This window comes from Solanum lycopersicum, chromosome 4 (genome assembly GCF_036512215.1).
Source record: "Solanum lycopersicum chromosome 4, SLM_r2.1".
Lineage (NCBI taxonomy): Eukaryota > Viridiplantae > Streptophyta > Magnoliopsida > Solanales > Solanaceae > Solanum > Solanum lycopersicum.
The window spans coordinates 40,650,076-40,722,164 of record NC_090803.1 but is presented as its reverse complement, the minus strand read 5'-3'; the positions used below and the strand labels follow the sequence as shown (position 1 = coordinate 40,722,164).

Sequence of the window (72,089 nt, the reverse complement as noted above, 5' to 3'; positions counted from 1 at the left end):
TGTCATAGATAGTGAAATCGTTGCTTGTGAAAATAAATCTCCATGTGTTGATCTGAAATATGATACCACATACAAAAGTAATTTTATGCATCAAACCAATAAATTATAATCAAATTTTCTTTCAATCGATTTATGGTCAAGGACCAAATATTTTTCATCTGATTATTTTGGTATGTAGTATATAATCAATGAATATACAATAATGCACAATGATAGATTCTCCAAATGATTGAGATACATGTTAGTTTGTCTAACATAAGGGGGAGACTAGAAGCAACAAAAGAGTTGTAAATACTCCTATTGGATGTTCCTTAAAGATAAAAGTCTATAACATGCATGAAGCATGATAGACTAATTAATTTTAAATAAAATAATCCTTGAAACAGGGGGAGGATCAAAGAATCAAAATGATCATAATAAGGATACAATGTGCTCTTGGAGATCTTACGACATAACACTTTATAAAACCCCATGAGAGGGGCAGCTACCTAAAAATAATGAAGTGATGAGATCTCAATAAATTATGTCGTATTATGATTTAATGCAAAATGATATATCGTTGACGGTATCTTTGATACAATATCACGCAATATTGTAAAAGATTATTATGATACAAATTCTACGCCTATTAAAGCATGCTGGTATAGAAATAATTATCAAGTGAAAAGTGGAATGGTGCATCTTGGTAAGCGTAAAGCTTATTTGACTTGAAATCTAGGCACTAGAAGATGTCATACATCTAACATTAAATGTTGTCATTTAACAAAATTGAGATGAAAGTATCCGATTGTGAACACCTAATTTTTTACCAAAACATAATATATTTTACTCCAATTTAAAAAAGGGTTATATTTAAAATAAAATAAAATAATAATAATAAATTATAAATTAATAAAAATTATAAGATCAATTATAGTTTAATAATAAAAAAATGATAAATAGAAGTTGGAAATTTAAGTTATTTGTTAATTATCTAGTCTAAAAATAATAATAATATAGAAAATATTATGAAAGAATATAGAAAAAGAAAAGAAAAGAGGAGTCCTAAAGATTTCAAATTTGTTTTACCTTATTCTAATTGTTCCCAACTTCCTAACTTATTTTACTAAAAAATCTCATCCCATTTATTTATTTATTATTTATTATCTCTCTCTCTTTTGGACGTTACCTTTTAAAGAAACCTTTACACATTTTTTTTATTTTATTTTGTTATTATTATTATTGTTTATTTTATATCCTTATCTCAACCCCAATTTTCTCAACTAATTTTTAAATTAAATCCTAATCTCACTCTATTACGTTCCTTTTAATTAGCACCAGATTCTCACCCAAAAAATATTAAATAATCACGTTCAGTTGAAAAAAATATAGAGAGAGAAATATAGTAAACACACAGAAACTGAGATTGATACACATAGAAAAGAAAAAAACAAGAAGACACAAAGAGAAGAAAAGTGAGTTTTTCTTTTGAGAATTAGGTTAAAGTTAGAAGATTTGATCGTGATTCCGAATTCGTGGATAACAGCTCGCTTTTGTGGTATCAATTTTCGCAGCAAGGTAACTATAAATTCTCGCGTGATTTAAATAATATTAATTCTATGAAAAGTTGATTCCAATAGCATGAAATACTTCAAATCACATGCATTATATTGATTATTGTTACGTTATTATTATTATTATGTTTTTTAGATAGATTTTGCAATTTAAGTCGCTTCATGATATTGAATTTAAATAGATTAATATATCTTTCTGTTTATTTTTACTTTAGAAGATTTTTGTTGAATTTATCGTAGACTTGTTAGATTAGGATATAAAAATAATAATTAATAATAATTTTTCAAAAAGAAAAACTATCAAAGTAGAATTGTAATTAAAAGGAAAATAAATTTCATTTAGAGATTAATATTATAAACTAATAATAATAATAATAATAATAATAATAGAAGTAAAAATTGAGAAATTATATAAAGAGAAGAAGAGAAATTAAAAATAAAAAGAAGAAAGCATGAAAATATAATAATAAGAAAAAAACATAACAGAATTTTTTCTTAACAGAAAAAAAAGAGCGTAAAAAAATAATATAAAAACGTAAAAAAAAAAGAAAAAAAAGGAGAAGTAAAATAAAAAAATACAAATTTAAAATTAATAAAATAGAACGTTAAAAATAAAAGAGTAACAAAATAAGTACAAATTAATTTTTTTTTAAAAAAGAAGAAGACAAAAACTATAAAATAATAATATAATAAAAATGATAAAATAAAATAATTAAAAAGAAGAAGAAGAGAGAAACGGATTTTCAGAGAACAAAAAAGAATATAAAATTTAAAATAAACAAAAACATGCAGAAAAAAAAGAAAGAAAGAAAAAGATTAAAAAAAGGGAAAACTTTGTTTCATTAAAAAAAATTAACATTTCTAATCTATTTAGAATTTCTTGATAAAAACTATCTTCAAATCTTATAAAATTTATTTATTTTTTTACTTTTTTCCGAATAAATAAATAAGTAAATATTCCTAATATTATCTTGAACTCAAAAATCTCTTTTCCACACGAACTCTAATTTGTAAAAAATTCTATAATAACATTAAAAAAATAAAATCATACAAATATAAGCAAAAAAAATGTATATATATATACGGATGTTTCATGTTTAAAATTAATGGACGCATAAAAAAAATTAAAACCATTTAAAATAAATAAGCCAATTTCAAATAAGTATAAAATAAATTTAAGGGTAAATAACAATTTTATTATTAATTAAATAATATAATGTCCAAAAAATTAAGTTAAGTCATACTAAAGTTAATAAAGCGACCGTGCTAGAACCACGGGACTCGAGGGTGCCTAACACCTTACCCTCGGTCAACAGAATTCCTTACCCGAAATTCTTGTTCGCAGACCAATAAAAATAGAGTCAAATTTTCTTTTGATTAGAATTTAAATAAGGTGACTTGGAACACCAAAACTCAATTCCAAGTGGCGACTCTAAATAATAATTATCCTTTTTCAAAACAACACTTTAATTGTAAAAACTCTTTTTCTTTCAAACAATAAAAATAATTTTAAAAAAATTAATGAGAGAAAAAAAGGGGAGTGACAGATGGCGACTTCGCTGGGGACAATCAGAATTCAAGCTTATAATATTGATTATGTATAATTATTACTTATTTATTTACGTTTTTTGATATTGTATTTATTGTCTTCATGTTCTAATTGTATATTTATTTTTATTTTAATATTATTTGAATGGTATATAAATTATTTTCTTGCACACAACTATAAGTATTCGTTAATATAATTATGGGAATTACGACTGTGCACCCCAATTTTGTAAAGATAGCCAGTGGTCTTCGGTCCATGGTGAAGGATATTTAGTCACACCATTTTAGGATGGGGAGCACACATGCACAAAGTTGGAAACCGCTGCTACCGGTACGTTGCTACTCCCTGACTCTAGTTTTTCGCTCGTTTTACAGCCAGTCTAGATATCTTTTCTCCACAAGTTAAACCTTAGTAGAATTGAAACTCTCAGACATGATATCCTTACTAGGTTTCGAATTATTTGAATCATGTGCATGTAACTTAGCGAGATATGGCATAGAGGTCCAATCTGACTAGGACAAGTACGTTTTCGTGAGACCATCATGTGCATTTTTGTGCTACTTGTTGCATCATGTGAAGACTGTAACAAAATGTTGACCGGCTTTAGGATAATCGACTAAAGAAATAAATATCTATTTTCTACTCATTTTCAACCAATGATTCAAAATAAACAAATTAATACACATATATATACATAAACACCTAATTCTCAATTTTATTTTCGCTTTTATTAAAATAATACATAAATAATAAATATAATAATATTAATAATATATGTATATATGTCTTTTGAATTGTACATATACACATTTTTTTTGAGATCAAAATTGTCTGTTTATCTGGTCATTCTTTTAAAAAACAACCTGAATCAACGATCACTTTAGACATTCCGAATCATTTTTATTTTTATGTTTTTTAACTACTCCAATAAATAATTTCGAATTATCAAAATTTCACAATTAAATTTGATTTTAAAAATCTCGATTTTTTTTCCCAACAATGTAATCATGAGATCTATGAGGTGTGATAAAAGACCAAGGGATGAACTAGTCGAAATGGTCAATGATCCCCCAAAGTTCATGATCACACATAAAACCCCACAATTACTAATGGATTGGTGGAACGATATGCATGAATTTAGGTGGACTGAGATATTCAAATATCTTGGTTTCCTTACAGATATCATGAGATTTAGTCCCGACAGAGGTTTGATCGAGGCTTTGATTCCATTTTGGAATTCCACAAATAATGTGTTTCGATTTAGTGATTTAAAGTTGACGCCTACATTAGAAGAATTGAGTGGTTTCACAGGCTTAGGCCAGGATCTTCGAACTAAAACACAGATAGTCCCTAAGAGTGTCAGCAGAGGTAAATTTCTTGAACAGATGCACATCATCCATCCTCATAAGGAGTGTTTTGATAATGAGTTGGTTTCTTTGGAATTCTTATACTCAAGATATGGAAAGAAGGAAGTATTTTCAAGCTATGATAAACAACTTTAAAATGGACAACACCTCCCTACTTGGGAAAAACATAGACAAGAAGCATTCATGGTAGCATTCTTGGGAGCTATGGTTTTTCCAAGGAAGGATTAAAAAATTGATATTCGTCTGTCAGGAATAGTCACTGTTATGATAAAGAAAACAAAATTCACTATATTGCCAATGATGTTGGCTGATATTTATCGTGCTTTGACTAAATGTAGAGAGGGGGGAGATTTTTTTGAAGGTTGTAGCATTTTAAATGTGATTTTTAGAGCACCTATATCGCCATCATTTTGCGACAGATTTCAAATCCGATTAGACGAATTATATTTTGAGCCACCCGGAAAGGATGAAAGAATTAGAAGACAAATTTCCAAAACGTGTCAAAGCATGGAGACATTATCTTCTTAAATTGACGACATCTAAAATTACATTGAACTATCATTGGTTTCCTGCTAGCGAGGTAATTGTTACGTCTTCCTATCGTCTATTCTTCGTTCTGACAGACCTTCGCGTGTTCCAACCATACATACCCCTCCGATTTCTACGCCAACTAGGACAAAAACAAATTTTACCTAAAGTCGAGGATACACAAAATTTTGTGTAGGAAGTAGCATTGAAGATCGAGATCGAGAATCAGAAGCTCAAAAGTTTTGGGGTGGTAGTCGAACTTTAAGTTCGAAAGCGATGATTGATGATCGTGTTGAAGGAGAAGTTGACCCCTTATACCTCCATTGGTTCTTTGATCAATCCCCTCTCAAAATAATGCCCGAAGGATCAACGCGAGAAATCATAGATCGAGAAGAGGAAATTGGAGTAAGAATCAAGCATGCCCGACTCGAGGTGAAAGAAATTATAGGTCTACTTTAGATATCCTAAGAAATGACCTAAGAAATGTTAAAGAAAAGTTGGCTCGACGTGATGCAATATTTGAGGAAAGAGTTACATTGATTGAAAAAGGGTTGAAAAGAAGCATCTATCTACTATTCGAACCCTACATGAAGATTTGGGAATTGTCACATGTGCTATGGAGCAACAGGAGGAAGAATATAAGAAAGAAAAGAGCCCATTAATACATGTGCAAGCTAGGTTACAAAATCAATTAAAAACTTCTATAGGACGAGAAAGGGGCATCGCAAACCGTTGCATATTGTACCAAGCAGAAATGACTACCGAAAGAAATCAATGGATAGAAGAGCGTGAAGAATTTCATAACCGAATTGAAGATCTTCAAGCACATGAAGAGCATCTGAGTGATGCAGTTGTCACTACTGAAGAATGGTAGCAGAATTGTCACGAGAGTATGGAGGAGGCGAAAGGACAAGTGCTTAAGTTGACAGAGAGCTTGATTGATGTTTATGGTGGTCATCTCCATCGAAGTGATGAGAGCCTGGGTCGAGAGGCGCGTGCATTAGCCTCACATCTGCCGAAAGCTTTGTTCAAGGTCTACTCTAGCCTAGGGGGCAACTGAAGATCAAGAAATGTCGGAGATGGATTTTTTTTCTTTTTAGTTCGTAAAATTTTGTTTTAATATTAAGAACTTTGATGTTTTTATTTTGATCATTTTGATTGGAATGGTATTTTCATTTTAAAGTTAAACAAATGTAGTATTTTTCTTTTGAAAGAAATTTATCCACATGAGCTACGTAATGATCTGATTCATGTTCAAACAAGATACGTAGGCAACCTTTAATAGGTTCGATCAAAATGCATTCAAATTATTCAAGTAAGTAAAGTAGGGGACCAAATGACATAAGCAAGTCGTCCAAAGTCGGGATGAAACATAAAAATCTTCCAAAACACATTATAGACATATGAAAATCTAGGTGCATAACATACAACGTGAATTTAATATCTCTATATATATATATGAGAATTTAGAGAGTTCAAAAGGTGGTTGGTTTGTGAGGAGAGCTGCATTTCATCAATATAACATAAGATCAAAAGGGAAAGAATAAATTACACGTAAAGACGAAACAGAGTCGAAAAATGACGACACACAAACCCAAATGGTTGTGCAAGAATCGGTACCTATAGAAGAGGTGAAAATGTTAAGACAACAGATAACCGAAATGTACGAAGCTTGGATGAATGAGCAAGGTCCCCCACCTTCAATTCAAGAATATTTGAATGTGAATACGCCATTCCCCATCCAAGTCTCAACAAGTGACCCGGTTTATCCACCTGGGTTTGGACCCTACATTAACACATCCAATACTGCCGAAACTTCCTCAGTAAACCCGTTAAAACCATCAATGGTGAATAATCCACTTTTCATGCCTACTGTCCAAACTAATACAATTCCTCAACCGACACTGGTACAAAAATCCAATGATGACCCTATACTCAAAGATCAATATGGCCAAGGTCATGCCCCTAAATTCACTTTTAATGTTCATAACTCTTACCACCACCAATACAGTTTTCCCTTTGAAGTTGAGAAAAACATTAAGAATGAGGAACATGAAGAAATTGCAAGGAAAATGAGGAGTTCTGAACAAAACATAAGGAATACGCAAGGTCTGGGAGGACACAAAAGTGTCTCATTTAAGGACTTATGCATGTTTCCAGATGTTCACTTGCCTCTAGGGTTCAAAAGTTAAATGTTTGATAAATATAATGGTCATGGCGATCCAGTGGCTCATTTGAGAAGATTCTGTAATCAGTTGAGAGGAGCCAGAGAAAAAGAAGAACTTCTCATGGCTTACTTTGGAGAGAGTTTAACGGGCGTAGCATCAGAATGGTTTATCGATCAGGACATTTCTCATTGGCACGTTTGGGATGATATGACACAAGATTTTTTTCAACAATTTCAATACAATATCGATATTATTCCAGATCGCAATTCCCTAGCTAATGAAAAAAAAACCATCAGAAAGTTTTAGGAAATATGCCATAAGATGGAGGAAGCAGGCGGCTAGAGTCAAACCACCGATGAAGACTACGAGTTAATTGATGTTTTTCTCCAGGCTCAAGAACCTGACTACTTTCATTATCTTCTCGCCGCAATGGGCAAGCCTTTCGCCGAAGCGATTCAGATCGGAGAAATGGTAGAGAATGGCATAAAGTCGGGTAAGATTGTGAGTCAAGCAGCCATTAGAGCTACCACACAAGCAATACAAAGTGGATCCGGCAAATTTACCAATCGAAAAAAGGAGGAAGGGTCCATGACGGCATCTGGATCAAGAGGTGTTCAAATGGGCATGAACAATCCTTATGGTCAAGTCCAACAAGAACAATATAATTCTCCTCAGCATTATTACCCGTCCCAATATGCAGTTCTCAATACTCATGCATATGTTCGGCCTTCTTCGCACCAACAATGGCGGTGGCCTGCCCCACAAGTTTCTCGCCCCCAACAACAAAATTTCCAGGCGCGACTTTGACTCAGGAAACTTTAAGCGTCTTTGGTGAAATCTTAATTGAGTTTGAAGGAAAGAAGTTTCTAGACTAAAATAATTACAAGATCAAGTTTTCGTTGTTGTCGATCCAAGTATCTCCCGGTTCCAACCAAAATTCTTTCTTCTCCGATGCATATTTGAAGAGTGATCTTAAAAGACTTTGATTGTTTGTTTTTTGCATAGCTTTTTGTTATTTCTTAGTTTTATTTGGGTTGGGACCTTTTTTTTTTGACGTTTTCTTTTCTCATTTTGGGCCTCTGCCCTATTTTTTTAAGAAAAATTACCTAAATAGATATATTATTTACCTATTAAAATTTCATACCTTTTAAAAAGATTCAAAAATTCTCTCTCATATATATCATTATATTCTCGTTGCTACATTTTTTATCCCCTCTCAAATGCATCCCTCCCATCTTTGATACATCCCTCACCTATGTATTTGATGTATTTGTGCTATTATTATATTTTAGGTGTTTTGATGATCCTCACAAATGAAGGGAAATGGTCCCTAGCTAAGTTCTCTTGTGCATATTTATAATGGGGTACAACTTTAAAGTTGTCATGTCATAGGTTGGTGAGGCGTCAGCGCACTACCCCAATCAGAATAGACGAGGGTGTTTGTCCAACAGTCAATAACTTTTTATGGTTGACTTAGTCAACATGACAAATAAGAAATTAATTAATTCATTCAAATGCATAGAGATCCAAGACGTCTTCTCCCTGCAAGACTGTGTATGTGAAAGGACGACAAGACAATTGTCTAAAAGGGTGTCACCTCTGATGTGATAGGTGCACATCCTTCTAGAGAGGCAGGCTCAGCCAATGGGCGATCCGGAAGAGTTTGTGTTCATTTTGAGATAATCTCTTAGGACATAACACTAACTCAAGATTTGACAAACAAAATTCTTATGCTTATTGTTTATGACCATATGAATGAATGATTGTACACTCACGTGAGGAGTTATGCAGGTTATTTGTCATCATAAAAAAGGTGAAAATTGATAAGTGTTTATGCTCTTAGATGTTTTGATGATCGCCTCCCAAGTTCAGGGACCTGGTCCTCTGCAAAGTACGAATACTCATCCGATTTTCAAAGTGTTTTACAGTTGTAAAAGTTGTCCGCGTCAAAAAGTTGGTGAAATGTAGAGTACTTCACCAATCAGAAGCGACGAGGTTGTTTGTTTGATGGGTAATAACTCTTCATGGTATATATCAAGCAAACAACAACAATATTTACTCATTCATCCAAAGAGAGAATTTCAAACTTTAAGAACAGCAAGGGACCTGATAGAAGTGTTTCTGTTGCTTATTGTACCAGTTGCATCTGTTTGCTTGTAATTGTTCTTATATTGTATGATTCGTTTCATCTGTGAGAAGAAACATTTCAAACCTGGGTGAATCATTGTAAAGGCTAGGTTAAGGGTACTTAGGTTCTTACTCTAAATCTATATTAATTAGGTAGGATTAGTATAAAGCGCAATGTTGTATCTGCTCAAGCTCAGCTAAGTGATAGGGAGTATTACTTAGTGGGGAGATTAGCAGGCTAATCTTGTGTTGTAGCCGGCTTTTACTTTTGTTTGTTGAATATTAGTGAAAGCGGTTTGAAATGTTCTGTTGAAAAAAATTCGTGGTTTTCCTCCCTTGAGCAAGGAGGTTCCCACGTAACGTTGCTTGTCAATCTTTATGTTTTTGCATTTGTTCTTTACTGTCTGACATTACTGCATTGAGAACATGGTTCCATCAATATGTGGACGCATACATTCGAACAGGTATCCTATCCCCTCTCAGATACATCCCTCACCTATGTATCCAGATGTTTGTTTATGTATCTGGTTGTCTGTTAATGTATCTTAAAGTCTAGTGACATATCCGAAATCTATAAATTTTAAGGGACTTTTGTAACTTAAAAAATAATAGGAAAATAATATAATTAGATCTTAACACTATGAGATATATGTAAATTATATTTTTGTTTACGGATGCTCTTTTGATTAATAAAAATTTGGTCTTCGGGCTTTTTAGCAGCAAAAAAATGTGGTAGGAGAGATCAATAGCATTGATGATGACTACAATTACATATGACTATCTTAAATATAATTTTAAAGTAAATCTTTCATCAGAAAAAGCTTAGAAAAAACTACAAAAAAGAAAATTAATAAATATTTTATTTTAAAATGTTGCACCGGCAAGTATTATCTATTAGTTTTTCAATAGCTAATTAGAAATACCTCATAATAGCTCTTTGCTTGCTTTTTATTCATTTTATTATTTTTATATGAATAAATTAGAGGATTGATAAATCCAATAATAATGGGCATACTCACTATAATCCAATATACATAAAAATATCCCCTTCGAGGTGAAATTCTAACAATTAATAAATACAAAAATAACGTGTAATTTTAATATTTAAATTTATATTTTAAAACATTTTACAAATTATATCCTATTTTTGTATTTTTCTTAAATAAATTATTTTTTTTAAAAAATAATTATTTTAGTAGCCACGAATAATGAAATGATCCTAACTAGTAATACTATTTGGACATTTGGCAAAACTCAATTGTGTCACTGACCATTATTCAAAATAGAATTAATTACTTAAGAGGATCCCTTTTAAAAAGAAAATTAGTTGTTTTAGATATACTCTTTAAACAATATTGTCATTTATAATAATATAAAATAAAACTATATATTTATTAAATTTTTCTTCTCTCGCCTCTTTCTCTTTTTCTTTTCTCTCAGCTAGAGCCGTCAATATGGGCTAGGTCTGTTGGGCTGGCCTGGCCTAATTCGGAATTTAATAAGGCTGGACTAAGATTTTTGGAGTCCATTTAAGAAAAAGGCTTTTTAGCCAACCTGAATAAGTCTGCTCATATGGGGGGCTTGAGAAATATCGATAGAGTCGGCCCGTGGGCCAATAAAAATTAATTAAAAAATGTAATATAATATTAAAATTTAAAAATAATGAGAGTCCAAAATCAAAACAATTAGGTTAATATTTCTATTTAGATATTTATATTTTTAGTTAAAAAAAAACTTAATAAAATATTAAGGAAAATGCACAAGTACCCCTTAGACTATGACCAAAATCCAAAAGACAACTTAACTAAACTAAGATACTATTACTAGCTGAACTATTTTTTTTTTTTTTGTAATTTATACACATTTTGTCTTATGTGACAGTCTATGTGACTCCATGCAATTGAGATGCGTCGGAGATATTTGGATGCCACGTAAGCCAAGAGGTACACAAAATTACAAAAAAATAATTTCAGGGGGGGGGGGTAATACGACCTTAGTAAGGTGTGTCTTTGGAATTTCGGTCATAGTCTAGGGGGTACTTGTGCATTTTCCCTAAATATTATAAAGATAATTTTATTTGTGAATTTGATTAATAAGTAGTGAAATTAAGGTCTCATTTATTTCCATTAAGATTAAGACGTCTGAATTTGAATATATATTTAAATATTAAGATGTGCATTAAGATCTAGATGTGTAAATCTGAATAAACATCTGAATATTAAAATATTGTCTCTCAATTTGAACATTAAATTATTGGGACAGTTTGTTTTTAATATCTGAATGTACATATGAAATAAAACATTGTATCAATAAAATATTATAAAAATCTTGTTAGCAGAATATTTTTTTCATATAAATTACTATTTTGAACATTTTTACTGTAACAAGGTAATATGATTTATCTTTTAAGAACTCAACATCAAGTTACATCATTAATATGAGTATTTTTTGCACTCACATACTTTGAGAATCTAATATAATGCAATTTAAATTAGTTTATATAGAGTAGTAAATATATATAGAAAGATATTTTATTTTATTTTATTGTAGAAATTTATTATTGTTATCGATCAAATAACTAATACTTTCTTATTTTTTGAAATCGTGCTACATATTATATCATGGGAATGCTTATCAATTCAAATATATTGCTTAATTTATGAAAGTAAAAGATGTATATTAAGTTAATATGAATAAAGAAAATTATAATGGAAAGCATGTATTAATATTAATTAAATAAGCAAACAACTTTTATGAGTTGTTGTGATTTAGTTAAATTAAAATAAGAGTCTTATTTTATAGTCTGAATAGTGTTAAGGGTGTGTTACAGATCTGATTCATTCAGATATATCCATACCTATTAAGAGGATTATAAGAAATTAAAATAAACGAATTTAATAAACTGAATCTGAATAATTAAGATTCATTTATTTAAAATAAACACACTTAATGAAGCAAATCTGAATGATTAAGATTCAAACCCATTAAGTGCAAACAAATGAGGCCTAACATAATGTAATATTATTTTGTCGATATTTATGATAATATTTTCAAATTATAATTTATAATTTAATTTAATAATTATATAAAAAATATATTTTTTTAAAAAGTGGGCTAACCCGGTAAGCCTGTAGCCCACGTACTTATGGGCTGGGCCCACCATTTTCTGGCCCACACTAAAAATGGGTTAGTCCGGCCTGGCCCGTAAAATGTTAAAGCCTGTATGGGTTAGACCGGATGGGGTGGGCTAGCCCATATTGACTGCTCTACTCTCAGCTTTTTAATTCTTCTCTCTTTCTCTTGTTCCTTTCTTTTTGTATAACTTTCTCTCTTACTTTATTTTTTTATTTTTTGCTTTCTCTTTGCAGCTGCGCTATCTCTCACTCTTTCTTGTTTTTTCTTTTGTTTCTCGTAGAATGAATAAAATTTGTATCAATAGTTAATTAATTAAACAAATAATTTAATACCAACAAATAAAGAGACATAACAAATTGCAAAATGAATTAAACTTGAACTAAAAATGTATTACACACATATCAAAGTTGAATTAAAAATATATTACACACAATGATCTATAGAGTAAATTAAACTTGTATTAATAATGAATTAAACAAGTAATCCAATAATAACAAATAAATCAAAAAATTGCAAAATAAATTCTATTGCCTTAAAATTGTATTACACAATATTAAAATTGAATTAGAAGAGATTAAGAATGAATGAAAAACGAAACTTACAAAAGACAAGTCAACGATCTATAAACTGAATTAAACTAATATTATTCATGAATAAAACTTATACCATATATATCTTATAAATTATTTTTGCTTTTATCACTAAAAAATAAGTGATGGTTGCAATATGTATTAAAAATCTATTGTGCATGTCTTATAAATGTATTATTAGTGTGTTACATAAATTATTCTTGTTGGTATCCGTAAATAAAAAGTGAAGTGTGCAATACATATTATAAATGTATTATTCTTGAATAAAATATGTATTATATGTGTCTTATAAATTACTTTTTATATGTATCACTAAGAATGTGAGTGATTTTTGCAATATGTATTAAAATGAATTGTCATATATTATATGTGTGTTGCCTAAATCATTTTAGTTGATATCATTAAAAAGGGAGTGAAGTTTGCAATATGTATTATAAATGTAGGATGTATTGTTCATGATTTTAATACAATTGTAATCAATTATGAAACATATCTAATACAACTTTAATACAAATGTGATATAATTCCGTAAACTTCATCCTTTTCTGGCTTCAATCTAATAATTTTCCTAAAATCAATTCTAAAGTTAACCAAACTCTCTTAAAATTGAGATATAAACTCCAAACGATATTTTAAACTATTTGTAGGAACTGCTACCCAAACTAATCGCAAACCAAAGAGCAGTCAATGATTCGTAAACTAAATGAACTTGTATCAATAACTAATTAGATAAGTAATCTAATTGTAACAAATAAAGAAATGTGATAAACTGTCAAATGAATTAAACTTGAATAAAGAATGAATTACACACATTTTAAAGTTGAATTAGAAGAGAAAATTAACAATAATGAAAAACTTAACTAACGAAAGACAAAACAATAATCTATAGATAGAATTAAACTTGTATTATTCATAAATAAAACATGTATCATATGTGTCTTATAAATTCTTTTAGTTTGTATCACCAAGAACATGAGTGACGTTTGCAATATGTATTACAAATGTATTGTGCAGATGTTATAAATATATTAAAAATGTGTTACTTAAATTATTTTGGTTGATATCACGAAAAAAGAGTGAAGTTTTTATAATGTATTATAAATTTATTATTCGTGAATTTAATACAATTTTAGTGCAATTATGAAACATATGTAATAAAACTTTAATACAATCGCGATACCGTTCCATAAACTTCACCTTTTTTGAGTTTCAATCTAATATTTCTCCTAAAATCAATTCTAAACTAAATCAAACCCTCTTAAAATTGTGCTATAAACTCTAAACGACAATTACTTATAGAAATAATCTATCCAAACTAATCACAAATTCGTAAAATTCCAACAATTAATTCAAAATTTGAATCTCTATAATAACCATCAATATTGAATTCTTGTTTCTATAATTTTAATTATTTGAAATTTCTATTTGAAAACCTGATATTGTATATTTTTTTGGTTTTTCTATTTCTTGTCGTTGCGTTTTTAGATATAACTAGTGAAATATAAACAAAGACTGATTTAAAATAATTATTCAAAATAAAAAATTCAAAAAAAAAGAAGAAGAATAAAAAAAAGGATGATACAGGAAGGAAGAGACAATGAAGAAGGAAAAAAAAGGAGGAAGAGAAAAAAAAAAAGGCGAAGGTAGATATGCAGTTTTTTTAATTCTAAAGATTGTTTATTTAGTTTAAAAAATTATATTGACATACATGAAAAATATTTTTTTAATATTACATATTTATGTAATTTTCCAAATACAAGTAAAAGATAGCCCGTGCTGTCCACGGGCTCAATAATATATGTGAAATATTTAAAATATATTTTATATTATGAAAATCTTTATGATTTAGTTAGTCAAACTTTTTTCTAAAAATTCAAAAAGAAAATTTTTACTATTTTCAAATCGTGTTAATGAGCATGAGTTAAAATTTCCCTTAAATTTATATGTGTTGACAGTGAAATTAATTTAATTTAATTAAGTATTAAAGTAATTTGAATAAGTTGTTCCTCGTATTTTTTCTCAGTACTATTTTGTTTATCAATATTATTAGGATTTTTAAATTAAATTATCACTTAATTCATTTTATTTATTATTTTGGTAAGTAATTAGTAAGTTTTATTATAAAGTATTAAAGTAAGTAAAATAATTAATTGCACAGGGATGGCTAAACATAATTAAATAAGTAAAAATTTAATAAGTTTATTAGAAAATATCAAAGTAAGTAAAATGAAATATTTTCATTTGATAATAATAATAATAATAATAATTAATTTTATATTTTAGTAAGTTTTATTAGAAATATTGAAGTAAGTAAAATGAAATATTATCATTTCATAATAATGATAACTTTCTGTAAATATTTGCAACGAAAATGATAGAAATTGACATTGCTATAAGTTAAAATTATAGAGATAGTCTCCCGTCAAGAAACAAGTACGTTGATAGAGAAACAAATATTATATCAATTTAAAAGTTTTAGCTAAAAAAGATTTTATATTTCCAAAAAATTATACAATAATACATAAATAATTAAATTTTAATTATTAATATTAATATTTACATAAAATTAAAGGTGGAAGAAATTCAAAAGTGAAATTAAAGAAAAGGTTGTCACCTAAGTTTGAGCCTGGGACCTTGAAGAAGAAAAGTTAACCTTTGGCCAATAAGCCAAGATGCACTTATAAGGAAAGCACATAGCTGAAGCAGCCATGTTGACGGCCAGCTGTGTGCTATTCCATTTCTTATATACTAATATATATAGAGATAGAAAAAACAGAATAATGCTATTAAGAAAAAATAAAAGAAAGAAAGGAATTAATAGAGCAAAGAAGTTGAAAAAATTATTGTCATAAAATAATATATTGTGGATGTCCACTATATTAAGAAGTTACTCCATTACTTTCCTTCATTATAAAGATAAGCATAACCTACATAATCTCCACCTTTATAATCATTATTCTTGTAACATTTCACTTCCATAACCTCCTCCATTATATTCATGTTAATGTCATGTTTATGACTAACATTTTGTACGCTTATATGCTACACTATAAATAGAGGCATACGAGTTCATATTGAACTTGAAGATTTGATGAACACTTAAAAGAAACAAAGTTATCACATATTGTTCCTCTAGTGTCATATTCTTCTTGTATTCATCTTTATATTATTCTTTTGTTCTTAAGTTTTACAACATGTATCAGCACGAGTTATTCATTCTTTGTCAAGAATCAATGGTAGGTACTACTTGATTTTTAGGAATTATCTTCATGTAAGGTATACTTCATATCATATATATTATTTTTACTAATAAAACTTGTTTTGTTGTTATTTTAAAATGGTTAGTAAATTATGATAATCTTCATAGCAATATTGAGATAGACTATTAAAATGTTTTAATTTATTTAAACTTGTGATTTCTATATGGCAACATGTTGTTCTAATTAATTAGTTTCATTTTTATTCAATTTTAAGTGAAATTCAAATTATATTTCATGGTATTCAATATTTATATTTTGGTAATATATTTGGTTTATTAAGACATTGATTAAGGGTAAGACAATGAATTTAAGTTTAACCGCACCAAGTGGGTAGAGCATCGAGTAAAGTCTTGGTACACCATGATAATAAGAAGTTGGGTTCATGTCTCATTGATTTATGATCAAAAGCATCTTTTTTATGGGTAAGGAATTGAGTTTAAGTCCTAATGCACTATAGTGATGATATGATGATGACTAACATAAAGTTATATACTTGTTACTAAAAATCATGAAATTTGCCAATTAATTTGCTCTATTCTCTTATGTGAACGTGGTAGCAGTGCATATTATGTCTAAAAATGACAAGTGGTTGAATGTATGAATATGGGTATGGTAAAATGTAATGGTCATAATTGTGTTAACTAAAAGAAAGAACATTATGTGTTCTTAAGATGGTCCTTCAAATGTGAAGGTAATATTTGGCCATTAAAGTTATATGGAAGGTTACTGGGCACATTTAGTTCGTGCAACCTAATTTGAAAGTTTTGTAAATCCTCTGTCAAAATAAAGTAATACAAAATGATAGTACATTTAGTACTTTTATAATGATGTTCAGGTGGGTCAAATAAATTTGATAATGTCAAAGTATGACTAATAAAAACTTATGAAGCATGTATGTACAAATGGTGATGGTCATTTATTGAAGAGAATGTGACTTGAGTTCGTTTGAATAAGGACATGTTCATGTATGGTTGGATAAATATCACATCTCACATCTACAGGAGGTTTGAGATATTTTGACATTAGTGGTCATTTTGGTCATATTCTTTGAGTACTACACAAATATTGTGGTATATTTACTATGAACTATTGGAGGACAAAAGAAATAAATAAATCTTTTCTACAAAGGTTGAGGTCATGTTCAAAATAAATGTTGTTATGTGGCAACACAAAATTTAGGTTGAATTTCAAGAGACAATCATTTGCAAAATGTTACAAATAATTTGTCAGATGTATTTGTTGACCAAATATTTTAATTAGGCTGCAAGTGCTTTAATAAATAGTTCTTAAAGGACAGAGTTTATCGTGCGCCAAAAGCGTGACTAACTAAACGATTCCAAATGTGAAATTCCTTGAGGAATGAGACGAGCAAATTATCAAAATTCTCATGGTAATGAGGTAAGTGTTTTGAAAGAACAATATGACATAACAATTCATAAAACCTTGACAAAGGTTCAGGTACCTGAAAATGATGAAAAATAAAGAGATCTCGATAAGTTATGTCGTATTGGAATCAATACCAAAATGACCGTCGATAGTATCTTTGATAGGAAGTAGGTCTCAATGCTATAACTAGTTACGAGAATCTTAAACTTGAATTTGTCATATAGTTTGTACATATAAATAATTGGCACTATTCAAGCATATTTTATTTCACTTAGAAAAGTGATGTTTTTTATTTTATAATTCATAGATCAAAATATAATGTCAATGTGGTACAAATGAATCATTGTACGAAAGTATAACTATAAGATATAAAGTGTGGTTTGTGCTTGGAACATAAAGGGTTTTCGAAAGAATTTTGACATTGTTAACTAGAGATATATTCTCCAATGGTAGCAATAAGACTTATTACGTTCTGAAAATAGATGAAATACTTGAATATGCATAATGAATCATTATTATATCTACTTGACAATGAAGGTTATATGAAAACCCCTGAGGACTTTAAAAGGTCTTAAAGCAATTCCATTGAAAATCCAATGATTTTGAGGTTGCTTAACATGGAAAAAGTATCTTTTTTATCTCATCAAAATGATTTGAAATATCATGTGCTAGTACAATTGGTGCACTTACAGATTGTTGGTTATGCAAATGTTAGAAGATTATTTGATATACATAACGAAAGTTATGTAAAAAATATTTCCATAGTATCATTCAAGTTATGACAAGATTCTAACAAAGTAAGTGACTCAACACATAAAAGATGCGTGATTTTGTTTCAGAAGAACAGACGAGCTTCAATAAAATTGAAGTAGTCACGATCGAAATCTAGACCCCAGACGAGACTGGCGTCGTTGACCTCTCAGAGGTCACAGACAAGCCTACATACGTCGTCGTAACTTCATCTAAGTTAATTTTAGCAGAAAATTTGAACTTTTGTTTACTTAAAATATTGGAAAACATTGATCTCGCATAATACTATTTACATAAACTCATAAGCGTTCACAACAACCATCTAAATCAAGATAATCAAATGAAAGATATAGTCATAAATATAGAGTTGCCAAAATGGCACCAATAGAATGTCTGAAAGTAAATATGAAAGAAATGCTAGTGGAACACACTCCACTAGCTCATGCCTACGTCTACGCTAGAACAAATAAGTAAGCATCCTCGAAAGCATGAGGGCCTACCAAATCCGGATGAAATCTCCACGTCCGGATAACTTCTGCGTCGACTCGTAAGCTCTAAAATCCATCTTCACTGTACCTAAAGTAGATAAATATATAGAATTAGTACACACTTGTACTAAGTATGGGTATATGCAAGCACACACCACGGACATGCATGATTTAGAATAGCTCTCTCCTAACGATATGAGTTATGGAAATTCAAGTCAGTGGACTTGCCAAAATCGAATTAGAAAAGTCATGCCATGAGAGTAACATGCATCATCATACGTATCATATTGCACACAACACATAACATATTGCATATAGCACATAACATATTCTAGATAGCACATATCATATTTCATTTCATTCGTTCATATGCCATGAGACCCTGGAACCATGGACTTAACATTAGGACTTTCCAAAATGAGGGCTCAACGTATGGGACCTCAACTAGGGAGCCTTCTTTATTAAACAAAGAGTCTACTTCATTCATTCGTACGTACTTTATTTCATTTCATTCATAGGCTAGTGTAAATACCAGTTATACCTAGGATGTAGTTTAAGACTCTCATTGGGTTGACTGTGCAATGACTAAGAATGACCTAGTGTCATTACATAAGTCTAGTTCAACTCTTAATTATCCTACCCAAACACCTTTGGTATCGTTCATTTCATTGTATGCATTACATGAGGCTAGCATTATTCTTTCTTTGGGAACTATAACTATAACCGACATCGATCATGTGAGCATCACGAAATCCAGTGTCTACCCTACACATAAAAGAGGTGGAATCACTGGCCAAAGTGAAACCAAAACATGCTAGCGTATATAGGGAGTTGAACCCTGCTTGATCCCTATGTTGGCTGCATAGGTTCAAAGACTAGGATATATAAGGAAACCTATACCCGTCTGGACGGAAAGTCTCATCTCATGAGAATTACACGAACCTTTGCTTTACCGAAAGAAGGAATCACCACTCATAGCTAGCCTCAGTGCTCAGTATAAAGTTCCATTACATTCATCTCATACATCATACAAGCTGGCTTCTAGCATGAGGACATCATAGCTCATTAGATGATTTCTCATTTCATCATTAGTATTAAGTATATATTAACCTCAATACTTTCATTAGAGTGTTCATAGAGACTAGTCTCTTCATTAACTTTACACTCTCATAGGTGAGTACGTTTTGGTAACATTTACCTAGGCTCATTTGAGATTGCTCTCATATTTCACATTATCCTCTTATCATATTGTCACAACATTCATTAGCCTTAGCACATTTGCCCTTCATAATTACTCACCCCTTTTACGTGAATGTACATTTCATCATATGCCAATGCACTTGACCTTTTAGTGTGTTTCACACTCTTACTTAACCCTTCTGGGGTCACATCATTCATCACATAACATCTTGGGTTCACTTACTTTATAAATGTATGCTGGACTTATGAGTCCACACACACAAGCCATGAGGCTTCATTCGTAATTTGTCTAAGTGACTCATACTTATCCATGGTTATGTGGTACAAGACTTATTCATCTTTAAGTATGCCAAGATCTCAGTTTCGATCCTTAAAGGCAGCATTCATTTAATCATTTATTCACGTACGACTTATGTGTCAATACAGAATTGGGCAAGGGAACCCTATTTCAAATCCCTTGTATAACACTTAGTTTTCTTTATAAGTTTTGTTGACATAAAATTCTTGGCTAGGGAACCCAAGATCCATTCCCCACACCTACACTTCCTTTCTTTCTTTTTCTTGATTTTTTTGTCTTAAATATTTCGTCCTGGGAGACCCAAGATCGAATCCCCACGCCCACATTCTTTTCTTTTTCTTTTTCTACTTGATTTATTCGTTTAGATTAAGAGGGTGTGGGATCAAAACCCCACAACCTCACCCTATTTTTATTTATATTTGCTCCTTATTTTTTTCATTCGACCAAGAGGTTGTGGGTTCGATCCCCACATATCTCATTTTATTATTTAATTTTTTATAACTTGTATATGGTGAGGTCTCGGGTTCAATCCCCACGGACCTCATGCATTTTTGTAAAAAAATTAAATATAATTTTTTTTATAGTAAGCTGGCTGAAACCAAATTTCCAAAAAGCTGGAAATTTGATTTCCTTTTTGCATTCCATTTGCTCACCCTCTTTTATGCTAAACATTAAGAAATTTCAAGTAGTTTTTAGGGAGATCCTTAGGTGCATTTTTAGTCAAGAATTATCATTCAATTCAGCAACTTTGAACTCATATGAACATCACGTTTTTAGCATATTCGTACACACATAATTTATAACATTTTAACATGTCAATATCAAGCTTCAAACCGTGTCTAATTAACCACGCACATGCACAAACAAGTTAACGAACTTCACATTTTCGGAACACCTCTTTCATTTCTATATAATTTCGAATACACATTCAAACACGTAATTACAACCAGCCGTAAAATCATCTACCAGAAATCATACCAACGGATACTTGAATCTTTCAAAGAATCTAATGACAGAGGCATGCAACAGAGACAACCTTAGTTTTCGATTGTGAATTGTAACGACCTGTTTAGTCGTTTTGAGCAGCAGATTTTATTTCTGGAAAAACAGACTGAGACGACGGAACCCACGACGGACCGTCATGGGCACGACGGACCGTCGCAGGGTCTCGTTTCAAAACACTTAGAAAATCTGAAATTGGGTACTGAAAATCGACTCTCTGAACTTCGTAACGAAATGGCAGGACGGACCGTCACATGTGTGACGGACCGTCACAGAGTCTTCAGTGGAAATCCAGTCTCTGAACCTTGCGACGACCTGCAGGATGGACCGTCGCAGTCACGATGGGCCGTCGCAGGTTGCGTAATCCCAGTCTGGGTCGGATTTCTTTATACGTTTTAAGGGACGTTTTTGACTATTCCTGCTTTAATTATAAAGTTAGTGGGTTAATGTTAATAAGTTTAATCACTTGGGGGTTAAAAGAGGTAACCTTAAGTTAATTAGTGGGTTATATTTGCCATCTTTTATTCTTAATTATATGCTAATTAGGGTAAAAGAAAGAGGGTTTGAATAAAGAAAATAGAAAGAACAAGAAGAGAGAGAGAGAGAGGGTCGATCGAGAAGGGGAAAGCACAAAGCTTTGGAGAAAATTTGCTTGCTTGATCACTAATCTTCGGTGGAGGTAGGTTATGGTTTCTCTTACGATATTTGTAGTAAACTCTTAATAGCGAATGATATGTATTGATAATATTGTAAACCCTGCTATGTGCTTAATTGTATGCTTGCATGAATGTAATTATATAATTGTGATTATATAAGCATGATGAAGTTATTGAATCCCAAATCTTGCAAAACCCTAATCTCTTTGTTAATGATGAGGCCTTGGTATAAAAGAAGACGTGATGAACTAAAATAATGAGATTGATGATGCCTTGGTAAGAAAGAAGGCTTGATGAATTGATAGAAGGAGATTAGGGGATCGGGTGTCATGAACCGACACGTAGATTTAGGGGATCGGGTGTCACGAACCGACACGTAGATTTAGGGGATCGGGTGTCACGAACCGATACGTAGATTTAGGGGATCGGGTGTCACGAACCGACACGTAGATTTAGGGGATCGGGTGGTACGAACCACGTAGATTTAGGGGATCGGGTGTCACGAACCGACACGTAGATTTAGGGGATGGGAGTGTCACGTTCCGACACATAGTAGTAGGGGATCGGAGTGTCACGTACCGACACAAGAGGATTAATGAATATGAGGGAGCGGAGTGTCACGTACCGACACAAGAGAAATAAAGATAATGAACCTTGAAAGATGTTAATATACTCAATCTAATGAACATAATTCCCAAATGAGTATGGTATTGAGGCTTGAGTCCTCATGTGTGAACTTGACAGTAATTGTTAATGATATAGTACTTGCTGTTGCTACATGTTGAGTATCATAGTTGATTTTATGATGTTACCTGATATATACTGTTTTCTATTTTGAGTTGGCCGATGATACCTACTCAGTACTTGTGTTTGTACTGACCCCCTACTTTTATGTTTTCTTCTTGTTTATTTGTGGAGTGTAGCAAACGTACCGTCATCTTCAACTCAACCGCAATTCTAGCCAGTCTTCGTCACATCGGATCTTCAGGGTGAGCTAATGCTTCTAGCTTGGACTGGATCTTCTTCCTCATGTCTTGATGCCTTGAAGTTCCGGCATGGACTAGCTTTTACTTGTTTTAGCTTTTAGAATACTCTTAGTTTAGTAATTTGATCATAGATGTTCTTGTGATGATGACTTCCAGATTTTGGGGATAATGATAAGTTTTGAGTTATAGAAGTTGATTATTGATTTTGTTAATGAGTTTTAAGTCTTCCGCATTGTTTTCTATTTATTATGTTCGAAATGTTAAGGTTTAGATTGGTTGGTTCGCTCACATAGGAGGGTAAGTGTGGGTGCCAGTCGCGATCCGGTTTTGGGTCGTGACATGAATAGACTGAACTTTAAGGGTCTCTTGGGAAAGGAACTAAGAGGGAAGAAAATTCATACCTGAAGTCATTCAAAGATGTTCTTACGTGTTGCCAAACCCCCCCCCCCCCCACTAAGCCGACATCTCACCACTGAAATCACAAGCACAATCCATTGAGAATTTGAATTTTTTCTTTTCGTTTTGAAGCTTAATTTGCTTTTGAGTTTTAGCGTTGAAGTTCTTGATGAACTTTATTTTTCTGTTATGTTCTTTTCTTTTATTGAAGAATAATCGTGCAAGTGAGGTAGAAGTAGAGAGAGACGTGAGAATGAGTGGTAGCTTAGGATTAGGAGATTTAGTTTTGGAATTAGTCAAACTAGGACTCCTCATAAATTAATAAAATCTGATTTTTAAAGGCTTAGGTGAATTTACTAATTATGCCCTTACTTAAATCGTCTAATTAATATAAATTAATAAATTTAACATTGCTTCCACCAAGGATCGAACCCGGGTGAAGCTTAACTTGCGAAAAAGGGTCAAATTCGGCCAACCCTACCCGAATTTCCCTCCTCTTTAAATTAATTAATTAATTAATTAAATACTTAGGATAATTAAAATACTACCCCTAGCCTGGAAAAGATCATTTTACCCCTAGGCCCTCCAAACCTAAGATTCCTTTTAAGTCTGGTAAAAATTCATCTTGGTGAATCTTTTCAATTCGGTGCCCTACATGATTGGTTCTCACCTTGCCTAGCTCAACAAACTCACCAAGTTGGTTGGATTGGCTAGTGCATAGGTTCTGAGGTCTGGTTCTACGCGCAACAAGTCGTGTGAACCCGATCTAATCCAGGCATTATAGGTACGTTGAAGCATTACTTAGCATAGTCATTTTCAGGTTGTTACAAAAATGATCAATTGTCGAATCTGAAATGATTTGATTATGTACATGAAAAATATTTATTTGATCAGTATAAAGTTCGATCGCAAATGGACTAATATTTACGTATGGAGACACAACAATGACTTAAGATTCAAAAAATCACATTAGTAACCACTTCTTTAAATTATGCAAAAATAATATTGATCTATGAATTAAGTCGAGAGTGTGTTTGATTGGAATCATGATCTATCATATTCAGGAAATATGTGATTTTCTTTTGAAAAGAATATTTCAGCCACCATATACAAAAATGATATAAAGTTCAATTGAATGGAGGATACAATCAAAAGAGATAGGACAAAGTATATTTCACCAAAAGTCTTTTTCACATATGATCTTCAACAAAATGGTGAGATATAAATTTAAAGATGCATTCAAGTGATAATATTGTAAATTTATTCACTAAAGATCGTCATCATCAATATTTGAAAAATTGTGATACAAGATTGGAATGCATTGTTTATGAGATATCAAGTAAATTTTTTATCGGGGAGAAAAATACGTGTTGTACTCTTTTCTTTAACCATGTTTTTATCCCAATTAGATTTTTCTGATAAGGTTATTAACAAGGAAAAATTCAAGTGTATTAAAGATATATGTAATATTTTTCCTTCACTGGAATTTTTTCCACATGGTTTTTTTCTAATAAGATTTTAACGAGGCATATTATCTATGGACATCCAAGAGGGAGTGTTGTAAAATAATATATTGTGGATGTCCACTACATCAAGAATTTATTCCATTACTTTCCTCCATTATGAAGATAATCATAACTTCTGTAACCTCCACCTTTATAATTATTATTTTTATAACTTTTCACTTTCATAAGCTCCTGCATTATATTCATGTTAATGTCATGTTTATGGCTAACCTTTTGAATGCCTTTATGCTACACTATAAATAGAGGCATAAGGGTTCATGTTGTATACACTTGAAGATTTGGTGAACACTTGAAAGAAAGAAAGTTATCTCATATTGATCCTCTTGTGTCATATTATTCTTGTCTTCATCTTTATAATATTCTTTTGTTCTTAAATTTTACAACATGTCAGTATTAATATTGAGTTTTCCTTACCCTCCCTCTAAATTGATATGAATTTCATAAATAAATTATGTTTTTCTCCAAATAATTCTTTGTTAATCTCCTCCTAAATTTGATATGAATTCCATAAACTGATTAATTTTTTGTCCATATAACCCTTCTTGCCCTTGAGCACTCATCACTTTTGTTATAAACTTTTCAAATGAATTTTTTTCTCAGCATATACCTTGTATGTAGAATTATGGTGCAACATTCTTTCCAAAAGTCTTTTATTTTGAGAAAACATTTTTTTCAAATATATTTTTCTTTTATTTGTACTACAAAAATATTAATGATTGTATTCCAATATAATCTAACTTAAATATGAATATAATTTGTGAAAGAATACAAGATTTAGGGGGGAAATAGCATAAAAGTAATACAATATATTGAGGAAGGATGCAATATTCTTAGAAAAAAAAACAATTTATTGTGAAAGAAATAGAAATACAAGATTATGGGGGAAAAAGCATACCTAATGAAAATAATACAATTTGTTTAGGAAGGATACAATATTTTTAAACAAATACAAATTGATTGTGAAAAAAAAGATACATCTAAACTTAGAAAATAAAAATCTGCTTGGCATACCTATTGAAACGACTACAAACTAAAAAAAATGTAATGTTCTTAATAAAGATACAAATATTAAGTAAAAGAAAATAATTAACAAATAAAAACTAATATGAATACAATTTTTGCAACTTTCTTCTCTTCGTCTGAAATGTTCCTTTCTCGATATTTTATTCACCAAATCCAAATATGTATTCACTTGTGCATTATTAACATTATATGCGAAATCTTGAAATTATTAAATATGAATGTATAAAATAACAAATAATATAGGAAACTTTCACATATAGCCACTTAAAAATAATTAATTACTCTCTATACCTATAGTTTGATAATTACAATTTGTAGCTTCATGTTATTTGGAGGAGAGAGGCGAGCGAGACTGGAGAGAGAGGACAAAGGCGAGAGAGGGGGGGGGGGGGGGGGAAACAGTGGGAAAAGGTGAATTTTATATGTATATTAGTTAGATAATTGTATATTATACATATGTAATTGTATATATGGCAAGAGAGACTAGGAGAGGGAGGAGAGAGACGAGCGATACTGGGAGAGAGAGGAGAGAGTCGAGCGAAAGAGGGCAGAGAGTGGGAGAGAGGTGACTTGTATATGTATATAACTGTATATTATACATATATATTTGTGTAAATGGCAAGCGAGATTGGGAGTGAGGAGAGAGGCGAGTGTGATTGAGAGAGGGAGGAGTAAGGCGAGTGAGAGAGGGCAGAGAGTGGGAGAGAGGTATATTGTATGTGTATATAGGCTAAAAAATTGTATATTATACATATTTATCTGTATATCCTGGCGAATTAACATATACAAACATGACTAATTATACAAACTCGAAGTCAGCCCACGTAATTAATGTATAATATTAGTCGCGAGTGGTAATTATTGCAAACTATAGCTATGATGAGTAATTAAATAGTATAAGTTTGCTTATCCGCGTAATTTTCCCAATAATATATGATGTATGAATGCCAATTACATTACTACAATCTACAAAATCTCAAATATGAAAATAAATCACGAATTCTAGAAAAAAAATCAGAAGCTACGAAAGAGAGAGGCGGAAGATAAAAACATGAAGAGCAACTAGAAGAGGAAATTAGATGATAGAGAATTTTATTTTACTTTTTTTGAAAGAAATATGAAAGAGAATTGTTGACAAACGTATGTTTTGTTAATATGGGGGAAAATTCGTGTGTGTGAGAGAGAGGATAGAATGTGCAGAAAAAAAATAGAGAGAGAAAAGTGGGTAAAAGAGTCTTTTTGGGGTAAAAAAGTGAGCTCAATTTGAAGAAAAAGGGAGGTAAATAAATTATAAGAAAAATTGTATATAAAAGCAAATTAATAAATCAAATTAAATGTTATTACTACACTTTGATTTAAGGGAAAAGGGTCAAAATTACCCCTCAACTTTGTTTTATTTGTTGATTTTACCCCTGCCTTTAAAAATAGGTTATTTTTACTTGTGTCGTTAATAAACTCAACAAATATACCCCTTCTTGAATGAAAACCCCCCAAATCAGTTGAAATTACCCGATTTTTATTGAAATTATCCAAAAAAAATTAACCCAAACCAAAGCCGACCCACTAAACTAAACAAAACTCATAAAAAAAATTAACCCATTTCCAATCTTCTTCATCTCAGTGTTCTTCCCCTTCTTCTCAATGTTCCTGGTTAAGTACCCAAAGAACACACAATATTTATTATAGCTAACACATAAATCGTACACTGTCTATTAAAATCAATCGAAAAGACTTCAAATTGTTTGTTGAAAGTTGACAAGGCTTCAACAGCTGCCTTGTGAACACACCAGTAGCATGACTCGTCAAAATTAGTAGTTTTTTTTGGACATTCTGATTCAACACCATTGATGGGTACGACTACTTTATTCTTGCCAACATCCCATCTTCTCTCAACCCATTGAGAACTTCACAATTAACACCGACAAAGGCAAACACAAATGAAATTTTTTCCCAATGAACTGAAGAATAACTCTTCTAATGCTTGAAATACCATAATTTTTATGACTATTCAAACTAAATACAGGACAGTGATGGCTTCTTCTCATGGATCGAAAACAAAAAGAGCCCAAATTGAATGCAGATCTACATAGTTGCTCTTATTGAGTTTGTTTGAGTTATCAAATGCAAAAACCCCAACTTCGATACAAATTTAAAGGAGTTGACAGATTCTTGAGTCACATAAAAAGACGGAATCAGTCTTAAAATTTTGGAGATGATATTGTGTGGCAAATAGTGTGCAATCTAAAAATGTGACACAAATTGGGAATTGTTTCTCTCTTTTTGGGAATTATAATCTTGGTTGATTAAGTATATTTATTTGGGTTATTTAGTTAGATGGGTCGGATATGGTTATATCTGGTTATTTTTTAATAAAAATCGGATAATTTTCAAATTGATTTGGAGATTTCCGTCCAAGGAGGATATATTTGTTGAATTTATTAACGGCAGGGGTAAAAATAACTTACTTTTAACGGTAAGGGTAAAATCAACCAATAAAACAAAGTTGAGGGGTTTGACCCTTTTCCCTTGATTTAATTGTGCCCTGTAGCAAACTGTTTGTCAGTCACCTCTCTCCCTCAAACTCTCACTCGTCACTCTCCCTTTCTTTCCTCTCTTTCCCTGCTCCCAGATTTCGATGTCACCCTCGCCTCTATCGCTTACACAAACAGAAACGAAATGTATAAATTGTATTTCTGTTTGTATAAATCGAGAGAAAATTATATATACACCTGCAAATACATATATGTTCGTCCTATACACTTGTAATTATACAATACAAATATTCCCGTACCAATTTTCTTTCTCGTTTTATACATATACAAATTATACAATTGGTTCCTTTATATATGTATAACGAATATACATATTTTTGTTTGCTATGAAGCGCAACTATGTAAACTTTGTTATTAGCATACAAATATGAATTTTGTATTTACTATATGTGAAAGTTGCTCTTATTATTATACTAGGATACATTATATTTGCTCAAATATTGACATTTTTAATAGTTATTTTAAAATATAGATATTTTTAATAATTATGTTAGAAATATTGACTAGTTTTCTAATTTTCCATAAAAAATGACAACTCAACCCCATTAAGGGTCACGTCGGCCTAACGGACTTACTGTCTTGAGCATCTAGGATTGACAGATCATGTTGGACAATTGAATTAAACAAGGCTACGTTGGTAGATGTCTCATTTCAAATTAGACGAGAGATGGATTCTGCAATCCTTCAAACTCAAGCTACAAGCTATATACCAACCTCCTTATTAAATCTTTTTTCTTTTTTATTGGTCAAAAAAACAAGAGGTATCTCTACAGCATATGCTGGGGGTGGGGGGCAGATATTTATGGTTGGTCTGTGAGAACTACTATCACCATCACATCATCACGATGGGACCTGGTCTTATTATTTTTAATTTTTCTTTAGATAACAATTTGCATGTCATTGGATTTACAACAACCACCACTTGACAATAATAATAACAACACAAGAGGGCAAGGAGAAAAAATTGGAACATAAAACATGCGAAATGTGCTCCACCTACCAAACTCTTGATAATTTATTGCTGTATTCCCCATCAAATACAACAAAATACAAACCTACTTGCAAATATTACAGACCCTAGAATTCTGCAACCAAAAAGACGGCAACTACTGTAACCGTCTACTGCCCTATGGTTTCCTGGATTAAACTTACAAAAACTATTGTACATTTGTGGCAAAAAGACACTTGCCACAGGGAGACCAACCACCAGAGTCTGGCCTCAACTACCTGCTCACATCCCCTTTACTTCTCCAAGAATCATCCTCTCTCATAATGCTTCCCGCCTGCCCACTAAATTGTTCAGCTTTCGCATAATGCATTTTTATGGCAGCCACCGGATCTGACACCACACCACTGCACTGCAGAATCCCTCCTCTTCCGACAACCACCCCCCTTGCTTGTTGCGGAATACCAACAACATCAAACCCATTTCTTCTTTGCATCTCAGAGAATACTGCGTCTTGCCTCTGTTTCATCTCTATTGTAAAAGGCTGCACATCTCGATTTCTGTACACTTGATAATCTGATCCTGCTACTGCACTGTTGCTACTTGAATCTCTTGCTGCAAACACAGGGGGACTGTTCAAATTCCGCTCAGTCGTCTTCACAACCCCATGCAAACTAGGCTGCTCCATTTTGGTGGAAGATAACCCATAGCTACCAAATGCCGCAGGATATTTAGCCAGCAGGATAGCAGAATCGGGCAACGAAGAAAACCCTGTCTGAATTCTACTCCCATCCCAAAAACCAAAACTCCTCAATGGATGATTCTCAGAACCCAGGAAGTTATTTCGCTCGAATTTTGCAGTGGCTGAATTGCCTTCTAAACTATGACTTGCACTAAAGGAATTGCTACCAACTTTCAACATCTGATTGCTACCATCAATCGGCTCTGCATTAGAACTGGGATTTGCCTTGGGGCATGGTTTACTGAGAATCTGTCCAAACAATTTCACATCGCCATTCCTACAAGGTTTCTCCACAACTGATGAACTACTTCCTGTCTGTTCTCGGTTAGGAACCAGATCAGAAACAGAACAACCACCGCGATTCGTACCATTGCACTTCTGGAGAAAGCAAGTTGTAGAAAATGTATCTAATTGTAGATTCCTACCCACCTGGACTTCTTGCAATGCAGCTGAAGCTCTGCAGCCTGGATCTCCATTCTCCGTGAGAGTAGACTCTCCCAATAAATAGCTGCCAAGAATCTGGCAGGATTCAACCTGGGCTGACCGTGAAGTGCTTGACAAGGGCTGCTCAGCTGACTGAGTAGCATTCTCACACTGCTTATCACCAACATTCTCAAGTTCCAGCTCTGATAATTTATCAGCATTAGAAGCTTCAGATATCTGTTTCCTCTGAAACGAAATATTGCTTTCTAAGTAATTCACATCTAGCTTACACTCAGAATCAGATTCTAACTGAGTCATATTCCGGGATCCATTAAGAGGACATAATCCCCCTCCCCTAGCAGCAGCAAGACGAGAATTATTCCCAAACAACACCATATTGGGCTTTCTGTCTTCCAAAGAGCAGTTCGACCTACTTACTTCAGTTTTTTCTGCTTTTCTATTTTTCAAATCATGTACAGGCGAAGAAACAACTCCCCTGATTTCTTCCCCTAAAGGCTTGGTAGAAACTTCACACGGTATGTAAGGCAGGCCAATCTCTGAGGCATCTCCATCAATTTCAACACCTTCCCGAGAAACTGTAATCAGATCCTCATCCCCTTGACCACTTCCAATACAAACACCAATCTGAATCTCACAGTCCCTGTTAAAATCCACCTCTTGCTTATCTACATGACAGTTTACCTGAACTGAATTCTTAGACACAAGTTCAGTATCTACAGAATCCAGTTCTCCAGCCTCGTCTCTGTCATCAGAACTGGTCAAATCAGGCTTCAAAATCCCTGCATCCATACATAAATCAGATACGTTTTCCAACATCAAACTTGATTTTTTGGTCTCCATGACACAAGCATCAGGATCACTTCCACCGTTCATATCAAGCCTATCCAAATTACCAGATCCAGGAAGAATCTTATCTAATCCAAGACACTTCCTAGCCTTGCTAAAGAAGATCTTGCATTGATCACGGGATCTCGTTCCAACACATCCTGAGACCATAACAAAATCCTTTCCATAAGCTGACACAGCTTGGACGAAGGTTGATTTCTCTTCATCTGTCCAATCAGTAGGTTCCATCTCCCCACAGCTATCATCTGAACAGGTTTCATCATCAACTCTCTGGGTAACCTCAGGAGTCCGGGGCAATCTGGTCGACAAACCCACTTTCAGGTGCTTCCACTCCTGGTTCCCTTCACCAGGATCAACTGAACTCGTAATGCAAGAACTCATAGCTTCTGATGATAAGGATCCACAAATACCAGCCAAAACATCAGCAGCCACTGTTTCTCTTTCACTATGACATACATCAAGACTGTTCGACCTCTCCAACTCATTGAGTCTGGACGCCTTGTACTCATTGACCATTCGAACACTATACTTTGACATACCCTTTGGCTGAATTTCAATACTATCCTCCACATTAGCTGCAAGTGCTGATGCAGCACCTAAGATATCGAGAGAAACAGAATTAGCTTCACGGTTCCATCTTTTCCCAGAAGAAGCAACAAGGTATGTATTTGCAGAACAAACTTTTGCTTGTTTAGAGTACTCTGATTTCTTCCTTGTTCTCTCAAAACAATCTGATTTGTGATTCTTATAATAGAACTCAATGCAGTCAGCAGTTGTTTTGTGATCAAGAAAAGAAGCTATCTTCCTGAAGTCTTTCCCAAAGGCAGCAAGCTTGTCAATAAAGTTTTCTCTCTCCTCAGGGGTCCACGGATTGATCAGACCCCTTTCTTCCTCGACAGCGCAGGGATCTGCCACCAGACTGTTCTTTGAAATGAACCTTGACATTTTCCTCTCCTTCTTATCTAAAATTAAAGCAGGCATCCTTAATGTGTTCCTGTAGACCTTTGCCCCAAGTTCTGAGAGCAGCCTGCTTGCAAAGTTCAATATTTCTGATGACGGTACCAGACTTAAGCTTCCAACTGCATTGGCAAAGAAACATTTTTTTCAAATCAGTATTGCAAAGAAGACAACATGAAGGCAAATGAAGACATTAGGCATGCTAACACCAAAGAAGAAAACAGATCCACACTTATGTACAGAAGTCAGAAACAGATATTAAGTACCAATTATTTGAAATGAAGGGTATCTGAGCCGGGTGCATACGGGATCTCTCGTGTTATTATTTGGGATTTAAGACTGGGTTCGTAAGGTTGTTACTTCTATGCATGGTGTCATCACCTTTATGCCCCAAACCAGTCAGCCAACCCAAGTCATCCCCCCTAGGGACCAATACTAAAGCACTAGTTCAATTAGAAACAAACTTACAAATAATCACAAACAGATTGCTATCTATGCATGCTGTCATCACTTGAATGCCCCAACCAAACAGCCAACCCGTGTCATTCCCTTGGGACCAATAATTAAAGCACTAGTTCAATTAGAAACAAACTAACAAATAGTCACAAACACATACAACAATCTTACAATCCTTATACTTAAATACTACTGACCTTCCCAAAACATTTTAAAGAAAACCCCAACAAAAAAAACAGAAAGGGGGACTACGACGACAACAATATGCGCCTTGAAATCCCACTAAGTGGGGTCTAGGGAGGGTAGAGTGTACGCAAACCTTACCACAACCATGAGGGGGCCGAGAGAGAGGTTGTTTCTGAAAGACCCTCAGCTCAAGTGCATCAAACACAAGTAAAAAAGGACACGGACACTGCAGATATCTAAATTACAAACAAAAAGATCAAAAGCGCTATATAGGAAACACCATTCTCGTCCTTCTGAAATTTATTGCAAGCCACAATCAAATTTGAAAGGTAACCTTGCTTATATCAGACATGATTAAAAGTACGATTATTGCTGATTTAAGAGATGGAAAAATAAATTCAAATCAAAGGAAGTCGTGTCCAACACAATCCAACTTGGATACCATAAATTAGTCATGCAACAACAGTCAGGAAAACTGAGACAAACTCAATAAGTTGTCAAAAAGATATCTGGCATAATGACCAACCTAAAAAACAAAAAGCATGAGTTTGAGGTCCCCTCTCAATAGAGAATTTTAATTACTCATGCAGAAGTCAGCATACTAGAAGCAACAGAACTCCCGGAGGGGCGGAGGATACATTTAACTTGGGTATTAGGTAGTCCAGTAGGACATATAAAAAACTTCCAGTACTTTCCACTTTTACTCTTATATGTTTTCTGCCTCAGATGAATTTAAATGGGGAATATGGTCCGTGGTAGATTCATATAGCCAACCAACTTGTTTAGAATGGTGACAGTTTTTGTTATAATAGAACTTAATAAACCAACTGAAAAGCAAATGGCTATAATTTCTGCACTAGAATAACAAACAAATTTTCAAATGGAAAAAAGGGGGAGAAACTTCCCTCTCAGTAGAGAGAGCCTTACAGCAAAACTTCGGCAACAATAATTTTTAATTAAAGCGAATGCACAAACCACATTAAGTATAAAACATCCCTTAAATAATTTTGAAGTTGTCAAATTGAACAACAATTCTTTCTACAATGCTGGCACATGCACGGGAGACTGAAACTTGAAGCAGAAACTCAATCTAGATTTTAAAAATAGAGTTCAACCGATGAGGACAATACCATGACATTGACAAAAAAAAAAGGACCAGAGCATGAAACTCTCTTCCTCTACCTCCACTCTTGGTTAGTATGAGCTATAACTATGTCTGACTACTCCCCGTCTATGAACAACAAAATTGAGTTCACTTCGCTCCAAATCATCAAGACTTATAGGGCTTAACTTTGATTCACCTAACTACTCCTTAACTTTGGATCACAATGTTGGATAATGCACCCAAACCTTGAATAAAGACAGCACAAACACAAAATTCAACTCAATAGATAGTAATACCAACTTGAGGTAAGAAGCGAGTAGGGTACAGCAAAAGACCAAAAATCCAGATATTGAAAATTCTTCCACATCGGTATTTCAGAATTTAAATCTATATAACAATAATGCTTCCACCTAAAAATACGCACTCATAACATAGCAACTAAGCTAATTGTGGGCTATATTAAGAGGGGGAAAAGTAGCACAAAGAGTTAATGGTACAGCAAAGATAGAAGGAAATAACTTACCAGTAGCAGAAAATCGTGAACGAATTGTGGAACGGTGTTTTTGATGTCCTATCTGCACAGGGCGCAGACTGAAGTCAAACTTTTTCTGAGACTTTGCACGAAACTTCCTAACGGAAAGCATGCGAATATCCTCCTTCCAAAGGTGCTGATGTACCCTAAACTTTAAGGCAATTATCTTTTCTTTGAACTGTTGAAACTGCTTCCTCTTAACAAATCTTTCCTTAACCGCAGGATCAATTTGAAACGAAGAGCCTCTGACCGCTCTTGAAAAATCAAAACTGCATTTGCTAGCAGGCAGTTGGTTCTTAAATACTTCAAATGCTCTTTCTGCAGAATCTTTGTTGGCAGCTATTATCAAATTATATAAAGCATCTTTTCCACAATTCGAACTGCCATTGGAAGAGGAATCAGAATGATTTGCAGTTGGCTGGGAGCTCTCCCCGCAAGCAATTGCATCCCTTGCTTTTTCCTCGTTGAAGTTGCATAGCTTTAAATCTGAACTTCTAGACTTAGCCTTCTCCTCAGTTATACTGCACATGTTGACATTCAATCTTCTAGACATACTGTCATCTGAAATCAACATTCCACCATGTCTCATGGAAACAACAGGTTCCACACTTTTCTCAGAGGGCAATTGAACAAACTTCGAAGTTGCACTACCAGGGCTATCAATGTCCTCTACTTTCACCTCGGCCGGCTCATTACCATGTATATCAGCCTCTTCCTGTCCCATCAAATCATCTGGTATATCAACTAGCAAAGGAGCAGGTCTGGAAGCTGTATTAGAAGTAGCGCCTTGATCTTCCTGAGAATTTGCATAGCAATCTTTTGGTGGAGAACAGGAAGCAGATGGAACAAGCTGGTTATTTTCAGGTCCAGAGATAAATGTCTTCAGTTCATTCTCAAGTGAATCAATCTCAACTTCAGTTTTTTCCAGGGCCTTAGTAATATCACTCTTCCACACTATCAACTTGTTAACTGCAGTTGATCTCATAAAACCAGAGTCCACAGAATTTGGGTCCTCTGATAGTAGCAATTCATTGATTGAAGAGTTCAAGTTGGAAATTTGAGCAAGATCCCAATTCTCTAAGTTAAAACCTGATCCCTCAGAATAATACTGGGAGACAACACTGGGTGAGCCACATAAATTACCAACATCCTGATCAATGTTTGTTGCCTTGACTAATTGTTTATCCTCAAGACCTGTTAATATCAAGCATGGGCAAAAACTGTGAATTAGATACTAATCCTCTGAGCCAAGCAGAAACAAATTGTGAATAATTGTTCTTCTTTTCTTAATCTCTTATACCTAAAAGGCTCAATTGTCTAGCTCCTGGGTGTTCAACTGCAAACCCATAATTTCATATCAACCCACTTAAAAGGAAAAGAAAGGACAGCGAAAAATAAAAACCAATGCGATGACTATGGACAAGATGAAGAGCACATGAATTTTCTCTACTCAATACTGTCAATGGAAGGAGATCCCTAGGATTCTGCTACAAAACCACACTACATAGAAACATAGACATGCTTTTGTCCTTAGGCAAACAACAACAGATGGGAGCCAGCCAATAAGAGCCGCACTCTCTTTTTTGAACAATTGAAGCACTCGAAAGCTCCACTTTGAGAATATTAAAGCCTCCAAGACAGGGATATGCAGCAGTGAAGATGCAAAATATATGCTTCCACGCTTAAAAAATGTTATAAGCTAGTGAGTCACATAGAGGTGCCAAACAGACCCCATCATTGATTTGAGATCTTGATAAGGTGAATACCCAGTCTATTCAATGCTAGGCCATAATGAGTATAAGGACCTCAAAAAAAATCTCTTCACTTCATGTGTAGGATCAGCAAAGAAGCCAAAAAGAACAGATAGAGCTTAAGAGTGTCAAGCACTAGATACTAGAATTTGTTGAATAAGAGCATATCAAGTTTTTCTCAAAAAGAGCAGCATATCAAGTACTATAAATATAACATTTCAGTAACTGGAAAATTTTGTCAAACTTGTAATACGTGTATCCTAAAGGTAAAGGTTGTGTTACATATTATGCCTGTAAATACCAAAGTTCAACGATTTTGAATCAAATCAGAAATCCATGATCTTCACCCAATAATTATAATTGAAAATAAGGACATTACACTTTGCATTGAACAAATAAGCATTTTCATAAATTAATTTTTTTAGCATTCAAATTAATAGCATGTTTGGTCAAACTTCTAAAATCAGCTTATTTAGAGAAGTATTCTTCAAAAAGTACTTCTAGTGATAAGCAGTTTGTATGTTGCCACATAAATTTAACACACTTTTGAACAATAATTAGTGTTTGGCCAAGCTTTTTAAAAGTGAGTCTAGGTGTATGTTTCTCAAAAGTGCTTTACGAAATTTTGGGGAAAAGCTAATTTTTAGCTTCTAAAAAGCAGCTTATGCTACAGGTCAGAAGCACTTCTTTCTCTCAAAAACTTGACAAGCATCTCACTTTTTAGGAATAAGTACTTTTGGCCTCCCAAATATCTGGCAATACAAGCTATAAGGCCAAAAAAATTGTCGCTGTTGCTAGAACAGTGAAACACAGACCCAAAAGAATGTACAGTTCCTGACAGTTTAGACACTTTAACACAAACAACTACCTAGATACTGTCTTTTCCAGCATTCTTCTGCTCTAGTTTTCTTTTCTCAGCCTCTTATTTGTTCATTTGGCATTCCTTTAATCCTTTGGCAATTTTTGCTCAATAAAAGATCCAAGTTCTGCTCGGACCACACACTGTGAACCTAATTTCACAACATTACAATATGGAATTACTTGAGAATAATACCTGGAGAAGAACTACAAGCAACTGACGACGGTGTAGCAGGAGAGGGACAATCGGGAAAAACAGCAACTCTTGGGCTTCTATCTGCCAGGTTCAAGGGCTGAGAATGACCAGGTTCCGCACTATCACCAGATATAGAAGCTCCAACCTTTACAGCATTATCCTCAGGACCTTCAACTTTCTTCTTCTCATACTTGGCCAGTCCTTCTCCCCAACCCAGACGCGGTTTCTTCCTGGAAGATGTCTCTTCAGAGGGGGTAGCAGAAGTTACACAAGCAGTTGCATCCCCTGTAAGAGATTTAACAGCTTTCGAGTTTCCAAGCTGCAATTCAGGCTTTGTCTCATTAGAATCCACTCCCATACTTTTTGAGCTACCAGAATGACTTAATGATCCCCTTGATGATAAGCTTCCAGACCGAGTCCATTTCAATGGCCTCCATTCGATTGACCCCAGCGAGCTCTCCCTCTCAAATCTTTGCCCCACGCTTGCAGTTCCGTTAATACTACCACTCTTATTGTGCTGCTCTCTGGAGTGAGATTGATCACATGTGTTAACATGCTCAGAATGAGGATGAGAAAGACTGTGAGGCACCGCAATATCCATTGACCTCTGATCATTTGTAGCATCGTTCTGTCTTGCAGAACCACTGGGGGATGCAGCTTCCCAGGAGTGACCACCTCTCCAGTCCCTCTGACCAAAGGACCTATTTTCCCTGCTATTTCTTCCATATCTCCCACCATCCCCGCGAGATGGCCGATTGCTCTCATCTTCAACAATCTTATCATTCGAACGAGAAGGCATGAAACCATGTCCAGGTTCTTCAGGACACATGTGATAACTACCCTGCTTACCACCATGACCTTCAGCAGAAAAAATTCCAATCCCCAATATAATTAGGTTGGAAAAATCATCAGATACAAATAAAATAAAAAGGGTATTTAGAAGAAAAATGGATTTCACATGAGCTTTAAACTTGGGATAAAGCATAAACTGAGAGATAAAGAAGAAAATCACAGATCTGCATACATATATGAAAAAATATCATGAGCTTTAGCACCAGATCAGCCCTAGATACAAGCTATGTCTGGCTGAGTCATATAACTGAAACCGAAGAAATGAAAGACTACAGATCCAAGCATGAAGAAGCAATAAAATTGTAATTTTAGTAAAGTAGTAGCTTCAACACAAAAACCATTAGACCCAGAAATTTGTAGATCGACCCATAAGGATAAATTAGCGAAAGGGTATGAAAAATAAGAAAAACCCTAGATGAAGGGAAGCATAAAAACTCACCAGAAGTGGCTCTAGAACGATAATCAGGATTCCATCGTGAAGAAGTGTAGTGGTGGTGGGGTGTAGGCTCCCTCCACCGATCGTGCTTCCTCTCCTTGAAGAAGTCCTTTCGATCCCAAGGCAATGGCTCTGGCGGCATCAATTCTACCCTCTAATTTTTTTCTCCTAATTTGCATCACACGTCCCCACACACAAAATCAAACAAAACCCACAACCACCGAACCAAAGAAATCCTGAAGAATTAAATAAAGGTCCTAAAATCAGCCAAAACTGCACCAAACCCCACGGCACAACCAAAAAGAAAACTAGGGTTAGGGTTTCAGAAACTCGAAAAAAATCAATAAAAATAACAAAAAATTGAAGAAAACATTTGATTCTTGGCTGGTTTCTTGTTGGTGTGAATGGAGAATCAGATAGAGAATAAAGGAAGAGAGTGTATTTGTGTTTGTGTTGTTGATAAGGGACAAAAGAAAAGAAAAAAAAGGCAACCCAGAGAGAGAAGAGAAGAGAAGAGAGGGAAAGAAGAAAATGATTTTTTTTTTTTTATATATATTTTATATTTTATATTTTTGACGAGATAAGAGAGAGAGAGCGCGGAACGTATGCGGATCTCAACCCACTAATTATGCCACAATTCATTCAACTTTTGCATCCGCTCAAATTTATTACCCTATTCTTATTTTATTCATATTCATATTAATATTAAAGTTCACTCCCAATTTTATTTTATTTTTATTTTTATATATACACTTACTATACTACACAAAATTATTATTATTGTTATGAAACTATATAAAATTAGAAGAAGAAAGTAGAGCAAAGAGAAAAGATCTCTTATTTATAGTATATTCAGGATTTATGGATCTTTCACAAATCTTATTTACAATGAACGAAAATCATTTATTTATACGGAAAAACTTACTTGGTCCCCTAGTAGGATTCCTAACCATATCCTACAAGAATTTCACATAATTAGACATTCACTATAACACAAATTGTTTATAACACTCCCCCTTGAATGTCGGTAGATTATGTGCCTCGTTAAAACCTTACTAGATAAAACCCAGTAGGAAAAAATCTAGCGTCCAATAATACGCATTATGGATACCTCATTAAAAATCTTGCAAGGAAAATCCAGTGTGACAAAACCTTATGAGGAAAAAAGAGTATGAGAACATCAATGCAGAGACTAGAATCTTCGTTTTCCAAGCTTGTGCACCATCTTCTTGAAAGTTATAGTTGATAGAGACTTGGTGAATAAATCAACAATAATATTACTTGAATAGACCTCTTGCGTGTTGATATCACCATTCTTGGGAGCTTATGAGTGTAGAAAAACCTTGACGAGATATACTTTCTTCTATTTGCTTTTATGAATCTTTCCTTCAGGATCAAATATTTCTGCAACTTCTACTTCTTTAAGCAAATAATCTATTGCCTTTTGAAAACTCTTCAAGAGTTTTAATTCTAGTCGTCAACTTGCATAATAATACTTGTATATGCTCTATGCATTTTGAATCTATTTAATCCTTATAAGGATGATAAACAAGTTTTCCAAAAAGTTGTATATGCTTTAGATTTTGTCACGACCCAAATCGAGCCGCAACTGGCACCCACACTTACCCTCCTATGTGAGCGAACCAACCAATACAAAACCCAACATTTCAATATAATAACACAATATAATGCGAAAGACTTAAACTCACTAATGAAAATCAATTGAATAACTTCTAAAAACTCAACAACTATTATTATCCCCAAAATTTGGAAGTCATCATCACAAGAACATCTATCTCAAATTACTAAATCTAAGAGTATCTAAGAAGCCAAAATAAATGAAAGGCTAGTCCATGCCGGAACTTCAAGGCATCAAGACATGAAGAAGAAGATCCAGTCCAAGCTAGAAGCATTAGCTCACCCTGAAATCCGGTGTAATTGAAGACTGGCTAGAATTGCGGTTGAGTTGAAGATGACGGCACGTTTGCTGCACTCCACAAATAACAAGGAAGAAAACATAAAAGTAGGGGGTCAGTACAAACACAAGTACTGAGTAGGTATCATCGGCCAACTCAAAATAGAAAACAGTATATATCAAGTAATATCATAAATCAACTACAATACTCAACATGTAGCAACAACAAATACTATAATCATTACCAAGTACCGCCAAGTTCACACATGAGGACTCAAGCCTCAGTACCATACTCATTTGGGAATTAGGTTCATTAGATTGAGTGTATTAACATCTTTCAAGATTCATTATCTTTATTCCTCTTGTGTCGGTACGTGACACTCCGATCCCCTACTACTATGTGTCGGAACGTGACACTCCGGTCCCCTAATTCTACGTGTCGATTCGTGACACCCGATCCCCTAATTCTACGTGTCGGTTCGTGACACCCGATCCCCTAATTCTACGTGTCGGTTCGTGACACCCGATCCCCTAATTCTACGTGTCGGTTCATGACACCCGATCCCCTAATTCTACGCGTCGGTCCGTGACACCCGATCCTTTAATTCTACGTGTCGGTTCGTGACACCCGATCCCCTAATTCTACGTATCGGTTCGTGACACCCGATCCCCTAATTCTACGTGTCGGTTCGTGACACCCGATCCCCTAATCTCATTCCGTTAATTCATCAAGCCTTCTGTCATACTAAGGCATCATCAATCTTATTACTTTAGTTCATCAAGCCTTCTTCCATACTAAGGCATCATCATTAACAAAGAGGTTTTTCAAGATTTAGGATTCAATAGCCTCATCATGCTTATTTTATCATAATTACATAATCACATTCATGCAAGCATACAATTTAAGCATATAGAAGGGTTTACAACACTACCCAATACATATCATTCACTATTAAGAGTTTACTACGAATAGCATAAAAACCATAACCTACCTCCACCGAAGATTAGTGATCAAGCAAGCAAATTCCCCAAAGCTTTGTGTTTTCCTCTTCTCGTTCGATCCTCTCTCTCTTTGTTCTTTCTATTTTCTTTATTCAAATCCTCTTTCTTTTACCCTAATTAGCATATAATTAAGAATAAAAGATGGCAATAATAACCCACTAATTAACTCAAGGTTACCTCTTTTAACCCCCAAGTAATTAGACTTATTAACATTAACCCACTATCTTTATAATTAAAGCAGGAATAGTCAAAAACGTCCCTTAAAACATTAAAGAAATCCGACTCAGCCTGGGATTACGCAGCCTGTGACGGCCCGTTGTGCCTGCGACGGTCCGTCCTGCTGCTCCGTCACAGAGTTCAGAGTCTCAATTTCCTTAAAGAGTCTGTGACGGTCCGTCACGCCTGTGACAGTCCGTCCTTCCATTCCGTTACGAAGTTCAGAGAGTCGATTTCAGTACCCATTTTTTAGAATTTCTAAGTGTTTTGAAACGAGACCCCCTCGACGGTCCGTCGTGCTCATGACGGTCCGTCGTGGGATCCGTCGTCTCAGCCAGTTTTCCAGAAATAACATCTGTTGTTCAAAACGACTAAACAGGTCGTTACAGATTTTGAACCCATTGGATATTTTCATATCAATTTTGTCAAGTAACAACATTTAATATTAGATGTATGACATCTTCTAGTGCCTAGATTGCAAATAAGCTTTACGTTTACCAAGATGCATCATGTCACTTTTCACTTGATAATTATTTCTACACTAGCATGCTTTAATAGATGTAGAATTCATATCCTCGTCATCTTTTACAATATTGCGCGCTATTGTGTCAAAAATATCGTCAACGATATACCATTTTGTATCGATTCACAATACGACAAAACTTATTGAGATCTCATCACTTCATTATTTTTAGGTAGTTACCCCTCTAATGAGGTTTCATAAAGTGTTATGTCGTAGGCTCTCCAAGAGCATATTGTATCCTTATTATGATCATTTTGATTCTTTGATCCTCCCCTTTTTTCAAGGATTATTTTATTTAGAATTGATTAGTCCATCATGCTTTATGCATGTCATAGACTTTATCCTCGAGGGACATTCAATAAATGTATTTACAACTCTTGTGTTGCTTCTAGTCTCCCCCTTATGTTAAACAAACTAATATATATCTCAATCTTTTGGAGAATCTATCTTTGTGCATCATTGTATATTCGTTGATTATATGCTACATACCAAAATAATCAGATGAAAAATATATGGCCCTAACCATAAATCAACAGAAAGAAAATCTGATTGGTTTGATGCATACAATTACTTTTGTATGCGGTATTATATTTCAAATCAACACATGGAGCTTTATTTTCACAGACATTGATTTCACTATCTCAGACATTTAATGTCACAACATCTTGAGTATTTATCAATATTATCAAGATAAATTGTCTTGATTACATATTTTGAAATTGTGCTCTTAACTCAATTATTTTTGCACAAACAATTTTGTGAATGTCAAACTACATGTTGACAACAAACGCACATGTGATTGTTTTATAAATACATCTTTTTATCATTTCACATGATAGGTGAACCGGCTCATATTCACCTTTTTTATTTTTCAGAATTTAGAGATTTAATCTCAACACTAGTTGATCCAATCAACTTGTCATGAGAACAAACAACAAAAGAATTCTTGAAGAATCTTCTAGTTTTTCAATGTATGTTCATAACTCAGTATGCACATCTTTCAGATGACCAAATTATTCATGCCAACTAATAAATTATTAGTACTTGTAAACTCCAATTTTTTAACTTCATGTGCCTTTTGCTAAAGTAAATTTCTGATTTACAATTATATGAGTAAATTTCAATTTTATTAATCAAAGAGTAATTTTCAGATTTATTTCTTCTCAAATACTTCACCCTTTAGGTGAGTCGTGATCCCATCATTGAATGAACTAATCTAAAGAAAATTGTGCATGTAACATCACTACTAGAAATTTGATCTACTGTCACGGTTCACCTATCGTTGCAATTGACGTTACTACCGTAGCCATAGGTCTAAGGCTACGGTTACAACAACCGCTACAACAGATCGCGTAGCAATAGAGATATTGCTACGGTTCTGTGCGACAGTTCACATAATCGTAGCCATACGTTGAGCTATTGCCACGGTTCTCATTTGAATTAATTGCTGACGGTTATGGACGTATTGTACGATTTTTAACCGTCGTAATAGAGGTTTATGCATCAGTTCTGTTAAGGCTATGGCTACAGTTTTTTTTCGATTTAACACACCATTTTCACTCTATTGTGACGGTTGTTATAGGGTATTGCAACACTTTCAAACAATTGTAGAACTGTGGCTTAATGCCTATTGCAACGGTTATTACCTGCTATTTGCAACAATTCTAATGCAATATTAGTAAGCTAATATATACCTGCTATATATATACTAAATCATTCATGAGAATCAATTTTATAACATAAAAATACACATAAATCGTTAACGAGAATAAATGTTCATTACCTTAATTAGAATTCAAGATCCGTGATTCTAATATCAATTAAAGCAAAATATACAAATCTTTTTATAGCATCCAAAAAAGGTGAAACACATTCCATAGAATTTTCAATCTTCAAAAATATATGATTTCTAGAATATCAATAAAGTTTACATCAATATATACTTCAGCTCCTATGTCAAGTCTTCACTACTGCTTTCATCACCTTCTTCGATTTCATCACCTACATATAATCAGAAAAATATATAAATAATTTAGCAAACCTCAAATCTTGGAAATTAACAAGTATACATGTTACAACCATGTATTAGTAGCAGCAGAATCAAGAGACATTGAACAGAATCAAGAGACATTGAACTGCTAGCTGCATTCAATAACATTCAACTGCTAGCTGCATTCAAACTTCTACAAGCAGCAGCAGAATCAAGAGACCAGACTACTATACTGCTAGATGCATTCAAACTTCTAGAAGCAGCGGCAGAAACAAGAGACCAGGCTACTACACATGCCAATAACATTCAACTGCTAGCTGCATTTAAACTTCTACAAGCAGCAGCAGAATCAAGAGATCAGACTACTACACATGCCAATAACATTCAACTGCTAGCTGCATTTAAACTTCTACAAGCAGCAGCAGAATCAAGAGACCAGACTACTATACATGCAGTAATTAGCTACTACGTTGGCTCGACTAAACGTAATCGTGAAGCTAGGATTCAACACTATAATGCTACAAGAAACCAACAGCAGAAACGAGACCAGCAGCAGAAACAAGAGTCCAAACTACAAGCAGTAGAAACAACACTATCATGCTACAAGAGACATGTTTAATTAACATAAAGAAGAAACCATAAGAAACCAGACTACAAGCAGCAAGTATCAAAAAAATCATGAATCTAACAACTGGTCCTCTACTAGGCTACAAGCAGCACCAGAAAACTCATGAACCAGACTACAAGCAGCAACTCAGACATTAAACTATCAGAGAACAAACAATAACTCAGACATTAAACTCATGAATCAGGCATTTACTGATCCTCTGCCTAACTTTTCCCCAACTTCCTTAGATCAATGGCATACTATTCCATTCTAATCCTATAGCAAGTAGCAACAACAAATACCAATCAAAACATAGAATTAGCGATACCAACCTTGTTTAGCCCCTTGAACAGAAGTAATTCTCTTGGTGAAGGAGTCGACAATGCTGCCAATATGTTAGGATCAATTAATCCTGCATGCTTAAGTTATGCAATAACATCTACAATAACTTCTTGTCGCACAATTTTCTTTTGTTCCTCCATCTGTTTCTCCATTTTCTGCATCCTCTCTTGCTTTTGCTGCATTCCATCAGTTGTTGCACTTAAAGTTGATTCCGAATTGCCAACTTTTTTTTTCAAAGTAGTCTTTGTAACTCCTGCGCCATATAGTCTTAGACGTCCCGGATGTTTAGGACCCATGACGCTTGAAAATGCATCAACATACTCACCATTTATGCTTATTTGTTTTTCAATCTCCTCCATTTCAGCCTACCAAAGCATATCCAACAAACACAATCTTATGAAATAAATAATTGATCTCAATAAAAAAATAGACAGGCACATACAATTTTACTAGTAGTATCTTCATTTGAGGCCTTGTACAAACGACCAGGTTTTTTTGTTCTTGTAACCACAAAGAGATCCTTAGATGATACTGTCTCCTTATCTTTCTCCTAGTCAAATTGAAATATATATAAAAAATAAACTCACACTGGAAGAGATCCAAAAGAAAATTTCATTAAAAAAATAATATATAAGAGAACTCACCAGCTTATTACGAACTAAAGCGAAACTCTTTTTGCCAGCAGTGTGTGGATTCATCAGTTTTTTTCGATTCTTTGCATTTGTTTCAGACATTTTCTGCAAAGAAATGAATCAGTAATGTTAATCGAAGGTATCTTAGTGTTATATAGTGTACTAGATGAGGTCAATATTAGTCTGTCTTTCTTTTATAACAGTCTATTTTTCCTTTATAACAATCTGTCAATATCAATCATTATATAGTGTTAAGGTGTCTTGTAAAATGCATGTGACTATCACAATAAATGAAGAAAAAAGCTGCAAAATATTACAATAGAGAAGAGAGTAGAAGAAAAAATAAAGCAGAATATATACTATTATCACACTACTTTAGACACTAAAGTACCAACCAAGCCTCAGGTAAAGCAGAATCAATACTATCATGTCAGCAACACCGATATCACACTATGGACAATTATGTCATAGCAGACAGTGTTGGCACTTTATCCAGATGCTTTAGTACCTATACTATTCAGATGGTTACTATATGTTTTGATTTACTTTTGTAGCAGTCAAAGAGAAGGTTATGCAGGCTTGTACTATTTTTTCTAACAACTTTTAAGTGTTGGGGGTCACTAGGTGGGAAGAAGCTGGGAAGGGAGCAAAAATCCGGAGCTATAATACAAATGCTACTTATTCAAAAAATTGAGATTCTGAACTACATTTTTACCTTGAATTTTTCAGAATTCCAATATTTGAGGAGCTCTTTAAATTGACATTCTGGAATATGACCAGGCTTTTTTGCCATTCGAACTGCATCATTGTCATATGGATCGTAATAATTAAGCTTCAAATCACTTCTATGTCTTCTCCAAGCATCTTGAATTGTTACCATAGCTCAATGGTACGCAGCTTCAGAAATAATATATTTTCCCTATAATTTTGTGTCATTCAATTAGCCAATAGAAGTAAAATACTTTTACAAATAATTTATTATTGTAAACTACAAACCTTGGTATAATCCCATAAATCCTTTTTAGTGTCCATGCTCCTCCAATCCAATATATCAAATGGTCAAAGAGCCGCATTTCTAGCCAATGTTCCTAGGAAGCTACTTAGCTCTATGACAACATCATCCGTACGACCAACAGGTTTACTTTGACTATTCAGTATGATCAACTTACATTCTTTTCGGGCATGAACATCATACATTTGCGTTCTACCTCTTTTATTTGAAGTGGAAACATCTCCAGCTATAAGAAAATACAAGAAATATAATTAAAAATTATGAATACATAGAATAGGTTTGTAATCTTATATGTTACCTTGTTCTTCAGGTTGATCATTTGTTCGAGGAGTGACAAAATTCATTTGCACTTGATCCTCGAAAGGAAAATCTTTTCCATGCTGCTCAAGAGGCAGCTCCTCGACAGGCTGCACAAGAGGCAGCTCCTCGACAGGCTGCACAACAAGCAGCTCCTCGACAGGCTGATTTTCAAAAGACAACTCCTCGACAAATTGTCTTTTTGCTTCAGATTGTGGTGCTACTGATTGTTCTGCTCCAATTAATTTGAGCAGATGTCCTTTCTCGCACTCTATTTCTTTAATAATTTCATTTGTTGTCAATAACCATCGTTTCTTGTTTGCCAAGAATGATAACGATCCCGGTTTAGCAAATGTCTTCTTTTTGGCTTTTTTGGTTCTTTTTGAAGTTTCTTGTTGACTCATAGCTATGACTATTCAAACCTGTGTGAAAATAGAAATTAAAAAGTTAAAATGTATGGCAGTGTACACCTGCAATACTTAAACAAATCAATCACCAAGATATTACAAATAGCTGAAAATAAAATGTACCCTTAAGGGACATTCTAATAATATTTTCTGCACTCAATCACATTCAGTAGGTTTATTACTGTTCACAATCACACACAAGATTTAGAGTGTTTTTAGGTGCCAATTGGTGAAACTATAAGAGAGCAACAAGTTTGTTACTGTCCACAATCACACACAGTAGGTTTGTTACTGTCCACAATAATATTTTCTGCACTCAATCACATTCATAGAATGTACATTAAGTACTCAAAGAGAGAACGAAGCTGGAGTGTTGGACCTTAATAAAGAGATAAGAGCCTAGTGATTTGCTGGTCCACTAATATATTGAAATTGCTCAGAGAAACTGCAAAAAGAAGAAGAATGAAAATGATCAATAAGAGAGAAAAAGGACTTACCAAAACTAATAATCCAAAAGTTGTAGTAATTTAACGATAACATGAAGAAAAAAAACATAGAAATAAAAAGAAGAGATAGCAAATACAGTTTACTCAACATTCATAATCTATATGATGCATCTCAAATGATATTCATTACTTACTATAAGAAAAAAAAACATAATGTATTTGAACAAGTCCACAAGATCCTTTGTCAATCATCAACATCCATCCAATCCTAATCAGTATCATCAAAGTCATTCTCCTCTTCCGATGTTTCCATAGCTTCATCTTGTGAATGTTGTGCAATGGAAGGAGCATCGATGATATCAACAGGAAGATCTTCTCTAGACCATCTAACATCTACATCAACTAATCTTTCTGATGAACCAATATCATCATTAGGCTCTCTCCAAAATGTTTCTTCAATATTAGGACAATTATCTTCCTCCAAATCATACAAATCCACAGGGACTTTGTTTCTTGCATAATAAACATTTTTCTCAACCGGATCTTCCACATAAAAAACTTGATGCACTTGAGATGCTAGTACAAAAGAATCATTTGTACTACATTTTTTGTTGAAATATACCCGAGTCAATCCATAATCATCGACTTCATTATGAAACCAATCACAATTAAAAAGTACAACAATAAAGCAACCCCAATAATAAATCTCAATGATATCCTGAATAATTCCGTAATAGAGAACCATTCCTTCAACAGGATTTTGGTCCCCTAGCACTAGCAAAACTATCCGTTGTGGCTGACAAAGTCACTCCACTATTCTGAGTTTTACAAGGGGTATCCCGTGTCTTCGTATGAAATCGATATCCATTAATGAAATATCCAGTATATCTTTTTGCCACAAAGTTAGGCCCTTTAGCTAGCCATTTTAAGTGATTGGACACTTCAATATTTTTAACTTTTTCATTAAACCAATCACCAAATTCTCTACTATGGACCTGTGTTTTTACCCATGCATTGCCTCTAGTACGATTATCAGTTAAGCTCTTATGTTCCCTGTAAGCATGTAATGTAATTTAATCAATGTGTATTTACAAATGAAATGAAATTTGAAATACATTATCATAACATCTAAATGAAGTTTAAAAACAAACGAGTATTTTATCTTACTTGATAAATGCCTGTACTTGTTCATCTCCTGTATTGAACAAAGTATATCGATGTGCTTCAAACAACTCATGCTGCTCCATGTTAAAAATCTTGCCTTTCCTTATATTCTCACTTCCAATTGGATGACTTGTCTTAGGAAATAAATGTGAAACACCACCTTCCTTTGTTTGAATGTATTCATCATCCTCTATTTCACACCTACTTAATTTTGTCTTCATCGTATTAGGTAGGTATATGGAAATAAAGTTCAAACAATCTACAGCTGAAAAACCTTCTACTATTGAGCCTTCGGGATTTTTTCGATTACGAACAAGCCCCTTGAAGTCACACATAGTTCTCTCTGTAGAATACATCCAACGCAAATGAGTTGGGCCTCCAGGCTTAATTTCATCTACTAGATGGATAGGTAAATGTGTCATTATATCAAAAAAGGATGGAAGAAAAATCTTTTCAAGCTCACATTCAATATCTATGATTTCTGCTTTCATCTTATAAAGATCGCTTCTTCTTATAACCTTGCTACATGTGGCTCTAAAAAAATTTCCCAATCTAATCAAGACCATAGCTACATTCTTGGGTAACACTTTTCTGACTGCAACCTGGAGCAAGTAATGCATTATGAAATGAGCATCGTGACTTTTGTATCCTGATACTTTCATCTCTTCAATTTGCACACGACTTGATATATTAGAAGCACACCCTTTTGGTAATTTGGCATCTTTTAAGACGGTGCAAAATAACTTTTTCTCATCTGGTGTCATAGAGAAATAAGCTTTAGCTAGATGGATATTTCCTGTATCACAATCTTTTAGAGGATGAAGATCTTTACGTATCCCCATTTCATACAAGTCATAGCGAGAATTTATATGATCTTTTTTTACTTTCCAGGTATATCCAATAAAGTCCCAAGCACACTGTCACAAATATTCTTCTCTATGTGCATCACATCAAGATTGTTCCTCAATTTGTTTGTTGCCCAATACGGTAACTCAAAAATATGGATTTTTTCCCATGGACCATCATTCTTTCGTTTTCTTTTCTTTTTGTTATTTCCAAATACATTATTGAATTCACGAAGCTCTTCAAGAATTTGTGCACCTGATAATGGAGTAGGTGCAACTTTATGCTCCTCTTTATCATTAAATGATCTTTTATCTCTTTTGAATGGATGATCATGAGGTAAAAACGTCCAATGACCCAAGTAACACATCTTGCGACTATGTTTGAGATATTGGGAACAAGTATTATGGTTACAAGTGGGGCATGCCCATCTCCCCTTGGTGCTCCATCCAGAAAGCATTGCTAGAGCTGAAAAATCACTAATTGTCCACAATAAAGCTGCATGCATTAGAAATGTTTGATTAGTTACAGCATCATATGTTTCAACTCCCACTTCCCATAGTTCCTTCAACTCCGCAATCAGTGGTTGTAAGTATACATCTATATCATTTTCGGGAGACGATGGACCTGGAATAATCATTGACAGCATAATATTCTCCGACTTCATGCAAGTCCATGGAGATAAATTATAGTTCATCAACATAACTGGCCAAGTGCTGTGGGAAATGCTCATAGTTCTGAATGGATTGAAACCATCACTTGAAAGACCCAATCTAACATTACGAGCATCATTAGCAAAGTCAGGATGCAATGAATCAAAATCCTTCCAAGCTTCACCATCTGCAGGATGTCTTAAATTTCCATCTATAAGTTGTTCAGTATCATGCCATCTCATAGCTACAGATGTTTCAGAACACATGAATATCCTCTGAAGCCTAGGTTTTAAAGGAAAGTACCTTAACACCTTCACTGGGATTTTCGTAACCTTGTTATTTAAGTCATTATGAACATTCTTCCATCTTGAAGCTCCACACACAGAGCAATTATCTAACTTTGCATTGTCATTCCAAAATAATATGCAATCATTAGTGCAAGCATGTATTTTCTCATAATGAAGACCCAAATCTTTTATGACCTTTTTTGCCTTGTAAAACGAGTCGGGTATCTGAGCAAATGGAAATGCCTCTCTTATCAAGTCCAACAAATCTGAAAAGGACACATCAGTCAACTTGTGAATGCATTTAAACAAGTATAGCCGGATGGTAAACTCAACTTAGAAAAATTCTTACACCCTGGATACAACTCTTCTTTCCCTTCCTCCACTAATTTAAAAAATCTCTTTGCATCTTCATGTGGCCCCTCCCTCACTCCTTCATGTCTCTGATCATCTACTATATTTCTAAAAGTATCATGAAGTTTTATATCAATGTCGTCATGCATGTTAGAAGTTTCTTCTTCATCGGTTGGATGTGGCGTATTTCTTGAGGAAAATCCTTCACCATGAAAAACCCATTTGGTGTATCCATGAACAAATCCATGGCAAATCAAATGATCCTCTACCATATTTCGGAAATGCCAATTACGATTAAAGCACTTCTTACAAGAACACAATATTTCATTTCCTTGGGAAACTCGTTCAAATGCTTTATCAAGAAAATCATTAACTCCATCAATATATTCATTGGTGGATCTTCGGAGATTCATCCAACTTTTATCTCCAAAATCCGTTGAATATTTATCCTACATGACATGTGCAAAACATTAAAGCCAATAAATTCATGCGTACAAATAATATCGGCAGAACTTAACAACTCAAACTTTTAGATTAATCGAATCTCAAACCTTCACATCAATTCAACAACAAACAATTACAACACTAATAGTAGAACCAAAAAATATTGAGAAGTTAAGTTATTAGCAGCTTCCACCATTTAATAAACTTTATACAAATGAATGACTAAAGGCACACGCAAACACATTTCAAAGCAATAAGGGAAGACCTAGATTAGAGTAAATAACATACATTATAGCAATAGACTACAACAAGTAAACAAAATAACTATCAATACATTAGTTTTGATTCTAGCAAAACAGTTCATGTAATCGTAAAACAATAACAAAGTTGATTGTTCACATGGAAAAAGTAGTTCGGACAAACCATAACAACTCATATTCTCTTTATAAAAAAAATACAAGGGAGTTAGCTGGTCAATCTAACAACTAGCTACCATATAGCAGAAAATTTTTATTTCAATTTCTTACCAATCAGCCTTCTCGGGTTCCAAACGAACTACTTCAAAAATCCTGAAGTGTTACCTTTGGGTCTGTACCAGCCAAGCCTATAAATAACATAATCACACAATATTATCAGGAAACCAAGCCAAAGAGAGGAAAAAATATAAGAGATATAAGTCCAAGATAAGTAGCTTAGCTTATAAAACTCCATCAAAAAATTTCTTTTTTTTAATCACACATAAAAAAAAAAACAGTGGCACAAAGACAAGGACTATATTTTCATGACAAGAGCAGTATAACCTGATTGAATTATTTCTTTGTTTAATGAGACTGAGGAATCTTTTGCAGATGAATACAACAATTGCAATTGAGGATGTAAGGAGAGAAGTTAAAATATTGCGCGCTTTAACAGGACATAGGAATCTGGTTCAATTCTATGATGCCTATGAGGACGGGGAAAATGTTTATATAGTCATGGAGTAAGTTGAAATTGTCAACCTTAATGCTGCTTTTAGTTGTGTTTCAGGGTAACTTGTCATTCTTCAGCATTCTGACATAAAAGAATTTGTTTTATTTGGTCTACATCCTTCCAAATGTTTGCATGGCTTGTCGTATTATCATAAGAGAAATCTATTTAGTTTATCATTTTTGTCTTTTATGTTTTCTGCATTTGTTTGTACTTATCTTTGTAAGATCTTCTTCAGGTTATGTAAAGGAGGAGAATTGTTGGACCAGATACTTGCAAGGTGGGTACTTAAAATATTTTCAGCTTAGCATGCTTGGTATTCTCCTATGTGAATTTCCTGACTCCAGTTTCTTTTGAAGGGATGGGAAATACTCGGAAGACGATGCCAAAGCTGTCATGGTACAACTTCTAAGCGTGGTCTCGTATTGTCATCTTCAACGGGTTGTTCATCGCGACCTAAAGCCTGAGGTAATGGAGTTATTTTTAATCTACATATAACACTCAAATATTCATTTGCAATGAACACTCTACTTATGTTTAGAACTTCTGAATGAACCTAAGGAATAGAGTGAAGTTTACTAGTTTGCACAAATTTTGTTGATGGACATTAAGAGCATGAATGCAAGAACAATAGCATGCTGCATGAATAATAACCTCAAGTATACAAAGAAAACACTCAAGGCATCGTCATCATAGTAGTTATATTACTCTCAACTTAATAACTGATATGATTTTAAAAAAAACTTAATAGCTGATATATAAATCATGTGTAACAAGTTCACAGTAGACGGAGTGAGTATTTCCATTTTATAGGTGCAATTTCATTATGGATACCTAGGATCCTGCCCAACTAATTTGGTGATTAAAAGATCATTCATGAGTTATTTGGTAACATAATATCACACGATGAATTCTGACAACCCAATTACAATTTTGCATAAGCCCCTGTAAAGTATTGAGAGAGTCAAATCAGCTCAACCAAATGAAAATGCTTACAGAGGTTTGTGTCTCGGACAGACCACTGAAGAAATTAGTTATGATCTGCATGTTTTCTTACGGTATCTAATAGAAATTTCCAGGGTTTCTTCTAATCCCACCATATATGTGAACAAATGTAGTGTCATTTCTTTCTTACGTCACTCTATGTTTCGTATGCTTGGTTTCCAAGCTCATTATAGTGACAGTTGTTCTTCTGTTCTATTCAGAATTTTCTTTTCGTTTCTAAGGATGAGAACTCTCCTTTAGAAGCCATTGACTTCGATCTCTCTGATTATGTAACACCAGGTAAATGTTAATGCATACAACATTTATCATTTCTTATTTTGTGCTTGTAGCATGCCATAGTTTGACTAACGGAAATATTTGCAGATGAAAGACTTAATGATATTGTCAGAAGTGCATTATGCGTTACAGTTTATGCTGGCAGTGACTCATAAGGAAGATAACATTCAATCGAACAAGCAAAAGACATAGACAATATCAGAATCCGAATGTATTTCAAAGTAAAACGATAGTGATACTCAAGTTTAAACATCTCTTAATAATCAAAAACAAAATTGAAGATAACTAAGACTTAATTCGAAACAAGTTGAGATCAGCAATATGAATACCAAAAAACAGAGGAGAGAACACAGGGTCACAGGGAAGTAATTTGGGAGTAATTTTTGTCCAGATTCACATCAAATGGGGAATATTAAGGAAGAATTCATCTGGAACAAAAAAAATGCAGAGAGAAATACTTACAGATCCACAAACTTAAAGCACTAGATTTCGACTCTCTTATATATCACAGAATCAAACAGGGGAAGTTTATACACTAACTATATTGGAGCAAATAACATAGATTTAAGACTAACCCATACATTATTCTTTAAGATTTTTCAAAATTAATTCAATGGGGACTTAGAAATCATGAACTAGCATAGAAAACTTAAACATTATTAACCTTTAAGATGAATTCGTAGTCGAACCTCAAAAGCATCACCAAAAAGAACGAGCTGGTTGTTTTCCTCGATGAGCTTGAGCAATAGCTTCACCACCGAGCTTTAGCAACGAGCTTCAGCAACAGATTCACCTACGAGCTTCACCAACAACTTCACCAACAGCTCTTCACCAACGAGCTTCACCAATAGCTTCACCAACGATCTTCATTAACGAACTTCACCAACGAGCTTCACCAACAGCTTCACCAACAGCTTCACCAACAAATTTTGTTTTTCTCACCAAAATCTTCAGAAATTCCTTTCACATGCAGATTCACCCAAAAAAGGCTCTCTCACATTGTTTCTGAAAAAATAAGGGTTTCTGAAAACAATTTCTTCTTTTTCTTTTACATTTTTTAAAAAGTTAATTTATCAGAATTATTTTTTTAGGAGGTTGCGAAATTATATTGGAGGGAAATATATTTTTTTAGGAGGGAAAATTATTTAGGGCTAAAAAATCAGAATTATTTTTCTAAAAAACTGTTGCCATAGAGTTATCTATAGCGACGGTTTTAAAACTTGTTGCTATACATTCTCTATAGGGACGGTTATAGGGATTATACAACAATTTATTTTAAGAATTTTTCTATAGATTCAAGGATATTTGGCCACGGTTATAACCGTTGTAATAGGTGAGTTATTGCTACGATGGTATAATCGTTGCTAAATAAGCGTTGCAGTAAGTCAAATTTATAGTAGTGCATGTTATTTGTGCCAACATTTTTGCAAACATCAAGTTGCGAGATAATAATAGGAAAACATGAGACCATATAGAAGAAACATTTATTAGGACACCATTAAATATCTAATCAATCCACTAAGTGGATGACTAGGTCCACAAATATTTGTATATGTTCTTAGAACGCAGAGTCAATCTCAACTTTCATTTATGATGGTCTCACAATTAGCTAGCCTTGCTAACAAGTAGTATAAAAGAATTCACCATTTAAAAGAATTTCTAGTTTCTTCCATGGATGTCCATTTTAATTTTTCATAATTCGTCTAAAATTATAGACTAACGATGTCACAGACAATCATGTCAAACTAAGAAAGTATTGAAATTAGTAAACTTCTTATTTACCATAGAATATTCCTCAATTGCATTAATTCTTATCCAATACAAGCCTGAAGATACATAAAACTTTTCTATAATAAATGTCTTCTTAGAGACATTCTTGGTAATACCACATCATTGATCAAAGGTCGCAATCTTTCACATGCCTAGCATGGTGGCTTACACCTCATTCCCTTTAGAGAATGGATTCATATTTTCACATTTATCAGAAGTTCTCATTCTTCATGAATGGAACACAAACATATGAGCTTTTCAAATTATGATAGCTTTATGTGCATTATTCAATCATTTGTCTTCTTTCAGACATATTATGCACTAATACCACATTCACTTTTGTAATGGAGTAAATTCAGTAAATTTCATGACTCTTCATCTAAAACACATTAGTTTTTCTTTAGTCATTATTATATCATCAATATGGTGCATTAAGACTCAAATTCAATATCTTATCCATATAAAAGTGTCTTAGGTCATAAATCGACGGGTCTTGAACCCAATATCGTATCATCATGGTGCATTAGGACTTTAACCCAATGTCTTATCCTCTTTGTGCGATTAGACATAAATCCATCGTCTTATTCTTTTGGCACGATAAAACTTAAATTTATCGTCTTACCCACAATGAGGCTCAACCTCAAGCCTTTAAAATAATTACAATTTTATCACTTTTGATGATCATTAATATGATCACAATTACAAACAAAATTAAAATTATTAATTTATTATAATCAACATTAGTAGTTAATAAATATAGCTTAATAGATCACATACCTCATATAGAGGTTGAAAACATATCTTTCACTAAATTGTGCTTATTCAATTTTTAAAATAAATTAAGAAATTTTCTTCCCAATTAATTAAAATTAAGTGTATAAAAGTCAACAAGTCTCTTTAAATACTTACTTTAGATGGTACCTCCAGATCTGTTACATAAATAATTATAACATAAAGATAAATCATACATTGAAGATATAAGAACCTTATTGCATAACTTATGCAAAATCTCTTTTGCACTTTTTCCGTCTTCTACATAATTCTTTAAGAATAGAACAATCGTACTGATAACGTGGTATGAAACTATATAAAATTAGAACAAGAAAGTAGAGCAAAGAGAAAAGATCTCTTATTCATAGTATATTCAGGATTCATAGATCTCTCACAAATCTTATTTACAATGAAGGGGAACTCTTTATTTATAGTGAAAACCTTACTTGGTCCCCAAATAGGATTCCTAACCATATCCTACAAGGACTCCACATAATTAGACATTCACTATAACACAAATTGTTTATAACAATTATCATTTACTTATTCCTTTTTGTGTGTGTTTATTCAAAATATAACTTCTAAAGAAGTATTGAAAAATATATTTACTTATTTTGAGGAAAAAAACATTTTTGAAAATAACAAATTAGAAAAATCACTTTTAAATAAAAGTAAAAACAGTTTTTCGTTATTGGAAAAAAGTTAAAAATTTATGATTCTTATTAATTAAAAAAGTAGAAAATTATTTTTTTTAAAAATAAAATATGTATTCAGTATATACATATTTACCAATATAACCATTTTAATTAATTAGCATTTGCAATAAATTTGATTAAATTTCATTTACATGATAAATTTATATTTTATATATCATTTTACATATTATTTTACAGAATTAAAAAAAGGTAAAATTAATATTTTTTGCAAAATTAGAAAAAAAATACCAATTATATATATACATATATATATATATATATAATTTAAATTTTCTAATTGATATTTAAAATAGTTTCTCTTTATAAACTAATTTATGTTATAAAATAATATATTGTGAATGTCCACTACACAAAATGTTTATTACATTACTTCCCTCCATTATGAAGATTATCCACTACACCAAGAAGTTACTATATTACTTCCCTCCATTATGAAGATAACCTCCACCTTTATGATAATTATTATTGTAACATTTCACCTCCATAACCTCCTTCTTTATATTCATATTTAATGTCATGTTTATGACTAACCTTTTGAATGTCTCTATGTTACACTATAAATAGGGGCATAAGAATTCATTTTGTATACACTTAAAGATTAGATGAATACTTTGAAGAATAAAAAATGTTCTCATCTTTTGTCTCCCTATTTCTATTGCTTTATATTTTATATTTCTTGTCTTATTTTGCTTTAGTTTTACAATAACTTAGTAATAGAAGTACATTATTGATACTTGACATTTTTTGTAATTTGACTCTTGGAAGCACTTTTTAAAAAGAATTAGTCAGAAACAAATTGATTATAGAAAATATTTTTCAAATGAATTTATCAAGTACAAATTAATTTTTTTCAAAAACACTTTTTGAAAAATTATTCTTTAAAAGAATACTTCTAAAAATAAACAATTTTTAACAGCAATACGCCAACAGACTCTTAGTTCCATTCTCGAACTATAAACCGTCTTGAAAATATCTTCCTATTTGATTGATTGAACTTAAGTATACTAGCAAGTGGACTCAAACTCTTCTAGAAATGTGAGAATATGAATAAAAAATCGAGAAAAGTGTTGAAAACACCTATAAGCTTGGTAAGAATTTAGAAATATATTTCAGCCATGTGGCAAGATCATGTGAATATTTATGTTTCGTTAGTCAAGTAAGCAGTGTTTTTAAGACTGTCAATAGTTCAAAAATGAAACTAATAAGTTGCGAAGTTTTAAAATTGTTTTCTATATTTCTATCTGAAAAAACTTGAAAAAATAGTAGAGAGCGACCAAAAGATGTGAATCAATATATATATATATATATATATATATATATATATTTGTAAATGAGGACCATAAAGGAGGTGATGTGACACCTCTATATGGCCTCCATTTACATTTAGTTTTTTTTTTTAAAAAAAATATTATACATCATAAAAAATTACTTAAATTTATTTCAAATAAATATTTTATTAATGGTGAGTCATTTATAACAAAAACTCTTCATATTTTTTATTTATTTATCTCAGTTGTAATTAAAAGAGAAACATAATTTATTTATTTTTTTATTTAAATTAATTATTTTATTGTAAAAATATATTAATTTATTTATACAAATATACAAATAAATACTTTATTAATGTATGAACATTTATAATAAAAAAAACTCTCTATATTTATTTTCTATTTGTTTATCTCACTTCTAATCATGAAATCATAGTGTTATTTTTTTTTTTACATTTTAAGTATTTTTATTTTTATTTTTGAATTTATTCACTAGGAGTTACTACCCATGACTTGTCCCTCTTTAATTTTACTTTTAATAATATTCATGAGTCTCATGATTTTTATATTCATTCCAATTTAAATTTATAAGTTTATGTGTCGTATGAAATTCCTTCATTTTGCCTATAAATTTATATTAGTTTCATGAAGATTCACATTCACAATTATTCTTTCATTTTTCTCATATAAGTGTGATTTGTAATAAAAAAAGAAGTACATGAAGGTAAGAAATACTTCATTGAATTTTTTTTTATTTCCTCTATTTTTGTCTATATAAATTCGTATTTGATTTGTGAAGGAAACTAACATATAACAATTCAAATAATTACGAAGTGGCAACTATCCTAATTGTTATTATAACAACAATTATATCTGCTTGATATTTGCATAATTCTTTTAATTAATTAAAAAATCAAATATTTTAAAAATCTCAAAATCAAAACAAAATTGTCCGTAAAAACAAGAACAAAAATGAGAAAAATGTGATAAAAATGTTATACGAGAAGTCATCCTCACAATAACCCGACGATAAAGATATTGTTGTTTCACAAAGTAAAAAGACCTGAAATAGCCCCGCGAACTGTTTCGTAGCCTTTCTGAGTGTATTTCGCATAAGTTGACGGTAAAGATAATAATAATGAAAATAATGATCTATGCAAGCATATGACATACAATATGAAATGATGTAAATATATGTCAATCACAAATAAATAATGTGACATACGTAAATAAGATATGCACCTTTAAAAGGTCATATATTTATCAACCCAATCATTTTTGTCGTCGTCGTGTCAACCCTTCTACCACCACCATCATCACCATCTCCTACTTTTACTCTTCCATCACCATCATATTTTTCATCATTTTAATCATCATCCCCTTCATGGACTCCATTTCTCACTTTCATTCATATATATTAATATTGTTAGAATTATACTTAAATTGTTCAAAAACTTTAATTATTATTTGAATATTACAATAACTACATCGACGTAGTTATGATAATTTCAGCAATAGTTATAACAACTCAAATGATTTTTGAAATTATTGAAACATTTCAAATAATCACTGAAGTTAGCAACTATCGTAGTTGTTGCAGCAACAACTATTGTATCTATTTCATTTTGTATAAAATTGCTTTGAATAAATTTTAAATCATTATTTTTTCAAATCAAACAAAATGGTTCATAAGAATAAGAACAGAGTGAATACAATTAAAAGGATGAACATTGATAGTAATGACAATTACAATAAGACAATAAAAAAATAGAAGAAGGGGAGAAAGATGATGACGGGAGGGATATAGTAAGGAAATAGAGACAGTGGGATATAGAAAAAGAAAAGAAGACTTTAAAGATAATCTTGAAAGAAGGGGGAAATTTTAAATTTTGAAATATCAAATATAAGGAAATATGAAGGAAGACTTTTTAAAACAATAAAAATTACAGCTAAATTGGAAATGTATAATATCAACATGTGTGTTTGGGGCAATTAAATTGCACTTTAAGTACAAAGTAGTCATTTCACTTATATCTACAATTGCAGCTCTATCATATTACTCTTTCAATGACACATTATAAGCAACATATCTTCTACTATACTCTTTTGGTGACACCTATTAAGCCAAATGTCTTCTACTAGCACCTTGTCACCTCTTTATTTCATTTGTCTTCTCCATTCGGTAAGGACATTGTTTTCTCTCTGTCCAATTTATTTTTCATATGTTTTTTTCTTTCCTTGTTTATTTTTTTATTTATAATTTTATTTTTGAATTAATAGCGAAGTTTTTAGCTAGACTAGATTATACTTATGCAAGATGTATTAATTTTTTTTTTTTAAAAAATTAACAATATTATAGCATTGAGAAAACCTTAGTTAGCATCATCTCTTGGAGAAAATATTAAAAATGATCGGTAATTTGCCAATGAAATTTGAATTTTCCACAGGAGGCATGTTTGTCATAGAATACGCAACAAGAGTGCTTGATAATATGCTTAAAGCAATTTTTTTTTTAAAAAAAATACTTTGTTTTCTTTTAATTAACGTTCTCCAATTTGAATCTGGCTATTTCACTAACCTGGATTTGATTTTATTGTTTCAGTTAGTTGAATTGATATTCTTGTGTATTTAATGGATTGACGCCCTTGATCACATGAGGTTCAATAAGAATTTTTTTTTCTTGGATGTGGAATTGATATTAGTTAAGGAACTCTTAAGAATGTCAAGTCTTTGCTTATGCGAGGTAATTTTTTCGCAATTATTACACATCTATACTTCATTTCAATTTGAGATCAACTTAGCATTTGACAGAGTTTATTAGACTTTTGTGACGACTCACCACGTCATCATGCCACATAAGTAACACATGACACAAAGTTGTCCATTTGAAAAGAATTTTATAGGAAAAAGGCTAGTTATTAGTAGAATATTGTAGAGAAATAGAGAGAGTTCCTATGGAAGTTTCTAGAGTTTTTAGGATTTGCATGAAAGGTCCTGAAATTTTCTAACATTGTAGTACATTCTAAAGAGAGGACTATTTTGTAAATATCTAGGGACCTATGTAATAACTATTATTTACACTTTAGTCTCAAAGTTAGTACTATAAATAAAGGGACATCCATTTGTAAAATCATCAAACAAAAATCAACAAATTTCTCTACAATACAATCTTTCCAAGCAATCCTCTTATGTTATTTATTTCATTCTCATAGAGATTCCTAGAATCTTAGACTGACTTGGCATAGCAAGATCGTGAGCAAGTGGTGCAAGAAAGTGAGAAAATTGTCAAGTGTCGCATGTGTACTTAGTAAAAGAGTAAGGTCATGACAACATGATATCAGAGCCAGGTTACAACTAAAGAAACGACAAATGACGAAAAAATCAATGTTTCTAACACTTAAGCCAATGTCACCCAAGATGATGTAGTCAAGAATCATTGTGGCAAAAAGAGGAATGTCAACAACATGAAAATGATATGTCGTTCGAGGTTAAGCAAAATGAAGAGCTTACATCCCAAGAATGGTAGAAACGAGCGAGAATGATATGGAGATCCTATTTGAGTACGTCTCGCTCAGTAGAGAGTTAGTTAATGCAGGGATGGATGTCGTCGAGATATTTAGCCAATGTTGGGGAAAGTAGAAGGCACTCTAGGCGTTCTTGGGGGACATACTTTTGAAGAGATTAAAAACATCTGAAGAAACTTGGATGGAAAAATACAAACTCTGATAGAGATGAGACAAATCATCACTACTTTAAGTAGGATTAAGTTTCAATTTTAAAAATTAATTCCAAATTTTAAATCAAATTCAAATATCAATTCTTAAAAAAACATCAACTTTTCTCATTTTTATCAATTTTTTCAATGAATATCTCACGTTACACCATAAAATTACCCCTCACATTACTTAGCCACCTTTTCTTTATATCATCCACTAAAACATCATAGAAAAATCAATAAAACGTACTAGCCGTTGACACCTAATTCTAAACCCCACTATAGAAATCAATCATCGAGTTTGTTTGATTTCGAATGATTTGAAACAATTAATTTCATGAAATTCACATTTTGTTTTCAACTTTTTCTTAAATAATTGTCACTTTTTTTATTTATAAATTCTAAGTAATAAATATTGTTTCACATAATTATGTGTATAATTAATGCATTTTATTAATACTCGAAAATCATCTCAAAAGATTTTATATTTTAGTTAAATTTTTTATTAAATTAGTTTAGTTTAAATTATGATTTTAATTTTTGGACATTTAGTTTAATTAAGTTTATTATTTTATTTCGTTGAAATTAAGAATCTCGTTCATTGATCATATCATTGTCATATTTAAATCTTAGCCAAATTCACTAGTTAAACTCAATTTGGTTAAGTTTAAACTTAAATTTGCTAGATTTGCAATCCATTGGCCATCTCCTTATTACATGTATAACCTTTCCTTACCTCACATTCAACTCATTAAAAGATCAATTTTGTTTTTTTTTCTAATTTCTAGCAGTCCAAGATCCATTTCAACTGACAATAATAATACAACAACTCAATTCTCACAATACACCATTGTTAAATACATATAACACTATCAAATTATCCTTTTATGTGTTCTTCTATTTTACACAAAGAACTCAAAATGCAACCTAGGGATTCCATAATCCCAGTGCATGTCCTCTCCGCTTCTCCCCTATCATCTTTGTACAGAGAACATTGAAGAATAATTCAGGTATCTCAATATCATGTTCTTGCTCGTCCTTGCTCAAGATCAGACGACTTTCTTCAAAAATTCATTGAGGATTTTTACCGATTCCAGCTATTCAAACTTATCTCTACAAGAAAATATGAAATTGGAATTCAAATTCTAATCCAAAATTCTACTCATTTTTGTCACAATCCAAAAATGGACGTGATGACACTCGTCTTATCCCACCAAGACAAGTTTGCCTAAAACTCAACCGTTACAATAAAATGCGGAAATTTTATAAAAAACTCAAAAATACCTCAAAAATCTGATTGTCACATGTGCAATCCTCTAAAGTATTACAAATGAATCAAAAGAAAATAAAGTCTCATATGACATTGTTTCCATAGCAGAACAAGATCATAAGTGGAGTAAGAAGGTCTGTTGAGATGACAAACAACTACCTCACAAATCTCTAAGAAGCTTCGAAAAAGAAGAAAATATATCACAAAGATCCGGGCTAGTAACTTATAAAAAAATTGTGGAAGCAAGGGGCGGATACCAAACCACACGGTACTCAGCAAGTAAACCTCTAAACACAATCTAAGGGAACTAAACATGGTCCTATCAACCCTGCTTCACCAACTTAGAACCACCCAATATGAGATATGCACCTTATCCCATAAAGAGCTTCATATGGAGCTATTTGGATGCTCGAATGATAACTATTGTTGGAAGTAAACTCAATCTGAGGTAGGTGATCATCCCAATCTCCCTTTAAGTCAATCACACAAGATTTCAACATATCTTCTAAGATATGGATAGTACGTTCTGCTTGTCCATCTGTCTGAGGATGAAAACCAGTGCTCAAAAATTCACCTTTGAACCCAAACCTTTCTTGAAGGATTTCCAGAATTGTGTAGTAAACTGTGCACCTCTATCTGAAATAATGGAGACCGGAACCCCATCAAGTCTTACCACTTCTTGAATATACAACTTTGCATAATCTTCGGCTAAATAAGTAGTCCTTACTGGCAAGAAATGGGCTGACTTTGTCATGCTGTCGACAATCACCCAAATAGAATCATGTTGCCTTTGTGATCTTGGCAAGCCTGTGATGAATTCCATATTAATCATATCCCATTTCATTATGAAAGTTCTATATTCTGAGCTTAACCTCCAGGTATTTGGTGTTCCACTTTTACTTGCTGACAATTTGAACCCTTGGAAATAAACTCAGCAATATCTTCCTTCATACCTTTCCACCAATATACTTCTCTCAAATCATGATACATCTTGGTGGAACCCGGATGAATGAATTATCAGGAGCTATGAGCCTCCTCTAAGATTCTATCCTGGAGTCCATCCACCTTAGGTACACATAATCTATCTTGGTAATTTAGCACACCATCTCCCCCTTGTTCAAAAGCCAATACTCTTTGGTTATGGAAACTTACCTAAAAATCAAGCAATATAAGGTCTTGGTCTTGCTTCTTTTTCACCTCTGAAACTAAGGACGACTCTGTCCCATTGGTCACTACCATGCCTCCTTCTGTGGAATCCATAAGTTTGACTCCCAAACGTGCAAGTCTGTGCACATCCTTATCTAACTTCTTCTTATCTTCTTCAACATGGGAAGTACTCTCCATGGACAAGCTGCTTAAGGCATCAACAACCACATTAGCCTAACCTGAGTGGTAAAGAATACTCATGTCATAATCCTTGAGTAATTCCAACCACATTCTTTGTCTGAGGTTGAGCTCTTTCTAAGTGAACACATATGGAGGCTCTTGTGATCAGTGAATTTATCAACATGAACACCATACACATAGTGATGTCATATCTTCAAAGCAAACATTATTACCGCCAATTCTAAGTCACGAGTTGGATAGTTCTTTTCATGAACCTTCAACTGTCTGGAAGCATAAGCTATGACCTTGCCATTCTGCATTAACATACAACCCAAGCCAACTCTTATGTGTCACAATACACCATGAAGCCTTGAGTACCCTCTGGTAAGGTCAAAACTGGAGCGGTAGTCAATCTCTTTTTCAACTCCTAAAAGCTTTTCTCACAAGTTTTTGACCTTCGAAACTTGACCGTCATCTGAGTTAATTTGGTCAAAGGATAAGAATGGAGGAAAATCCTTCAACAGATATTTTATAATATCCAGCTAAGCCCAAGAAAATCCTTATATATCTGTTGGAGATGTGGGTCTAAGCCAGCTCTGAACTGCTTCAATCTTATGAGTGTCGACTCTAATCCCTTCACCAAAAACAATGTAGCCCAAGAATGCCACGGACTTAAGCCAAAACTCACACTTGGAGAACTTGGTGTACAACTCTTTATCTCTCAACGTCTGAAGAACAATCCTGAGGTGACTAACATGATCTTCTTTATTCCTTGAATAAACTAGTATGTCATCAATGAAAATGATGACAAAAAAATCTAAAAAAGGTTTTAAAAACTCTGCTCATAAGGTCCATGAATGCCGCAAGTGCATTTGTCAAGCCAAAAGACCAAACAAAAATTCACAGTGTCCATACCTTGTTCTAAAAGCTGTCTTGAGAATATCTTCCCTTACTTTCAACTGATGATAGCCTGATTTGAGGCCAATCTTGGAAAAGAAAGAAGCACCTTAAAGTTGATCGAACAAATCATCATCCTTGGAAGAGGATATTTGTTCTTGATGGTTACCTTATTCAACTGATTGTAGTTCATACACATCCTAAAGGACCCATCCTTCTTCCTAACAAACAAGACCGGAGCACCCCAAGGTGAGACATTTGGTCGAATGAAACTTTTATCTAATGGATCTTTCAGTTACTCTTTTAGTTCTTTTAACTGTGCTGGTGCCATTCTGTATGGCGGAATAGAGATAGGACGAGTATCTGGGATGATGTATATGCCAAGTCTATCTCTCTTTTCGGGAGGGACTTCGGGTAGATCATCAAGAAAGACTTCTGGAAACTCACTGACTATAGAAGCTGAATGAAGGGAAGGTACCTTAACACTTGAGTCATTAACTCAGACTAAGTTATAGATACACCCCTTAGAAACTAATTTCCTCGCCTTTAGGTATGAAATGAAACGACCCTTAGACACTGCTGAACTGGTACTCCACTCTATAACTGGATCATTAGAAATCTGAAACTTGACAGCTCGAGTTCTGCAATCTATTAAATGCATAACATGCATGAAGCCAATCCATACCTAGGATGACATCAAAATCTACCAATCTAACTCTATTAAATCAGCCATGGTACTCTTGTGACTGACGAAAATAGCATAATCACGATAGACTCTTTCTGCTAGAATGAATTCACCAACAGGCGTGGAAACACTAAATGGTTCGCTAAGTTACTTAGGAGAAATCTCAAAATTCATAGCAACATAGGGAGTTACAAAAGATAAACTCATTCCTAGGTCTAGCAATGCATAAAAATTAAAGTCAAAGTCTCGAATCATACCAGTGACAATGTTTGGAGAATTCTATTGTTCTTGGCAATTATTAAGGCATACAAGCGGTTTGTTCCTCAGCCCGTACCAAAAGTTGCCCCTCTAGGTGCAGTCATATCTAGTGGAGCCACTGATTAAGATTGATCTCTATTGCCCCCATTACTACTACCTTGCTTACTCGTGGGACATTCCTTCATGAAATGCCCGATCTGACCGCACTTGAAACAACCCGCAGAGCCTTCGCGACAGATGCTAGAGTAATTTCTACCACACCTGGTGCATGCCCCTTTAATTTTTGAAATTGTGGTCGACTTGAACCACCTTTTTGTTGACCAGACTCATTCACAATCTTCACTTTCTTGTTTTGATATTCCTCTCTATACCTTAGCTTCTCCTCTTCAACTTGTTGCACATAGATCATAAGCCTTGATATGTCCATGTCACCAATCAACATTACACCCTACCTTTTTTGCTTGAATCACGACCTAAACCAACAACAAAGTTTTTCAATTCCTCAATGATGTTTTATCGGTGAAACTAGGAGGATTCATTCTTACAATCTCATGAAATCTCAAGGTGTCATCCCCTTCGTGTCGAGCTCCTCTCTGTTGCGTGACCTGGTTGGTTACAACTTGACTCAACATATGGATAGCTTCCCGGAATTCGACATTTGTGACCTCTTCTTGGGGTTGCACATTTGGTGCATTCGGGACCTCTTGTTGATCAACATTTCTCTGGGATGGTCGACCTCTGACTGCTCTTCGTGGAGGCATGATGATTTGAAAATACGCGTAAGCACAAATTAGAGAGAGATTTTTTGAGATATACTCAATGCACGAAAGAATATGAAAGAATTAGAACTTTCTTAAATGTTATAGCCTCCTAATCATAGATGTGGCGTGCTTCACACCGATGACTAAGACTCTATAAACATGACTTTATAGACTCCCTAGGACTCTTGACCTTATGCTATGATACCAAGTTTTTCACGGCCCGAGCTTACATATTGGGCGTGGCCAGCACTTGGAGACCATTTCTGGCCCCTAAGCGAGCCCTTGGTCTGACTTACTTAACTTATGGGAAGACTAAACTAGAATTAATCATATTTAAAAACAAATACTTCATAAATTAATCTGACCAAAATGACACTTGAGTCTCAAAAAGTAAATTAACTCCAAACTGAACTACTAAAAGTCTACGAAGCATCTAAACTGACTGAAGAGGGATGTTGAGACAGACTTAACAACATCCTAATAGACTAAGCTAGAAAGCAATAAAAGGAATGTCCTCCAGAATGCAAGGAGGCTTACCAATTGACTGTGGAGTGCTCAACGATGCACTGCATGATGATCTTGCTTACCTGCATCTGCATCATGAAACGATGCAAGAAAACTGACATCAGTACATTGAATGTACGAGTACGTGAGTTGGAAATCTAAACAACACTTAGGCTTGAAAAGGAGTAAGAAATAACACTTACCTTGGCTTTGCTCAACTCATGATATACTTACTCTTATTCAATATACACAGTTTAAAAGTGATAGCAATATTAAGAAATATTGACTGAAAGCATGTTGTAAACTCTGAATGTATACAAGTATACAAATAATATCTGAGACTTATGTAAAAATACAAATAACTGATGTATACAATAAATTTGTGTTTGATTTGCAGGATATATGTTGTATACACTAGTTGTATGCACAATGATACAACGAAAATTAGGTCAACCCCAAAACAAAATGTAATAAATAGTCTTAAAAGATTGAATTACTTAGAATTAGGACAGGATGAAGGAAATTACGCCTCCCAGCCCAACAAATTGAAATTTGGGCAAGGGCCCAACCTTATGATTTTTGTTTCCCCTTATTATTCTTTTTGATTATAACTTTTTTGCTTAACTATGTTTGTTTTGGTTAATTTAATTAAATCTTCTAAAGATGAACTACTTTTGATTATGATAATTTTTCATTTAATTAATCTTATTTAATTAACTTTCTTTACTTTGTCACTTTTAAAAAAAAATTACTTTCCTTTCTAAAATATTTTCTTAAATTTCTTTTAAATAATTAATATTTCCTTTAAGTAATTCTTTTCAATGGTAGTAGAATATTTAGTCAAGTCGCATGTCAACTGTGCATTAGCGGACACTTTAAGGGCCTAACACCTTCTTGATGTGTAAATTGAACCACGAACTCTCTTTTGATATTTTCAAATGATTTTTCTATTTAAGTCTTTTGAAAATTATAAGTTTTCTTGATTTTCCTAAAAAATTTAGTAGCCGCTCTATTTTAAAAAAAATTGATTTTCCTTAAAAAGTTAAATTGTTTTTTGTGTGAAAACAAGTGTTTTATTTCTCATTATCGATATAACAAAAATGACTGCTCCACTAGGGAATTAATTAAGTCCTAACCATAATGACTTAACGCTGTTTGACTTTTTTTAATCTTTGTTGGATTTGTTTTACCTTATATTTACCTACTTATTAAAAAATTATGATATCAATTGTCATTGCGTGCATATAACCTATTCCATCAAATGATTTTTTTTAAACTTAAAAGACGATTATTCGGGCTGCAGTCGTTCCTTAACCAAACTATTTCTTGGGGTACTCTGGCGAATGTAATTGGCCATTGGATGGTCACTGTCCCCAACTTCCCCAGTCTAATTTGTCTGTGGGTCACCAATCCACTTCAAATAAACCTCACTCTTAGTCAACTAGTGTAGAGCGAAACCAAATTCCGCAAGTTAGCGCATTAAACTAAGATGAACCAATACCCTACACATGTTGGAACCCATTAGAAAGACCATCTTGATTCCAAACGACATGACCTTAATAGACGATCATACTTATGTGTTTAAATTTGAAGGATGTATACGCCACTTGGAAAACCAGTGTCTCTTGAGTAGAGATCTTAATATATTTTTTGAGCCAAAGAAGGATCAAGTTATCATTGTGTCCTAAATCTTGGACATCCTTAGATGACAAGAAATCAAGGACGAAAGATTTTTCATGGAAGCTTAGTTTAGGATTGTACCTCTGTGTGAGACTGATTATTGATATTTCTTTTCCATATTGTGTATCCTTATTCATTCATTGTAACGACCTGTTTAGTCGTTTTGAGCAGCAGATTTTATTCTGGAAAAACAGGCTGAGGCGACGGACCCAACGACGGACCGTCATGGGCACGACGGACCGTCGCAGGGTCTCGTTTCAAAACACTTAGAAAAACTGAAAATTGGGTACTGAAAATCAACTCTGTCAACTTTGTAACGAAATGGCAGGACGGACCGTCACAGACCCTTGGTGGAAATTTGGGTCTCTGAACCTTGCGACGACCTGCAGGACGGACCGTCGCAGGCACGACGGCCCGTCACAGGTGGCGCAAATCCCAGTCTGGGTCAGATTTCTTCATACGTTTTAAGGGATGTTTTTGACTATTCTTGCCTTAATTATAAAGTTAGTGGGTTAATGTTAATAAGTCTAATTACTTGGGAGTTAAAAGAGGTAACCTTAAGTTAATTAGTGGGGCATTATTGCCATCTTTTATTCTTAATTATATGTTCATTAGGGTAAAAGAAAGAGGGTTTGAATAAGAAAAATATAAAGAACAAGGAGAGACAGAAAAAGAAAGAGAACGAGTAGAGAGAGAGAGAGAGAAACGAAGAGGATAGCAAGGATTTTGAGAAGATAGCTTGTTGATCACTAGTCTTCGGTGGAGGTAGGTTATGGTTTCTCTTACGATATTCGTAGTAAACTCTTAATAGAGAATGATATGTATTGATAATATTGTAAACCTTGCTATGTGCTTAATTGTATGCTAGCATGAATGTAATTATATAATTGTGATTACATAAGCATGATGAAGTTATTGAATCCCAAATCTTGCAAAATCCTAATCTCTTTGTTAATAATGAGGCCTTGGTATAAAAGAAGGCGTGATGAACTAAAATAATGGGATTGATGATGCCTTGGTAAGAAAGAAGGCTTAATGAATTGATGGAAGGAGATTAGGGGATCGGGTGTCACGAACCGACACGTAGAATTAGGGGATCGGGTGTCACGAACCAACACGTAGTATTAGGGGATCGGGTGTCACGAACCGACACGTAGAATTAGGGGATCGGGTGTCACGAACCGACACGTAGTATTAGGGGATCGGGTGTCACGAACCGACACGTAGTATTAGGAGATCGGGTGTAACGAACCGACACGTAGTATTAGGGGATCGGGTGTCACGAACCGACACGTAGATTTAGGGGATCGGGTGTCACGAACTGACACATAGATTTAGAGGATCGGATGTCACGAACCGACACATAGATTTAGGGGATCGGAGTGTCACGTACCGACACAAGAGGATTAATGAATATTGAGGGAGCGGAGTGTCACGTACCGACACAAGAGAAATAAAGATAATGAATCTTGAAAGATGTTAATATATTCAATCTAATGAACATGATTCCCAAATGAGTATGGTATTGAGGCTTGAGTCCTCATGTGTGAACTTGACGGTAATTGTTAATGATATAGTATTTGTTGTTGCTACATGTTGAGTATCATAGTTGATTTTATGATATTACTTGGTATATATTGATTCCTATTTTGAGTTGGCCGATAATATCTACTCAGTACCCGTGTTTTGTACTGACCCCTACTTTTATGCTTTCTCTTGTTTATTTGTGGAGTGCAGCAAACGTGCCATCGTCTTCAACTCAACAGTAATTCAAGCCAGTCTTACTACATCGGAAATTCAGGGTGAGCTTATGCTTCTAGCTTGGACTGGATCTTCTTCTTCTTCAAGTCTTGATGCCTTGAACTTCCGGCATGGCCTAGCTTCTTATGTATTTTTAGCTTTTAGAATACTCTTAGTTTAGTCTTTTGATCGTAGATGTTCTTGTGATGATGGCTTCCAGATTTTGGGGAATAATAGATGTTGAATTTTAGAAGTTAATGAATTGGTCTTTATTTAATGAGTTTAAGTCTTCCGCATTACTTTCTGTTGATATTATATTGAAATGTTAAGGTTAGATTGGTGGGTTCGCTCACATAGGGGGGTAAGTGTGGGTGCCAGTCGCAACCCGGTTTGGGTCGTGACAAACTTGGTATCAGAGCATTAGGTTCGTTGGTCTCATCACACAAGAACAGGTCTAGTAGAGTCTTAAGGAACGGTAAGGGGACACCTTTACTTTTCCTTGA

General features: G+C 33.4%; 3 protein-coding genes across 3 annotated transcripts; all 3 read right to left on the bottom strand.

The window, feature by feature from the left end:
• Window positions 1-29,491: 29,491 nt before the first annotated feature.
• On the bottom strand, window positions 29,492-39,487 carry LOC101263808 (uncharacterized). The gene is made up of 4 exons (XM_004237633.5): window positions 38,851-39,487; window positions 37,560-38,417; window positions 34,746-35,948; window positions 29,492-32,597 (listed from the first exon to the last, which is right to left on the bottom strand). Exons 1-4 carry the CDS (start codon window positions 38,987-38,989, stop codon window positions 29,764-29,766), a joined length of 5,034 nt encoding a protein of 1,677 aa, XP_004237681.1. The 5' UTR covers window positions 38,990-39,487; the 3' UTR covers window positions 29,492-29,763.
• Window positions 39,488-45,411: 5,924 nt separating this feature from the next.
• LOC104647094 (uncharacterized) lies at window positions 45,412-47,088 on the bottom strand. The gene is made up of 3 exons (XM_026030465.2): window positions 46,790-47,088; window positions 46,087-46,179; window positions 45,412-45,992 (listed from the first exon to the last, which is right to left on the bottom strand). The coding sequence occupies exons 1-3, from the start codon at window positions 46,952-46,954 to the stop codon at window positions 45,858-45,860; spliced, it is 393 nt and encodes a 130-aa protein (XP_025886250.1). The 5' UTR covers window positions 46,955-47,088; the 3' UTR covers window positions 45,412-45,857.
• Window positions 47,089-50,280: 3,192 nt separating this feature from the next.
• Window positions 50,281-51,806, bottom strand: LOC112941303 (uncharacterized). Its single transcript, XM_026030488.1, has 2 exons — window positions 51,533-51,806; window positions 50,281-51,449 (listed from the first exon to the last, which is right to left on the bottom strand). Exons 1-2 carry the CDS (start codon window positions 51,804-51,806, stop codon window positions 50,281-50,283), a joined length of 1,443 nt encoding a protein of 480 aa, XP_025886273.1.
• Window positions 51,807-72,089: the final 20,283 nt, after the last annotated feature.

Coding starts and splice junctions, on each gene's coding strand:
- LOC101263808 (XM_004237633.5), bottom strand. CDS start 38,989: ATGCCGCCAGAGCCATTGCCTTGGGATCGAAAGGACTTCTTCAAGGAG. Junction 35,949..37,559: donor TGCTTGTAGTTCTTCTCCAG/GTATTATTCTCA, acceptor TGATATTAACAG/GTCTTGAGGATAAACAATTA. Junction 32,598..34,745: donor TTCACGATTTTCTGCTACTG/GTAAGTTATTTC, acceptor TTGCCAATGCAG/TTGGAAGCTTAAGTCTGGTA.
- LOC104647094 (XM_026030465.2), bottom strand. CDS start 46,954: ATGGTAACAATTCAAGATGCTTGGAGAAGACATAGAAGTGATTTGAAG. Junction 46,180..46,789: donor GGAATTCTGAAAAATTCAAG/GTAAAAATGTAG, acceptor ATTTCTTTGCAG/AAAATGTCTGAAACAAATGC. Junction 45,993..46,086: donor CTTTAGTTCGTAATAAGCTG/GTGAGTTCTCTT, acceptor CAATTTGACTAG/GAGAAAGATAAGGAGACAGT.
- LOC112941303 (XM_026030488.1), bottom strand. CDS start 51,806: ATGGTAGAGGATCATTTGATTTGCCATGGATTTGTTCATGGATACACC. Junction 51,450..51,532: donor AGAAGAGTTGTATCCAGGGT/GTAAGAATTTTT, acceptor TGTCCTTTTCAG/ATTTGTTGGACTTGATAAGA.